Source organism: Urocampus carinirostris, chromosome 9 (assembly GCF_059441175.1).
Source record: "Urocampus carinirostris isolate Australia breed hairy pipefish chromosome 9, RoL_Ucar_1.0, whole genome shotgun sequence".
Classification (NCBI taxonomy): domain Eukaryota; kingdom Metazoa; phylum Chordata; class Actinopteri; order Syngnathiformes; family Syngnathidae; genus Urocampus; species Urocampus carinirostris.
Genome location: NC_142357.1, coordinates 4584520 through 4656608, shown reverse-complemented (window position 1 = coordinate 4656608; position 72089 = coordinate 4584520). Strand labels below are relative to the sequence as shown.

The 72089-nt window shown below is 38.8% G+C and overlaps 5 protein-coding genes and 1 long non-coding RNA gene across 7 annotated transcripts; 4 read left to right on the top strand and 2 right to left on the bottom strand.

The window, feature by feature from the left end:
- Positions 1–5695: 5695 nt before the first annotated feature.
- Positions 5696–7410, top strand: tmsb2 (thymosin beta 2). The gene is made up of 3 exons (XM_088344270.1): positions 5696–5863; positions 6778–6882; positions 6971–7410. The coding sequence occupies exons 2-3, from the start codon at positions 6783–6785 to the stop codon at positions 7006–7008; spliced, it is 138 nt and encodes a 45-aa protein (XP_088200396.1). The 5' UTR covers positions 5696–5863; positions 6778–6782; the 3' UTR covers positions 7009–7410.
- A 20607-nt stretch (positions 7411–28017) lies between these two features.
- LOC148359152 (protein Wnt-8a-like) lies at positions 28018–31917 on the top strand. Its single transcript, XM_088343965.1, has 6 exons — positions 28018–28088; positions 28180–28213; positions 28335–28473; positions 29007–29132; positions 29211–29353; positions 31288–31917. Exons 1-6 carry the CDS (start codon positions 28018–28020, stop codon positions 31852–31854), a joined length of 1080 nt encoding a protein of 359 aa, XP_088200091.1. The 3' UTR covers positions 31855–31917.
- A 1751-nt stretch (positions 31918–33668) lies between these two features.
- On the top strand, positions 33669–36316 carry LOC148359151 (protein Wnt-8a-like). Its single transcript, XM_088344269.1, has 6 exons — positions 33669–33758; positions 33823–33856; positions 33943–34072; positions 34208–34333; positions 35410–35552; positions 35633–36316. Exons 1-6 carry the CDS (start codon positions 33697–33699, stop codon positions 36188–36190), a joined length of 1053 nt encoding a protein of 350 aa, XP_088200395.1. The 5' UTR covers positions 33669–33696; the 3' UTR covers positions 36191–36316.
- LOC148359150 (uncharacterized) lies at positions 35987–47773 on the bottom strand. Its single transcript, XR_015851367.1, has 4 exons — positions 47665–47773; positions 45204–45319; positions 36220–36327; positions 35987–36126 (listed from the first exon to the last, which is right to left on the bottom strand). It is a non-coding gene; the product is annotated as an uncharacterized LOC148359150 (long non-coding RNA).
- A 1163-nt stretch (positions 47774–48936) lies between these two features.
- Positions 48937–51072, bottom strand: syce3 (synaptonemal complex central element protein 3). 2 transcript variants are annotated; one of them, XM_088344268.1, is made up of 4 exons: positions 50996–51072; positions 50786–50876; positions 50468–50573; positions 48937–50384 (listed from the first exon to the last, which is right to left on the bottom strand). In XM_088344268.1, exons 3-4 carry the CDS (start codon positions 50571–50573, stop codon positions 50218–50220), a joined length of 273 nt encoding a protein of 90 aa, XP_088200394.1. In that variant the 5' UTR covers positions 50786–50876; positions 50996–51072; the 3' UTR covers positions 48937–50217. The 2 variants fall into 2 exon arrangements, with proteins under 2 accessions (XP_088200394.1, XP_088200393.1); XM_088344267.1 differs by lacking the exons at positions 50786–50876; positions 50996–51072 and having other exon boundaries at positions 50468–50769.
- Positions 51073–55038: 3966 nt separating this feature from the next.
- foxi3b (forkhead box I3b) lies at positions 55039–57515 on the top strand. Its single transcript, XM_088344265.1, has 2 exons — positions 55039–55887; positions 56793–57515. The coding sequence occupies exons 1-2, from the start codon at positions 55287–55289 to the stop codon at positions 57359–57361; spliced, it is 1170 nt and encodes a 389-aa protein (XP_088200391.1). The 5' UTR covers positions 55039–55286; the 3' UTR covers positions 57362–57515.
- The last annotated feature ends 14574 nt before the right edge of the window (positions 57516–72089 follow it).

Sequence of the window (72089 nt, the reverse complement as noted above, 5' to 3'; positions counted from 1 at the left end):
CAAATATAAGAAAATATTTACAAGTTAGTTAGTTGGAGACTGGCCCAAGTTGTAAAATTAGTGCATCGTAACAATAGTGGTATGAAAAGTAGTGCATTAACACTTAGCAGAAACGATATTTTGAAATAAGTCGATTAACAAAATATTAGTACCCATTTTTCAATGCAACTATCAAGATATGTATATATTATTATGTCTTGCATGCTTCTTAAGGGTGGTGATGGCCCTGGAGAGAAAGCCCTTTCTAAGTCAGTTAGTGCTTGTTTTAAGAGACCTGTAGCGCCTACTACTGGCAGGCAGCAGGTCAAAAAGGTGGTCTAGTTTGTGAAAAGAGTCCTTTACAAAATAGATGCTCCGCTGAGGAATCGCAAGCCAGAAATTTCCTTCAAACTAGGCAAAGAGCAGCATATTTTTGGGCCCGTATTGACATTACTTTTTTACTGTCTGCTGCTGTGTTACCAGCACAGCAAACTGTGATGCTGGATAGCGTCAACGCCATATTTTGAAAAACATTTTCTTTAAATGAGGATTAAACTGTTCAAACGGGGGACATGAATGTAACTGGAAAGACTCATTTTATTGTTGACTTGGTGTGACCAAACTAATTGTGACCTGGTTGTCCAAAAATGAGGATTCCTTCATCTTTGGTCACTTCTCGATGTCTCATTTTTCCTCACACTGTTGTTGTTTTTCCTTGCCCTCGTGTAGCTCAGGGGTTTTTGTTACTACCCGAATTGTGGGCCTGTGCAGCCCTTTGAAACTCTTTCTGATTAAGTGCTGGACGAAGAAATGAGACTTGACGAGACGAGGAAATTTGGAAAATTTGGTTTTATAAAAAAGCATGCCATTGTGCAGTATTTTTGCTTCCTTCCAGTAATCAGCTGTAAAATTGGTAGGTGGCAGAAAAAAAAACAATTTAAATTTTCTTTTGATATATTAAGCAGGGAAATATATTTAATAACTTGCTTGTTGAAGATGTTTCAAATCAGCTATTTCAAACTCTGTTTTAGCTCTATAGACTTGAGGTTGTCTGGCAGGCCAGACCAGTAAAAGAATGTCAATTTTTAGCTTACAGTAGTTTTCAGGATTATGTTCTAACATTCGGCCTACTCAGGAAACCAATCCTGCATATTATAATCTTGGATGACAAGGGATCTTACATTAACACTACACATTGAAGCAATATGGGACAAAATGCCTTTCTTGATTGGCATTGAATGTGTTGACTGGTTTATTTTAACATTTGAGTGAAGTGTTTTCCATAGAATTATGTCAGACCCTTGTGGGTGGAAAGTCTGGGTGTGTATACGGGGGCATGCTCCTCCGAGAGTAACTTGTGTAGATATGTCCGAAAAATATGGGAAATAGTCAAACCAAGAGTTAGCTTAATCAATCAACCACTTATCTGGGATTTAAGTATTTTAACAAACACACAAACATAGGATAATATATTTTTCCAAAGTGTTTCCGTTGCAGCATTAATCAGGCATAACTATAACCCATCCTCTGGACTTAAAGACCAAACAAATTACAATGTTTTTGGGCTGTGATTGAAAATTGTGCTGAACATGAGGGGACACTTGAGGTGGTTTTAAATCAAAGACTAATAGAACATTAGGGCAGTTTTTACCAGAAACTATGTTGTCAGCCTCAAGGAATACTGCTCCACTGTACTAACAAGGATCGATGACACAACTGGTCATGTAACAGAGTTAAACGTTGCAATAATCAGTCAAAGCAACACTGCATTATGGACCTATGGGCAAGGAGGGACCAAGAGATAGATTTGGTTTGGCTCTGATGGAGGGCAATAAAATGTATCATCACATTGTGACATTGTGCTTGCTGTTAAAAAAGTCATATTGAAATATGATATTGTGAATGTGCTTAATTGCTGTTGAGATTGTCATGATTGTTTTTTCTGTTATTAGTGTCAATAAATTTGTTCAAACCAAAAAAAAAAAAAAAAATCCCAGTTTAGTTATGACCGTAATACAGTATATGCTAAATAATCATACCAATCAATGACTAACCTAGGAATCAAATGTAACAATAATCATGCAAACTAAATAATTCACAAAGTGCTTTGACTACAGCTGCTGGTTGCATTAACCATGTATATATATATATATATATATATATATATATATATATATATATATATATATATATATATATATATATATATATATATATATATGCGATTGGCTGGCAACCAGTTCAGGGTGTCTCCTGCCCACTGCCCGGAGATGGCTGGGATGGGCTCCAGCCCCCCCCCCCCCCCCCCCCACCCCCGACCCTAATGAGGATAAGCGGTACGGCTGATGAGATGAGATGAGATATATATATATATATATATAATAGTTTATCCCATATATATACTATTACATCATTCCCTCATCTAAAACATACAACCTAATTGAGTAACAAATGTATTTTTCTCCAGTATATTAGTGATCTTTTTAATGTTCAGCACCAATTATTTTCTCAACACCACAGTGAAGGTGGAGTATCTCTTTACGTGACCAGGCGACACATATTCACCATAGATTACCAATTTACGACATTGTCAAATCAAGACAAAAGCACCCCCCCCCCCCCCCCCCATTTTCACAGAATTCAATAAAAATGCCTATAATTTGCTATAGACTGGCGTAGTAAGATGAAATATTCGTTGTATTTTGTAGCACTTGAACAGGAGTGTATTCATTTTACAAACATGGTGTTACTGCAAATGTCCAGCAGACCGCACTAACGCACCATAAATGACCAAGAAACAGTCAACAGTGTAAATAAAAAATAAGCAGTGCTTGATTTTTTTTATATTTTTTTTGCGTAGTTTTTTTTTATTAGTTTGTAGTACTGAATAGTAATTTATTACAAACAGGCATAGTAGGGAAGATTTGTAGTATTTGGTAGCTTTGGCAACACATTCCAAGGGACCTTGAGTACATAGAGGCATAAAAGGAAGTTTTCATGCTGGTCTTTCTCACAGGGTTAACTTAACTAATCATCAGAATTATACATTATTATGTTGGGGGAATCGGCTGTTATAAGTGGTATTTACTGCAAATGACCTTAATAACTCACAACAGATAAATGCAGTGTGGAAACGCCCACTTTACGTGACGTCAGAGATGAAAGCAATTCAATCATTGTTTTACTTAAGGATGATGTAATCACGGTCTCGGATTAATGCAAGCATGTGACATCATAATCATTTCATATACACAGGAGGAAACAAAGCTTTGTTGTCAATAATACATCCAATTTCTATAATTTATTTATTTTATTGTAAATTTCAAGATTTTTTGTTTTGCTGCTGTTGGTGTCGGTGGATACAAAAAAAAATCGACTTTGGCCTGGACGGATCTATTGACACTAACAAAGATGTTATACAACGAAATTGTGAATACGCTTGATTGCTATTAAGATTTTCGAGAAGGGTTGTTCAAACCTCACATTGTGTTTGCTGTTAAACGTCATATTGAAATATAATATTGTGAATGTGCTTGATTGCTGTTGAGATTGTCAAGATTGTTTTCTGTTATTAGTGTAAATAAATTTGTTCAAACAAAAAAAAAATCAAGATTTTTTTTCCTATTTTACTGTTTTTTTAGTTATAAACTGTTATATTTTTTGTGTGTATGTGTAGCATGTAAAAGGCGTAAGTAATAAATAGATAGATAGATAGATAGATAGATAGATAGATAGATAGATAGATAGATAGATAGATAGATAGATAGATAGATAGATAGATAGATAGATAGATAGATAGATAGATAGATAGATAGATAGATAGATAGATAGATAGATAGATAGATAGATAGATAGATAGATAGATAGATAGATAGATAGATAGATAGATAGATAGATAGATAGATAGATACTTTGTTCATCCCCGAAGGGAAATTCACATTTCCAGCAGCATCCCTGAGCTGAGAACAAACAATCGAGAACAATCGAAAATAACACGGGAGCTGCTGGAGTGGCTGCCATTCGTGACGGCGCCGGAAGAAACGATTCAATTTGAATCATGTACAAACAAACAAACAAAATATTTAAATGGCCTGTTTTGACTTGTTTGAGTCGAAGTTGAAACTAAAGAGGGAAAAGGAAAACGAAATTGATATTTCACACGTATTAAAATCATTAAAAAGTACATTAAAAAAAACGTCCATCCATCCAATATCTGGACCATTTATTCTCAGTACGGTCGCAAGGTGGATGCATCGATGGTAAAAAAAAAAGTCCTTTAAATAATTTAATACTGTGAAGAACTGGAACACATATGACGTGCCCTCATGAAGGCTTTAGATCAGGGGATGGTGTGATAAGAGATTGGAGTCTGTACAGCCCTTTGAGACTTCTTGTGATGAAGGGCAATACAAATAAACATGGTCTTGACTTGGGACTGTAGAAAGCAGGAAATTGGAATGGATGGGGTTGGAGTGTGATTGTATGCTCGTACTCACAGTTTTTGTTAGTTTAGAGTGAAAATGGTGAAAGTAAGAAAATGGCTGTTTCAAATAGAGTCCAATTTAGTAAACATGATCAAAAATGCAGGTCACAACCACTAAAAATGCACATGTAAAAATAATGTTGTCAGATCATTTATCCTTAATGAGTGCATTCCTTAAAGGGACAGTGTGTATTATTTGACCACTATATGACGCCTCATGGTGTAATGCAGGTGACTCAAATTCACGGGCCGGGACCAACTGCGGACTAGGGGTTGATAGTTTGTAGCTCATGTAGCTCCCTGGCACGTTTCCTAAAATGTTTACTCGATGAAAAAGATGGCGGAGGGAAATATATATTTTTTTGGTTTTAGTATGGTTTCAGTATAATGAAAAACATGACTTAAACACTTAACACTTTCCAAACCTGTAAATGTGTTAAATAAATATTACATTTCAACTAGGGTGGTAACTATAAAACAAGGGGGAAGATCAGCTGGTTCAAGTTCATGGGTAGGAATTGACTGGTTTGTCTGCGCCTCTCTCACTGGTATCAGGTTGTAAAAACTCAAGGTACAGGTTGTCACCTAAAACACAGCAGTCATTGATAGTGACGGGAAGTTGTGGCTCTCAGCCTTGAACCCCTGCCTGGAGAACCTAATTGCAATGCAAAACTCCGGCCGGTTCTCCTCCGCTTGTTTTCCTCTTTTTCGTTCTCCCCCAGAGCCGAGCTGTACCAGCCCAATCAACACCCCTTTTAAAGGGGCACACAGGCGGTATCCAACAACAGGACGGAGTAGTCACGTGTTGCATAATTTTCCACAGGATACGCTACATACAACTTAGTCATTTTGATAGTCTCCTAATATAGCGAATATCGATACATAGAACATATGTTGTATTCATATAAGGCGTTCTGTATAGAAGGCTTTTAATTTGGTGCGGCTTTAGACAAATTTGTTGTTTAGGTCCAATATGGCTCTTTAATTATCTTGGGTTGCCGACCCCTGCGCTATAGCAACCATGTATAAAAGACAGATTACTTTAAGAACTAAAATGCCAAGCAACAACAAAAAATTAACCATGCACTTGTTGTATTGTTCAGTACAAACACATGTTTACAGCCTGACCATCACAGAGTGACTCCTGTCATTGACCACAAATATTGATGACAAAGAAGACTGACTAAGCTCTTAGTCATTCTCTCTCTCTCCATCCATTCCTGACTCTCACTCTACCTCCCTCCCTCCGATCCCTCCCTCCTTTTTAATACCCTAACAGTGGACACAGGCAAGCGTGCACACACCAGCGGATACACTTCAAACGTCCCTTCTTCTAAAGCTCAATAACCGTTCCTTCATCTTTACTGGTGGATTTAAGTCCACTGTTTGCGTGGAACATCGGTAAGATCCTTTCTGGCATGTATCTCCACTTCTCTGTGTTCTTGTATTTCTGGATGATTGAGACGAGGAAGTAGACAAAGGATTGGGGTGTGGCTGTATCACTGAAGGCAGCCTGCTAAAGGCAGAAAGGGGGCAGAAGATGTGCCTAGGAATGTTTGGGAATAATGCTGAGGTAATAAAGGGAATCGGATGTATGAGGAATTTGTTAATCTGAGAAACTTGCCCTGATCAGGGCTTGCTATCATGAATGCAAGACTGTAAAATATATCTATCTATACATATATATGTATATATCTATCTATACATATATACGTGTGATAAATATATATATATATATATATATATATATATATATATATATATATATATATATATATATATATATATATATATATATATATATATATATATTGCCATCTCATTTTTCTAATTTCAGTCTTTATTCCGTGTTTATCCTGGAGTGCCATGTCTGATCTCATTGCTAACAATGTTCGCTTTGTTATTATTAATGAAAATGAACACATTTTCTATTCCATTCCTTTCTGCTTTGAGACTGAAATCATTCAGTGTTGTTTATTTTAACAAGGTGGGAATGTGTAGGTGTGAAAACAGGCACAAGTGGGCGAGGCAAATCCAGGCAAAATGACTGCAGTCGAGTACCAGGCTGCAAGGGTGGATGCTTAAGGACAGAACAAAGAATTTACCCTCACGGAAGGGCGAAAAAGGGACAAAGGAACTAGGCAGTTAACTAAAATGAGGCACGTGGCGCTGCATAAGGAAAGAGTGCACCATGTCCATGTGTTAGCTGCGCAAAGCCACTCCCTTCACGTGCGACCTCAGATTCCCATATTTGAAGCATTTTAGCACCAATGAATACCAACAAAAATATATTTCTTCATTTTCCCTCTCTACAGCCAAAATGTCCGACAAGCCTGATATGACAGAGATTTCCCGTTTTGACAAGACAAAGCTTAAGAAGACGGAGACAAAGGAAAAAAATCCTCTCCCCACCAAAGAGAGTGAGCGCCCGTCATAGTACCTGTTCTCTGCTGCACCTAATGAACCTAATGAACTTTTCCGCTGAAGATTTTTCTTTCTTTTTTGCAGCTATCGAGCAAGAAAGAAAAGGAGATGCCACGCCTTGACTGCCAAGCACCCGAAGAAAAGATGCTAGGATGCCACAGCAAAATGCACTTTCTTTTAATTATCATGATTCTCAAATCTCCCACTTTGGTCTTCAAAAAAGGGTTCTGCTGAGTTCCTGGGGGGATTAACCTCATGGGGTCTCTTAATCATTTGAGTGTCAAGGGTTAACCTGGTCACGTGCCTCTTTTTGTTACTTGGTAGCTAATAGCTTGCCAATATTGCCAAACTGGGGAGTGGTGTTTGGATATAGCATCAAGAGGCAGGTAATCAGATAATGAATGGATCTTCGGAAATAAAAAGAGAGCGAGAGAGAGTTGACATTGGAGCCAAACTGTGGAGGATAATTACATGATTATTTTTTACTTTTCCTTTTGAAATAAATATCAAGATGTGGAACATTATGATTATGTATGTTTTGTTAGGCTATCTGCTACTACATTAAAATGAATAACAAACCTGTACGAAAGATTAGATCAGGGCTCAACAATGTGGTGACCATAGCCACCAGGTAGCCCTTGAAGACTAGAAATAGCTTGTCCCTGCTTGGGAAATGTCCTTTTTCTCGTTGAAATTATTATCTAAAAAAGGAGAAAAATGTAAAGAAAAATTCTTTACCTGAACATTGAAGGTCAAAACATACGCTCCAACTAATACTACAGGAGTAATAATAAAAATAATAACAAGAATAACAACAATAATACATTTATTTCAAAGCGCCTTTCAGGACATCCAAGGCCACCATACACAGAATATAAAACTATGATAAAACTACAATAAAACAAACAATGAATACGAAAATAAAAACAGAGTACAGTTAAAAAAAAGGAGGTCAGGCATGTTAGGAGGCTTATGGGTAAGCAAGTCTGTAGAGATTGGTTTTGAGTCTGGATTTGACAGGGTAGTGGTATCTCGGAGGTCAGGTGCTAATGAGTTCCAGAGCTGGGGGGCAGAGTACCTGAAAACTCTGCTCCTTGCTGAGACGGACAATGGGTATGGTGAGATAGAGGGAGAAGGAAGATCTGAAGATGCAGAATACTGTGTCAATATGAAGGAGGTCAGAAAGGTAGGAAAGGGCAAGGGTGTGGATGGCCTTTTAAGTGTACAGAAGAATTTTGTAGGAGATTCATTGGTTGATTGGGAGCCAGTGGAGTTTTTGAAGGACAGGGGTGATGTAGTGGTGAGAGGGTTTTTTGGTGATCTTGCAGGCATTAAAGTTCTGGATCAGCTGAAGTTTATGGAGGGACTTTAGAGGTAGGCCAAAGATGAGAGAATTACCGTAATCAAGGCAGAAATGACAAGGCTATGGAAGGGGATGGCAGTGGTGTCGGGGCTGTCGGAGGGGCGAAGACGTTTGGTTGAATGCAGGTTAAAGTAAGCGGACTGGATAATGTTATTTATATGAGAATGGAAGGAGAATGGATGACAGCTAGACTCTTAACCTGAAGGGAGGGAAAAATTAAGTAACTGTCAATGTAGAGGGGGAAGATCAACTTTAGATAAGGTGGATTTGGTGCCAATTAGAAAAAAAAACAGTTATTTTGCTGTTTAATTTTTAGCGTTGATGGTGAGCAATGATTTTATTTCAGATAGGCAAAAAGGAGGAGGGGTGAAGTGTGGAGTTTGGTTTGCATGAAAGGTAGAGTTGGTTGTCATGTTGAGGGAGGCAACAGGTAGGAGCAGGTAGTATTACTACTAACACCACCACTGTTATGAGTTACACAAATAATACCACCACTAATAATAATCAAAGTTAAACTGAGTACATTTTTTGTTTCCTAATTTAATATAATATTGGATGCTTTTACAAAAATCATTAGAGGAGGGGTCAACAGTGGCCCATCAACAAATGAGCTATTCGAGAAATAAGAAATTCAATATATGAGATGTCTTTAAAAAAATCATGCCCGGCATACAAGAGCAAATTAATGTTAAAATAATTTTCAGACACCACCGGGGCGGCAGTAGCTCAGGAAGTAAAGCGCTTGTCTTGGGATCAAGATAAGCAGGTAGTTGCCTTGCATGTGACTGTGTGTGAATGGGTAAGTATGAAGCACATTGTAAAGCGCTTTGGGAGGTCTTAATTGACTTGAAAAGTGCTGTATAAATGCAGACATACCATCACAGACTCCTTGAGGCAGGTTTAAAGTCATTGTATTATTATATTATTTGTATTATTAATTTATGTTCATGTTCAATTACTATTTGAAGGGGCTTTTAGTGATCAGGAAGATGTGTTTTATAGCTTTTTCAAGGTAACTTGGATGCTTTTGGGAGACCAGTAACTGATTTTTGTGTTTTGTTATCATTCAAATTTGTCTGAGATATAGGAAATTCTTGATATGAGCACAAGCCGAGAACGAATTAATTTCAAATGTAGAGTTAGGACTGTATTCCAAAAAGGTTGGTGAACACCTGGTTTGACAATATCTATACTCACTGGCCACAAAATTAGTGATGTAAGGTATATTAAATCTAGTTATTTGTAATTTTCTCTATTATCTCTATTATTCACGTCACAAATGGCTCTGATGGAATGTACTTGAGTTCATACTATTTTTATTACTTATTCTCTATTTTTCTACTCTTTTATATGTTTCTGTTTAAAATATATGCACACTTTCAGTCTTTATTTTGAAGGATACAGGAAAGTCATCTTGGTATGTTTTTACAACTGCTTGACTTCTTCCAAATAAAAACATTCAGGTCACTGGGCCACGGTGAGAGAAAGGGAGTCATTCAATGGAGTGGGTCCGTTTTTCTCCCCGCGGTTACTGGAGGCCTCCTGTTGATATCAAACCTGCATCTTCCTTGACTCTCATATCAGCCAAAGATTAATATCCCAAATTAATCTGTCATTTTGGTGCCGATACGACCCGGAACGTGCCCCAGCAGTCGTCTGACTGAGGAGGGAGAACTTTTCAACAGTTTTTTTTTTTCAAACAAAGGACCACCTGACTGGTTCTTCTTTTTCTCTCTCCCATCGAGTTTCAGTCAACGACCTGGGAAAACCGTTCTTCGAACAAGGGGAGGCTGATCTGATCAATCAGGTGGGATGCATTTTTGATATTAAGATTAAAAATAATTAAGGAAAGCCATAAAATGAAATAAGAGGTTGACAATTGGGGATTCATTAGCGAATTATTAAATTGGTTCGAGGGTTGTGCCTCACCGAGTCAAATATGATTGTGTATGTCCATATATATATATGATACATATATATATATATATATATATGTGTGTGTGTGTGTGATTCATATATTGACGAGCCGATTACCAGATTCGAGGGTTCGCCTCATCACTAACGGAGTCGGTAGAGCCTGTACGATTGATTACTAGTCTCAATCGAATGAAACTAGAGGAATAGGCCTCGTTTCAGTTGCTGTTAACGGAAAGTTAGACGGCACTTTTATGATATTACTAGAGGAATTTGCCTCGTAAATCAGAGAGAGAAGACGGGCATAAAGTGGTTCGCTTTTGAGAATATATATAATCTCTGCAGTCGGCAGAGTCCTCTGTTTGAAATCGTCTTAAAATGAGCAGGCCAAAATAAAATAACCCAGAATAAATACGTGGCTTCATTAAAGTGGGGAGTATTGTAGGAGTCTGTCTGTGGGCCCTATGTCTGTCTGTGTACGTGATTTATGTATCTGAGCTGTTAGTTACTTTTTGCATGTCCCTAACCCCTCCCGCATTCCTCTGGTGTCCTTTGTCTTATGTGTTGTGTACTGCGCATGCGCTCGCCGGCCCACGGAATTATTCCTGCGTTTTGGAGGGGGGGAGAAAGAGAGGCAGAACAAAGGATTCCTTTACACTCTCCTCTCCTTTTTCACTTGAAAATTGATAATTTAAGAAAGAAGAAGTTAGGTAAAATACAATTTGGTAATTTTACATGGATAAATTAAAAGCAATACCAGGAAATAAAATTAATAGAAAAAAAAAAAAAAGGCCATTTTTAGTTTAAAATTAGCAAGTCAAAGTTTAATAAGATCAGGAATAAGCTATTGAGAGATACTTTTCTTTGTGGGTGACATTTGTTTAAGAAAAAATGGGCCAGGCCCAAAGAAAGATGCTAGCAGAGGACCCAGATGTGAAATTTATGAATAGAATACACCCTGATAGTTCAAAATATTTGGAGAAATGGCTAAAGAAAGGTTTTAATCAAAAACTGAAGGAAATAGAGACAAAGCTCGAATTGAAAACTGAGTTAATTCACAGGAGAAAGGAAAGGGCTAGGAAGGGAAGAACACAAGTGAGATAGACTCACAGATAGGAATATTACATCTGTGGATTGATCAGAGTAAGAAAAGAAGGATGGATATTGCTAGCAAGGAAGAGAGAAAAATGTTACGCATGAAGATTGAAGCAGAAGAAGAAACTGGGGTGAATGGAGAGATAGTCAGGAACAGAGTGAGGAGAGAACAGGAGCAGAACGAAGCGAGGGTTAGAGAAGAGGAGTATCAACGTACGGCTGTCAGCGACAGGCATAAGAGGGATGAGCGAGCAAAAGGAGGAAAAGTTGGGGGTGAAGAAAGAGAAATTGAAAAGCACCACTCTCCAATGGGAGGCCGCACCAGAGGCAAGACTTTTCAAGCAAAGAATGAAGAGATGAGTACATCCGCTCCAAAACAAACGGCGAGGATCAACATAACCACCACAAAACCAGCCAACTTGTACCCCCAACTGCCTGATTCGTCCATACCAACAAATCCTATATATCCAATGATAGCTGTTGCAAATCCAGCTTTCTGAGGTTTGGGCCAAGAAAGACAAATTCACGTTTATCGCCCTTGGACCCAAACTGAGATGAAAGAAGCCTGTGCTTCTATCCCTCCTTTAGAGCAGAACGTGGAAAGATGGATTGAAGCACTTAGGGAGCTTGTCAACAGCTACAGGTTAAATGGCCCAGAAATTGTGACGGTCCTCAGATACCTTTTAGGATACAGGGTAGGACGGGTTATGGGGAACTTCAACCCCCTCGATGTCAACCAAGTCGCACGTCCATATGGAGATGATTTGACTGCGGATTTCACCCAAATTATGGACCGAACAAGAGAAGCTTTCACCAAGCCACCTGATTTTAGCTCCGTCACCCAATGCCGCCAGGAAGCAGGAGAATCAGTCAGGCAATATGTCGAAAGGCTGACGGAGAAAATGAGAAACTGCAGTGGAGTCCAAGAAGCTGAAGCCCCGGATACACCTTTCCAAATCATGCTAAGGTCGGCTTTCCTAGATGGTCTGGAAGACAGCATCGTCAATAATATAAGAAAACATCTGATCACCTGGAGAACAGCCACAATGAGTGATCTAGTGACACACGCCATCCACGCTGAAGATCTGAAGAGGAAGAAGCAAAGCCAGACAGCTGTTTTCACCATAACAACACTACTTGAAGGTCTTTCCGCCGCTGGAAACACCCCATCTGCGCCGATGTATTATGAAGAAGGAAGAAGAGGTCGTGGAAGAGAGAACGGCCGTTTGACCGGAAGATGGAAAAGACGTCCAAAGAAAAACGACAACTGCTACAATTGTGGAAAATATGGACACTTCGCAGATGAGTGCAATTCCAAGCTGAAACCAAGGCATTATCATAAAAATAATAATCCTCAATCATCCGAAGATTGACTAACCGACAGAGAGATAGACAAGGAGGAAGATGAGGAGAACTTTGGTGAGACTAAAGATCTGCTACCAACTCCCATTCTGGATCTCAGTGTATTATTTGGAAATATCTCATCGGTCAATCCTCCTAAAAGAGAAGTACAGGTAGGACCAAGAAAAGAACCAGTTGATTTTATAGTAGATTCGGGAGCCCAATCATCTGTGGTTAGAAACCTTCCACCAAGAGTATTATTGGCCAAGTCATCAGTGTTAGTAATTGGAGTAGGAGGAAGACCCGCCAAGAGATATTTCACTAAACCAACGACTGTTGTTGATGAAGATGGAACTGAACACAGAGAAATTCGTTTCGTCTATGTTCCTGAATGTCCAGAAAATCTGTTGGGAAGAGACTTGATAAAAACGCTAGGTTTGACACTAACGGTTAAAGGGGATCACATGGTGGTAAAAAAAGAAGATCTATAACTAAATGCCCCTATAAAATGGACAGAGGAAGCCGAAGCTTATTATCCCAACCTCACCTAACCATCAAAAGGTGTAACACCCTCAACCCAGCAACCCTCTTACCTACAGAAGAAGATGGACAACCGCATAACTGTACAGAAAAGACTGAAGAGGTTTACAAACCTCGCCCAGATCTCAAAGACTCACCACTCGACGAAGGAGACACCATTTTTGTGGATGGATCATCAGGCAAAGACCAGTTTGGACAGAACAACCCAGGCTATGCAGTGGTCAGCCAGACAAAGACTTTAAAATCTGAACCACTGCCCAGCAACTACTCAGCTCAAGCTGCAGAGATAATTGCCCTGACAGAAGCCTGTAAACTGTTCAAAGACAAACCTGTCACTATCTATACAGATAGCCAGTATGCCTTTTCAACCATCCACACCTTTGCTACCATATGGGCAAGACGAGGAATGAAGACCTCATCCGGCAAACCAGTCCAACATGCAAAACTGCTAACAGAACTGTTGAGAGCAGTACTACTGCCCTCTAAATTAGCAGTGTGCAAATGCAAAGCACATACAACAAACAAAGACCCTGTTTCACTTGGAAATGCAAAAGCTGATGCAGCTGCGAAAAAAGCTGCACTTCGACAATCAGATACTTTCACCCAAACGAATCAAGAAAATTCGTCTCATATTCCAACACAAATTTTAATAGACATGCAAGACAATGCACCTGACAAAGAAAAGCAACAATGGATGGACATGGGAGTCACAAGAACTCTTGAAGGACTTTTTCAAAAAGACAACAAACCCGTCATTCCCCGCAGTCTGTATCACGCGGTCGCTATTTTGAGTCATGGTAAAAGCCACGTCTCAACACCGGGGATGTGTTCCGTGGTACGACAAGCATTTATAGTACCGTTAGGATTACAGACCTATTTTAAAAATTTTTGTAGATCTTGTTTGGTTTGTTGCCGACACAACATCCAAGGTAACATTAGGCCAAAACGAGGGAAGACCCCAGCTGGGACTTACCCTTTTGAAATCGTACATATGGATTACATTGAACTGTCTAAAAGTGGTCCATATAAATACTGTCTTGTGCTTGTTGATTCGTTTTCAAAGTGGGTAGAAATTGTACCGTCAAAATATAACAATGCACTTTCAGTTGCCAAAGCCATTTGTAAACACATCATCCCAGAGCATGGCATTCCAAGAGTGCTCTGGAGTGATAATGGCAGCCATTTTGTCAATGACATTATTGACAACATGGCTACCCATCTGGGTATAACACTCAGATACCACTGTTCCTATCATCCACAGAGTGCAGGGCTTGTTGAAAGAACTAACGGGACAGTTAAACTAAGACTCAAAAAGACAATGGAAGAAACAGGCAAACCATGGCCTGAATGTCTAAGTCTAGTTAAAACATATATGAGAATTACACCAATAAACACAGGCATCACACCATTTGAGGCTGTGCATGGCAGACCTTTCCACCTTCCAATGTGGGAAGGTCAGCCATTCTCAGAAGAAAAAAACCAAGCAGATCCAATGACAGAGTGGTTATGTAAACTATTTAGAGAGAAACAAGTTGTGTCTGCAAATGATCTGCCGCCTGGTTCTATTCCTTTGTTTCAGGAGACAGTGACTCCTGGTGACCTGGTGCTCGTAAAAGTGGTGAAAAGAAAGAGCTGGTCCAGTCCACGTTGGGACGGGCCATATACAGTCCTGCTCACCACGCCGACAGCTATAAAGATAGCTGAAAGAGACACCTGGATTCACCAGAGTCACTGCAAAAAAAATCACCGAACTCAAATAAACATGCTTGTCACCATCCTAGGGTGGGGACTCATCCTCACCCTGCTCCTCTTGCCAGCCCAATCGATGCAAGCCAACATCTGCACGAAAATTTGGGGTCCAGAAAGCCAACAAACGACATGTCCTGTCATAAAGCCAATAGAAGGGAAATACACCTGGTCAAGGTGGTGTATGTGCATTGATAGGAGAACACTTCTGCACCTACATCCCGGATGAAAACACATTGACCCAGGAGAAGGACGTTCAGCCGGGATGGCTCGATTGGCTGTACTCTGGCAGCTGGTCCCAGATTCTGGTGAAGATCCTGGCACCATTTGTCGGAATCCTAGTGATCTTTATTCTCCTGTGTGGCGTATGTTCTTGCTGCATCGTGCCCATGACAAAGAAGATGGTGTCAAGAATGTTTATTGCTCATATGTACCATTACAAATTGATTTCTGTCCCACAATACTCTGATGATGATACTGACCCAGACAGCGTTGTCTAATGGACTTATCCCTACCAACTAAAAGGGAAAACCCCCTCACTGTATACACCACTGACACACGAAGATCCGAGTGGGTAAGGCCGGTCGGGCCCCTGCTTACACCGTCGTCGGCAGGCGACCTACGATGTCACACAGGCTCGGGTTAGGCCCTGTGGGGACCAACGCGCAGGCAGGATTTCGTTTTGTTTTTTTTTGTTTTTTGTGTGTTTTGGTTTTTGTTCGTTTTAGCTATGATTCTTAAAGTTAACCATCACTTATTACTACTATGTTTTCTATGTTTTATAAGAAACACTCTCGACCTCATAAAAACGAGGTGGGAGGAGGGGAATTTTTTCCTTTACGAAGGTTTTTCGCCCCTCCACAAAGCTACCAACCTGTTGGATTTCTTAATGATGTGTAAACTTGAAACCTCTGGTATTGTTTTCACGGATGTTCTTCGAAATTTACAACAGGGGGGAAATGTAAGGTATATTAAATCTAGTTATTTGTAATTTTCTCTATTATCTCTATTATTCACGTCACAAATGGCTCTGATGGAATGTACTTGAGTTCATACTATTTTTATTACTTATTCTCTATTTTTCTACTCTTTTATATGTTTCTGTTTAAAATATATGCACACTTTCAGTCTTTATTTTGAAGGATACAGGAAAGTCATCTTGGTATGTTTTTACAACTGCTTGACTTCTTCCAAATAAAAACATTCAGGTCACTGGGCCACGGTGAGAGAAAGGGAGTCATTCAATGGAGTGGGTCCGTTTTTCTCCCCGCGGTTACTGGAGGCCTCCTGTTGATATCAAACCTGCATCTTCCTTGACTCTCATATCAGCCAAAGATTAATATCCCAAATTAATCTGTCAAGTGACATATGCATTTACAATACAGTATAAGGATGTAAAGAGGGATTGTTAACCTTGCGATGCAAGATTAAATCTCGCATTTTTATGAACGTACACACAAAGCAGGGAATATGTCTTTTATCGAGCCTTTGGATTTTCACCGGGGCCCAAACTACAGATGATTCAAATCAATAACAAAGCAAAGAAATGTGGAAAAAAAATATACAAAAACATGGCCAGAATCGGCTGCAGTAGTGGACGAATGCATGGCTGCTGCAAATAATTGTTTTACCAGAATTTCTTACTCTTTGCTCTCACAACAATGAGTGGTAAAACCCACAGTTAAAACCTAATGCCCTGATGTCAGTTGGTTGAAATGAGTCATATGACGGTTACATAACATATTAGTTGCATTGACTGATTGACTGTACAAGTTGCCACGCCACCAAATCAGCTTGAAATATTGTACATAAAGTTTACCTTTTTGTGAGAAGATCTATTTTGCTGATCTAGAGTTAAGTACATGAGGATCTGACTACCTTCTGCATCAGGAATTGTCAGGTCTGGACAAAATAACTTTTTAATTCATGTAGTATGCTAGTAATTAGTTGTTAGTATTTAACACGGAGCAAAAACACACAAATAATACATGTCACTTTTCTAGGAGTAATTTTATTTTGAAATTGAAGCTAGGCATAAAATGTTTAGCTTTTCATATACTTGTATTAAGTAGGAATGGATAAGTACTAATACATGGTGCCGATACCAGACATTTTTAAGGTATCTGTGCTTGTGATGACAGAACAGAGAGATATGGAGAGAGACTGAGAGACACTTAGAGAGAGAGAGAAAAACTGAAAGAGATTTAGAGAGAGACCGAAAAAGAATCCGAGAGAGAGACTGAGAGACTTAGGAAGAGAGAGAACCAGACTGAAAGAGACTTAGAGAGAGAGAGAGAGAGAGAGAGAGAGAAAGAGAGAAGAGAGAGAGAGACTGAAAGAGACATAATGACAGAGTCAAAGACTGAAAAAACTGAGAGACAAAGAGAGACAATAGGTACAAATGTGGGTAGGTAGGTAGGTAGGTAGGTAGGTAGGTAGGTAGGTAGGACGGTAGGTCGGTAGGTCGGTAATGTAGGTCGGTAGGTCGGTAGGTCGGTAGGTCGATAGGTCGGTAGGTCGGTAGGTCGGTAGGTCGGTAGGTAGGTAGGTAGGTAGGTAGGCAGGCAGGGCATGAAACAGTACTGTCAGCCGTTGTGTGAGTCTATGTTTACGTTGAGTTTTCAGAAGTGAAAGGAAGTGACGGGGAAAGCAGGAAGTAGTATTATTTCACTACGCTTTTCAACTCAAACCTGAAATGCACACAAAATATTTATGTATAAACACTTGCTAATGAACATATGACCATTTGAGCCTTGCATTACATTTTTATACACAGTAACTCATTTGTTAAAGAAAATACTACAATTATTTTAAGCACCTCTGCCTAAAACCATCATCCCGAGGCCCTCAGCCCACGAGTTTGATAGCCGTGTCCTAAGGGAACAAAGCTTTGCCTCTTATCAAGCAAAAGCATGTCAAAAAGGACGATTCAATCTTACAATTTTGGACATTTTACCAAGTTATGCCCAATTATTATATTTATTTTAGCGTTTTACAGTGGGCGTCAGCATGGCGGCGCAGTGGTTAGCGCCTGTGCGGCACAGTTCATGTCATGGGAACCTGTCGTGGGTTCAAATCCAGCTCCAGACTTCCTGTGCGGAGTTTATATGTTCTCCCCGTACTTGCTCCAGATGGGCTTTTAATTTCAGCATACTTTTACCTGAATTTCTCCTCTCAAATTAACAAATATCTACAACTACTTTTATTGTTGTTGATAATTCTGTGGTTGTACAAGACAAAACATGCTTATGCTGTGATGATTTCGGGATAAATGGATATAAGTGGGTAATATTACATCTGCCCATGTACTTCATCAGCATGGTTTTGATAACACCCAAAAAGCAACACATTGTTGGTTTAAGATAAGGTAATGTTGTAATTGTAATCCTGTGCAATCCTTTGAGACATTTTTGTGATTAAGGGCTATATAAATAAATGTGACTTGACTTGACTTGACTTGACATTGATTTCGATCTTTATTCTCATGTTGGTGAATTATCAAAACAAACTATTAAAACGGTTAAGACCTCTGTTAGCTTAATCTGGGTGGGCAAACTTTTTGAGTCAAAGGCCACATTGGCTTGAAAAAATTTGCACAGGGACCAGCCCTGAAAAACAAAGGCTGATGATGTATTTTTTTTTTTGTAAATGCTAATAAAGAGTCTTAAATCCAGTACCTCGGCAATACATAAAGAAAAAGGATAGCAGAAGCCAATCCCTTTTTTTTGTTTTCCTGCACAACTTATGTTTCTTTGTCTATTTGTTTGCAAGGCTACCATTTCATCTAACTGGTTTTGAAACACTCAAAAAACACAAAATATTTATTTATAAATGAAAAGGTTCATTAAAACGAATGGCAATGTCATATTTATCTTACTAAGCACTATTTTTGCTCATTGTGCATTGAAAACCTAATGCAATTGGCCTACTTCAGACGTGTTTTATCGCATTACATTTAAAATATTGATGCATAAAATTAAAATATGACAAGCAATTACCTGTCCAAGTATAACCAGCTATTTGAATGTTGGCCATGAGCGCAATAAAAAAAGAAAGACACAGAGACAACACCTTTTTATTTGTAGTACTCTTTTGACATACTGTATATTTTTACCATTTTGGTTTTGCCTTTTAATTTTCCCCGCCATTGAGTTAATTGATTGATTTAATGATTTAAAATTATTTATTGCTTTTTTTTACGAAATCTTTTAATTAATTTGGGAACTGTGCTGTTAGATTTCAAATATATTATAGAAAGGAGCTAAAGTTTCTTTAAACTTCTCAAATCCATTGCTATTTTTCAATTGGGTATTTTCCAAGCAAGTGCAATCGGATAGGCCTAGATCAGTGTTTCTCAACAGGTGTTTCGGGACACATAAGTGGGTTGCGGACCTCTTTTCAGTGGTTCATGTGTCCTTTCCAGGGCAAAAATAATGCTAAGAAGAAAAATAAAGGGTCAAAACACTCCTTAACAGCAGAATGTGTTAATGCCCTTCTCCATCTTTTCAATCCAGTCAGTCGAATCGGCATTTTTGGGAGGGACCACATCTCATTTTATTTTGAATTTGGTGGTTTTATTTCCTTTTTCTACCTAAAATAATGGGTCCCAAGAAAGTTAGTAGGAAAGGAAAAGTGGGAAAGTGTCACGAGGGAGACCGGACCAGAACGGAGGCAAGAGGCAGGAAGGGAGAACTCAATTGCGTTGACGATCAAAACTTTTATTTAGCAAAATAAAAGTCGTCCAAAACTCAGGGACAAGACAGAACAAACAGGCTTTAACTAAAAACGTGCAAACACAGATTTCTTCCGGCTCAAACAAAACAGGACAGAGCAAAACAGAACGGGAAATGCAGACAGAAAATGCAATGAGCCAGCACCTGCAAAACCCACGACCCACCCTTAAGTAGCACATACGCAAATTAGCTGATCTACTGCAGCCGTGCCCAGGGGGCGGGGCCAGCCGGTCGCCACGGCGACCATGCTGGACACGACAGAGCCCCCCCTTTGAGGGACAGCTCCTGAGGTCCCAAAAAGAAAAATTACTACCTCGCACCCGGAATGGTTCGACGCTCTCGATTGGGGCAACCCCGCTCCCTCCTCCGAACACGCAGGAACGGGGAGAGGCAGGCGCCATCGGCGTCGGACAGAGCGGACTCGGCGCTCGGCAGGGGGGGTCAGACAGGCGATCGGCAGCGGAGTCGGAATGGGTTGACGCTCTTGATTGGGGCAACCCCACTCCCTCCTCCGAACACGCAGGAACGGGGAAAGGCAGGCGCCATCGGCGTCGGACGACCGGACTCGGCGCTCGGCAGGTGGGGTCCAGCGGGCAAACTGGACAGGCGAAATCAGAACCGGACAGAATCAGAACCGGCAAAACAGGACAGGCGAGAATCAGAACCGGCAAAACAGGACAGAATCAGAACAGGCAAACAGGACAGGCGGAATCAGAACAGGCAAACAGGACAGGCAGAATCAGAACAGGCAAACAGGACAGGCGGAATCAGAACAGGCAAAAAGGACAGGCAGAATCAGGACAGGCAGAATCAGAACAGGCAGAATCAGGGCAGGCAGAATCAGGGCAGGCAGGGGAGTCGGACTGGCAGGCAGGGGAGTCGGACTAGCAGGCAGGCGAGTCAGACTGGCAGGCAGGCGAGTCGGACTGGCAGGCAGGCGAGTCGAACAGGTAGGCAGGGGAGTCAAACAGGCAGGCAGGGGAGTCGAACAGGCAGGCAGGAGAGTCGTACAGGCAGGCGTCAAATCTTCCCGGGGCAATACCCAAAACCCCCCTTGCACCCCGGAATGGGTCGACGCTCTCGATTGGGGCAACCCCGCTCCCTCCTCCGAACAAGCAGGAACGGGGAGAGGCAGGCGCCATCGGCGTCTGACGTATCGGACTCAGCGCTCGGCAAGGGGGATCGGACAGGCAGGCACGGGAGTCGGATGTGATCGTCCGCTGAGTTCATTTCTTGGCTGGCTCATTCTGTCACGAGGGAGACCGGACCAGAACGGAGGCAGGAGGCAGAATGGGGGAGAACTCAATTGCGTTGACGATCAGAACTTTTATTTTGCAAAATAAAAGTCGTCCAAAACTCAGGGACAAGACAGAACAAACAGGCTTTAACTGAAAACGTGCAAACACAGATTTCTTCCGACTCAAACAAAACAGGACAGAGCAAAACAGAACGGGAAATGCAGACAAAAAATGCAAAGAGCCAGCACCCGCAAAACCCACAACCCACCCTTAAGTAGCACATACGCAAATTAGCTGATTTACTGCAGCCGTGCCCAGGGGGCGGGGCCAGCCGGTCGCCTCGGCGACCATGCTGGACACGGCAGAAAGTGAAAAAAATTACAACAACACTCAGGTAGATGAAGGAAACAATTGTGGAATATCAACTGGTGGGCGAGTGTTAGCTAATGAGGCGACCCTGGAAGTTTCAGAATAAGGTTTTGTCTAGTCACATTTCTTTGTATATACTGTACATTAATCACAAATTGTAAAATATTGCACAGGCCACACTTACACACATGGCATTAAAATGTTATATTTTTAGCTTTTAACAGTATATTAATCTTTCTTAACTACATGATTAAATAATTAGTGACTCGAAGAATACTTTGAATTACTTTTAATATGTGGATATATTAAAGCAGTTATAGGGGGTTGCTTACTTGCAATGAAGGCTTATATGCAAGTATATACGATACTAAAGTTGACATTTTGGTTTTGCTGCTCAGTTTGTTTTGGGGAAGAAAATAGTTAAATATATTCTACTATCTGTGCTTTAAACCGCACAATCTATTTGAGAAGTGGAATTTTTTAAATATTTGGGTTGCAGCTTGTCAATACGAAGGAATGGTGGGTCCTGAAGTCAGACATGTTAAGCAGTGCCTTAAACACAGCGTTTTTGCCTTCGATTTTTTGTCAAATAACATCAGGAAGTTTTGTCCTTCAATATTCTCCGGTTGATAAATGTCAGCAAATACAGCTACAGTGGTTTTGACGATACACCTCATTTTTCTCTTGTGCTTCTCTCAGCATTGTCTTGCGGGACGGATTAAATCCTTTTCCGAGCTTGATCCGTTCAGATGGCTGTAGATTTCCCACTCCTGAGCTAAATACCCAATATATCTGGTGGCATTTGAATGATCTGATAAATTCGGGAGTGGCTTAAGGTTTCACTAATATCTCAGGATGAACATTGTGGGTCATAACTAATAATAGGGATTATCCTCACCTAATTATCTTTTATTGTGTCGATGTCCCGCCTACTCTTCCATAAAACGAGCCCATTGTTGTGGGAGGGGATTTTGAGTGGTTTATTTGGAGATAATGTTCTTGGGGGGCAAATGAAACAATAGAAACTAACATGATGAATGTTGATGACTTCAGTAATTATGGTTAAATTATAAAAATAATCAGGAGAGGTCATAATACTAATGAGTCAAAGTGTCATATGACTTGGCCTCCATCTTAAAAACTCGCTTTGCATGTTTTACAAATAAAGCCAGTGGGGAGAAGACTTGAGTTTCGGGCCGCATTGGATTGAGAAAAATGTGCCCGGGGGACGTGGGAAAGAAAATTGCTGATTGATGTATTTCATTGTTTGTATATGCTGACAGGGAGTTTTGAATTTGATACCTCAGCAATACATGAGGAAAATGAATAACATTTTTGTCATCTTTAAAGCAGACTTGTTAAATAACACGGCAACAATTTCAAGCATTTATAAGCACTTCACCCAGAATTCAAACGCTTTTCAGTCCTTGAAAACACAACATTCAAATTCAGGAATTTTCAAAAATGTTAAGCACCCGTACAAACCCTGTTCTCTCAGCATCGTCTCGCGAGCCAGATTAATTTCGTTGGGGGTCCTGTTTAGGCCTGCGAGCCATAATTTGGTGACCCCTGCATTAAGCTCTCATGGATTTATATCCTTGTAAATTCCAGACTATTTTCACGCCAAGTTGTTTTTGAAGGAAACATCTATTATCCTATTATCACTGACACGCCAATGTCGGCGATGTGTGAAGAAGTATTTGCATCACTATATGGGCTCAGCTCCTGCAAGACTTTATGGCTTTGTCATCACTGTGTGCCCTGTGGGACATTGGTGCCATTTCCCAAAAATCAAAGGAAAAAACAGGGGGGAATTCACTTTGCAGGCTTCTAGTGGGCATGATCCCCACCTATCCTTTTAAAAAACAACTAAAAATACTAATGTATTATGTTCCTAAATATGTGTTGGAGCAATTGCTCTCATCTGGTGTGGGGACACAAAAACAAGCCGTGGACCTGTTTTTTGTGGGGCACGCGCCTTTGCCTTGGCAAAATAATGCTAAAAAAAGAAAATAAATAATTGGGGGCTATACCATTGGTTCTAAAGTGGTCTGACTTCAGGACCCACCATTCCACCCAAATAATAAGCAGCGACCCAATTCAAGAACAAAACTCCATTTATCCAATGAAAGGATTGTGTAGTTTAAAGCAAAGAATATGAAATATATTCACTTTTTTTTTTTAAATGACAAAGCATCGTGTATATACTCGCATACCTACATGGCATATTAGTGACGCCCTAAAACTGCTTTAAAATAGCCACATACTAAAAGAAATTCAAAATATTTTTAAAAAGTGTGAACTTAAATATCAATAATTATTCATTTATGTAAATAATAAAGGTTTCTATATTTGTAGAAGGCTAAAAATATAAACCAATTAGTGTACGTTCTAGCAATCGTTTCCTTCTTCGACCAGATGGTTTTTGTCACTGTGTTTCACTTTTCCTTCCCCTTACTACCAACTTTCTTGTGACCCATTATCATTGTCGGAAAAAGGAAATAAAACCAACAAAATCACAATAAAATCTGATGCGGTCCCTCTCAAACAGGAAGAAGGGATCGATCAGGGCATTATCACCCTCTATTGTTAAGGAGTATAATCGACCTTCCTTTTTTTTTTTTCTTCTAAGCATTATTTTGCTAAGGCAAAGGCTCGTGACCCACTTATGGGTTCCAACCCACAAGTTGAGAAACATTGATTTAAACCCCTCTACAGTAAATGGTGATAATTCGCTGCAAAAGTGAGCTGGCACTCCTTCATTTCACACCACAAAAATACACTGGTAAAGTTTGTTTAGACATGTTGAGCACCATACAAGGGTAACAGCAATGAATATCAGTTATTTTACATCAAAGACGAAGCTACTGAAGTGAAGTGTTTCGGTTTTCGTTAAAAATGTATGTGTATTATTTGACTACTACATGTCACAGTATTGCGTCGTGACACTCAAATACTCAATGCTCAAATACTCAGTGACTAAAAAGCTCAACTTTTCTTCCAGGTTTTTTTGCCAAGCATTTTTGAGATAGAAATAGCTGAATCTTTAAGTGACATTCTATATGATATGGCCCCTGGATGTCACTAAGATGAGTTGTATAACCGAAAACAAGTGCTAAAAAGCACATGGAAAAATACAAGCTACACCCAAAGTGACCCAAAAAAGTTTTCTTCAAGATATTTTGCCAAGTGTTTTGAGATAGAAATAGCTCTATCTTTAAGGGACATTGTGCAGTATATGATATGGCCACTTGATGTAATTGAAGTGAGTCGTGCAACCAAAAACGATTGTGAAAAAGCACAAGAAGTAATACAAACTAGCAACACTCAAAGTGACCAGAAGAACAAGGTTTTTTTTCCAATATGTTTGCCAATCATATTCTTAGATGGAAATAATTCAATTGTTAAGAGAAATTGAATATGATTTGGCCACTGGACGTCACTATAGTGAGTGTTGTGCAACCAAAAACGAGTGCTAAAGAGCACAAGGAAGAATACAAACTGCGGAGGCTCAAAGTGATCAAACAGCATTACCGTATTTCTTTCTGCCATTCTTTTTTGGGGGTGCCCGTAGCAGAAAGATGACTGAAAAAAATGTCAGCTCCCTCTGGTTGGTGCTACAAGTGCCTTAAAACAAGGACTAAAGGCTTTAGAGAGTTTCTTCCCCAGGGCTGTCACCATCCTAAATAAATGCGCAAAGATGTAAAAATATATATCTTACAACTTATTTGGGAATCTGTTTGTTGATGCTAAAATTTTTTTTTAAATTTTTTCCATTATGTTAATTACAATACTTGTTATTGCCCTACTCTAAAAATAACTATTCTTATAAGGTTAAAAGGGCATATATCACAAGCATTTTTGCTTATTAAATAAGTAAGACGTTATTTTACCAATTGCAGGCGCTGAATAATATACACTGTACGATTAAAGGAAATTTAATTAATTGAAGTTGCTTTTGTTTTTATGGTCACTTTGTTTTTTAGAACAGACATAAATAAATATCTGGTTTGAGCTGCACAATCTTTTTATCTATTTATTTAATTTTCTTGATTTGGGTCACGACTTATAAGTAGAGTAGAATCCTGGGCCCTGAGGTCAGACCAGTTGAAAACCACTGTGTTAATGAGTTTTATCCCTCTACTTGTGTTACCTTTTGGGTAACACGCCACATATCAGCGGGTTGATGGCGACAAATAATTTAAATCAACAGTAAAATATGCTAAAAACAATAACACATCGCTCATTTTACCTTGTTAGGCTTCCTTCTCCATAAAAATATTGTTTTTGACTCTTGTTTGTTTAATGTTTATATCCCTTAATTTGGATTTTTTTTTTTTAAACTGTAAAATGAACATCAAGATTATTATACAAACAAATGAAACGTTTTTGTTACCTGACTATTACTGAATAGTATTAAAACACATCCATTTTTTTCAGTGGTGCAATTTGCAGCTTTACCTGTATAAATCTGTAAAATCCAGATATAGTTGGGTTTGGCATTGCAGTATGCACAGATTTTGATGCCATACTTCCCTGGCTTACTTTTATTTGAAAGGTCAGAAGTAACATTGTTGCCCCAAAATACTCTTCAAATTACCAGCTCTACATGGCAAAATGAGAATCCCTGAGTCAATGACTCTCAACTGGTCTGACTTCAGGACCCTCCTTATTTACAAGCTGTGACTTAGATCACTTCTCAAATGTCTAAAATGAACGGATTGTGCACTTTATAAAAAGACCTGCAAAACCAAAATGGCTTTAGGTAATAATAATCCCTTTAATGGTTCATTAGCTGCATTTTTAAAGAAATCCACAATGCTTCACTTCAGTGGCTTTTATTGGAATATAATAAATTCCACACCTCAATATATTCTCTGTTGTATCTGCGTTTGGCCATAGTCAACATGTGTAAACAAACTGTATCAGTCTTAGCATTAGTAGGACATACCAAATTATGTAACATTTGCTAAGCACTAGGCATGGAATTTAGGTACGCACAATGAATACGCAACTTCGGGTTTAGCATGTGTACTTTTTGTTATGATTTTGTAAAATGGCATTACAGCACAAAATTAACTTAACATCCTGAGGTAAGAAAAAAGAAATGGGGGGAGTGATTAAAAAAGGACTAGCTTAGCATTGTGCGCCGCAGAACACATCTCATAACGTTACACACCAACGTGGTGCGAAATGTGGGTGTGACTCGCATTTGCAGGAAAATATCGCCAACTACTGTTAAGGAGTTTAAACGTCCCGTCAGTTATTATTTTTTTGTATTAACATTATTTTGCCAAGGCAAAGGCCCGCAATCCACTGATAATGGGTCCGTGACCAAGTTTTGGGTCCTGACCCACCAGTTGAGAAACACTGCCCTAAAGATCCCACTAGTGGGATAGGGGGCTGGTTGTCACTATTTTGACCGACAGTCTACTTATTAGTTCAATGTTGGTGGTCCTTAGTGTCTTATAATCTTGTTTTTATAGCCGGTTCAAAAACAACCCTAAGAATACAAATGTAATAATTTCACTTAAAGCATATTATAATGTCCTGCATGAGTGTAACCAGTCGGTTTTGGTGGATGCTCAAACACCCCCCAAATTATACTTAAGCTCACCCCCCATTTTTTTATAGAATTTTCTAAAAATCTATTCTCCTTATGCTTATGCTTAAATATATTGTATAAAAGATGAAAAACACTGGATACTTTTGTTTTTTTTAAGTAAAACAAAAAAAATGTCAATAACGCAGCAGCGGCCTTAAAATGGTTCAGTTCATATTAGCTAGCACTGCTCCCGCTCCACTCCCGGCTACTCTTTGGCTTGGTTATTGTCACTTGTAGCATAGCGGCAGAGTCTGTGGAGGCTCCTGTGTATTACAGTCAGAGTATGTTATACAGTAATCATGTTGAGCAACTACTTTACCGCCCAATACCATAACTCTGTTATCATCAACAGACATACTTCATTTTAGCTGCATTGAATTGAATACAAAAATTATCAACCTAGTTAATTGTTGGGTATGTGTAAGCTATGCGTGGGGTCATCCTCCAAGCACCAGCATGGATAGTCACAGTTTTTTTCTATAAAAAAGCAACATGTTCAGGTGAGAGTTTATCACCTACAGTAACTATAAAGAAATACGCAAAACCTCCCCCTATTTTATTTGTATGTTAGCGTACCCTGTGGATCAGTTTGACGCATAATGTTATGTTTACAAATGGGAACCGACACTCCTGAACAGTGTTAAGTGATTCTAAATAACTTTAAGTGAAATAGAAAACATGTAGTAAAAAAAAAGGACAGACACTTTGAGTGCTCAACCCAAAAGCACCGAACCTAAAATTGCCCCTGATCTTCGGACAATTTTTTCTTACATTTTTAAATTGAAATAGACATTATTAACAAAGTCATGATGCATTGATGCAATGAACATATGCATGTGTTCTTGTATGCATTAAAATCCCCATAAAGAGGAGGGAAAGTGCAGGATTTTTAGGTTGCCACTTGGTGGGAAAGGGGTACCAAATCGATGCAGATGAATTAATGAGGGGCTGTTGGCGTGTCTGCATTCTCGCTTTGAAGTGCGCTTGTGCTCGGACGGCTCCTATTTGTCTGCAGGCATCTTCACTGTCGTCTTTTTCACAGTGGAGCGTCACTTGTTAGACAAATCTGTCACTCAAAAGGCCCACAGCCATATAAATAAAATCGGGAGAGGGGTCACGGTACACTTTATGCAGACCTAATTTCTTTCTGCTCCTCTCACCAAGGATATCATTTTTACACAACAATCATGGGAGCTTGGATTCTGCATATTGTGCTGGTTCTCTACATGAGTTATATTTTACAATCTGCGTCCACTTGGTCTGACATTTATATTTTTACATGGATTTTCTTTTAATATTTTGTGTTTAAATTTGACTAATTTCGATTATTGTTTAACTCTTTTTTATAGGACGGTGAATAATTTCCTCATGACTGGGCCAAAGGTACCTATAGCAACAATCAATATAAATTTTTCATTCCGTGCTAAAATTATTGACAAGCATATCCTCACTACCTGCAATTGCATTTAATCGCTTTCGCCCCATTCTCTGTCTCTCATCCAAGGCTTTTTTAAACTACGCTGGCAGCGTGCAAGTGGGCGCACAAAATGGAATACAAGAATGCAAGCACCAATTTGCTTGGGACCGATGGAACTGTCCACAGAGTACACTTCAGATATCCACACATAACGCCCACCGAAGTGGTAAGATACATATATCTGTTAAACGATTATTCCAACACAACAAACCTTCGATTTAGGCACGCATTATACACGATTTTACGCGCACAGTACGCCAACCATTTGACATTAAAAATAAGTAGATTTTATCGTGCAAAACACAATCACTTTCCAGAATATTAATAAAAACAACACAAAAGATGTGCTTATTCAGAGCCAGAAGTCGCAAACCTTTACCAAAAAAGAAATCGAATGCGTTAAAAGGGTTTATTCACAAAAATACTTAGTCCCGCTTGAAACTAAAGCAGATGTAGACTAAAAAATAGTCTCAAGTCAAGGTTGTTTAAAAAATCGGCAAAAAAATCGTAGTACCGTTTGAGGAGAGAAAAGCGGGTTTGTACCGCGTGAAAATGTTGTGTTGGTGAGTATGTAAATGTGCAAATTCTTCAATTTACGCACGCATCAAATGCGACTTTGCGCACACTTTATGCACGGGGAACATGCGTGCCTGCTAACCCGGAAAACAATTTTGCTCCTGTTTTTCTGTCTTGTCGTAGCTACAAGAGAAACATCCTTTGTACATGCCATCTGCGCTGCAGGAGTTATGTTTTCTCTCACCAAAAACTGCAGCATGGGAGACTTTGATAACTGTGGTTGTGATGACTCCAGAATAGGACAGACCGGTAGGTTGCTTCATATTTATTTTAAGCATATTGCTTGATAATAGTGAAATTTGGTTTTATCTTCATTCATCCTCTTAGGAGGCAGAGGATGGATTTGGGGAGGCTGCAGTGATAATGTGGCGTTTGGAGAAAAGATCTCCAAACATTTTGTGGACGCGTTGGAAGATGGACACGACTTTCGCGCTGCGGTCAACTTGCATAATAATGAGGCTGGGAGACTAGTAAGCCTTTGACTTAATAGTTTAAAGCAGCGTCTAGAGCAGTAGTTCTCAAATGGTCGGATTACCCAGCACACCACCACCCTAATTACAAGCCGAGACCCAAATAAAAAAATAAATAAATAAACAGCCCGCGGGTTGGACCCAGCCCGTTGGGTGATTTAATCAGACCCGCCATAACTGTTTGAGTATTTAAAAAAAAAAGAAGCAAGCCTCCAAGTATTTGCTATCAAAAGTTATGATCTTTGAAATAAATACAAACTATATGTTCTCTCTGGTCGTTAGAGGGCAGTAAAGAGTATACTCTCAGCGTTTGTAGGCCCAATCTAGTAGTTTGATCTGATATATTCTAATCTTATTACTTATAGAATGCGAAAACTTTTATTTTGTTTTTCTTTTTGTCGTTGTTTTCAAATCAGTGCGACAGGGCAAAAATTGAATTTTTTCTTAGCTCTCACTTGAGTTTGTAAAGCATGGTTATTTGGCTCAGGTGTAAAACTGCATTCACTCAACTGTCAAAAAAACAAAAACAATAAACACATTCAAGTAAAGTCATGTTTATTTGTATAGCTCTTAATCACAAGGAGTCTCAAAGGGCTGCGCAGACCAAAGACTATTGCAGAGCATTCCACAGCACCGGGGCCCGATTGGAGAACGCTCTCTAACCTGCGTCTCTCTTTTTGGCTCATGGGATCACTAGTTGACCAGCAGATAGCAAACATGATTTTTTTCCCCAATTGTTTGTGAATAAATGTGTTGTGTTTGGAATTAATCCGTTGTCATCCGTGAGTATGATATGTAGAGTAGGTTGTTAATGTAAGCTTCATGTGAAAGCATAATACTGGAAAAACAAAGCAAAAAAATTGTGGTTGACATTCTTTTACTGCTCCATCCCGCCTCAGAACGGAAAGCCTAGATCCGGCCCCAGTGCCAAACTAAGTTTGACATCCCTGCCTATTTAGTGACTCTTAGTGGTAAAAATACGTCATTCATTATAAAAATAAAAAATATTAATAAAAATAATAAAGAAAATAGATGCAAACATGCATTAAAAACCTACTCTTAAGTTGTGAAATTTGCAATTGGTTGACAGCATGAGCATCTTGCTGCTAAAGAACCAAAAACCTTGTGAAAGGCTTGGCAAAAAAAAATAAGAAAAAAAATGTTGCAGATTGGTCATCACATTAAGTAATTTGTGTTCGTCTGGTCCTTTATAGCACTCATTGTTGGTTGCACCACACAATACCGCAACATCTAGTGGACAAATCATACACACAGTCCCTTTATTGATTAATTATATGCATTTCTAATGAAATCCAAAATGATTCACTTATGTGCTATGTATTTAATACAATAAAATGCATATCTCATATATTTTCCATTGTATCTGCCTTTGGCCATGCTCCATATGTGTAAAAGTTTTACTGGCTCTTTTCTGGGGTGTGAAATGGTGGGTGTCAACTTGTATTTGCAGGGCATTATTGTCATCTAGTGTCAAGAAGTGTAATTGATCCTTAGATGTATTTGGGTTTTTTTCTCCATAACATTTCTTTTTTCAAGGCAACGACTTGCCACACAATACAAAATGGTCCTCGACCCACTTTTGGGTCGTGATCCACCAGTTGAGAAAAACTGACAGAGAGACTCACTTTTTAGACATACTCAGACATTTATGAAGGGAGAGATAAAAGCATCCATCGGGTCTTTTCCGCGGGCCATAAGTTAGACCTGGCTACTTTAAAGGGAATATCATTACTTGAAGCTATCTCAGTTTTGCTGGCCAATGTTGCGTTTTTTCTTAATTTGGGTTGTGGCTTTTTATTAGGGTGGGGTGCTGGGTCATTAATCACACCAGTTGAGAACCACTGTTTAAATGATAAATATACATATTCAGTTTATGACTTAATTTTATTGAACAATCATTTTGTTCCTTTTAGGCAATCAAAGCCACAATGAGGAGAGCTTGCAAGTGCCACGGCGTGTCTGGAAGTTGCAGCATCCAAACATGTTGGATGCAACTGGCAGACTTCAGGGAGGTGGGCACTTACCTGAAAGTCAAGCATTCCCAAGCCAAGAAGTTGGAAGTTGACAAGAGACCGTTGAGGGCTGGAAATAGCGCAGACAACAGAGGCGTCATTACGCACACTTTCCGCAACATTCCGCGGACGGAGTTGATCTTTTTTGAGGACTCTCCGGATTACTGCACCAGGAACCGCAGCCTCGGCTACGAGGGGTCCGAGGGACGGGAATGCCTGAAAGGGAACAAAAGTATGCCAAAATGGCAAAGGAAAAGTTGCCGCAGGCTGTGTTACGAATGCGGCCTCCGGGTAACGAAGAAGCACATTCAAGTTGTCAGTAGTTGTAATTGTAAATTTCATTGGTGTTGCACGGTTAAATGTGACAAATGTGCAAGGGTCGTGACTAAATATTACTGTGCGCGCACAGGAAGCGCAAGAAAAACACACAACAAAGCAAAACGAAAGCAGCGACAACTTGATCAGTGATAGATCTATTGATTGCGTTTTTTTGATGTAACAATTGTCGAATTGCAAGGGCGTAGGTTTAGTCTTGGCATTAGTGGGGACATAGCGCATTTTTTTAAGTGATCACATCATATTGGTGGGGAAAAAACAATGACGTCTTGCTATTAGTGGTGACAAACAAGCTCAGGGAGGTAAGACAATACATGAAACGGTAGTACGTAATTAGAATACAAAAAATTGAATCGTATTCCTTTAGTTATAGAAAAAAACTTAATCAAATTACAGTTGTATTTAGTAAAAAATAAGGATTATTTTGCAAGATACAATTGTTTTCAAAAGTTCTGTATATTTCACAGTTCACTAGTACTAGTGGCACCTTTTTCATGTGGTGTGTCTTGGGCAAGAACAGTCTGGCGGCGCCTCTTCTCTTCAGGCTGGTTTTGGGTAGTGGTTTGCTCACCCACATAAAACAGATAGTAATGATTTTCATGGTTACCAGTAGCAGGGAGGGCCTTATGATCTGACTCAGATAGAGCACCTTCATCATCTCGTCACACTTTTTTGGTGTAAAGAGACATCAAACTCATCCGTCATCTGGGCCCTTGCATTGAAGGGCAGCGGTGGGTGACAATACTGATACTAGATACTTAATCACAAGGGAATACATAATTCGATTGACTAATTGTGACCATCGCAATTTCAATCACTGAAATTGGAAAGACAGAGAGGTATGAGGCTCACACATGACATTTTTTTTTAAAAACAGAACTATTTGGATGCGATTTGAGCACTTTCTTTGTAGGACTACAAGCAACTACCTTACCTTGCTTTCCTTCATTTCTTTTTCAGGTTTACATCATCTTAAGTTCTCTCTAGTTGTAATGCTGTAGTTTTATTTATATTCAGTTTCTTTTGTCTTTTACTAGCATATTTGGTATTGGTAATTTGAAGGTGATTAATAGTAACCGAGTTACTTTACTATAATAGGATGGTGCTTGGAATATGTAACCGACTACATTTTTCAACAGGTAACTTTAACTACATCTGAATAAGTTTTTAAAGTTACTTTCCCAACCCTGGGGACATGGCACACTTTTGAAGTGATCACATGATATTGGTGGGTACAAAACAGTGATTGCTTGATAATTGCGGGGCGCGTCCTCTCTTTCAATGCCAAAACTACGCCCTTGTTGAATTGCACTTCATGTTATCCACAGGATTACAAAAGGTTATTAAACAAAATGAATACTGCTGAATTGTGTCTCAAAACTGGTATACTGTTTATTACATTGACTTAAATAAATATCTTTATGTGAACCGAAAACGTTTGGTTTGTCACTTGTTTTTGTTGCCAAGTGTTACTGCACAAAATGGTGAAAAGACATACCTTTTCACAATTTTGCATTAGCGGCAACACAATTTTTTTTAATCTGTTTTTTGTGTTGCTGCTAAATGCCATTGCACGTCTCTTCGTTGCACTATTGTTACAATGCACTATTCTTTTTCATTGCACTGTTACTATAATTTCAGCCAGTTTCTAATCACTACGTTTTAAATATTTTCCCTTTTCTCTTTAAAGTCTTTATTACACGTTTACCCAGGAGTGCTGTGTCTAATCTCGTTACATACAATGTTTTACAATCTTGATGTCAATGACAATAAAGCCAATTAAATATGTATGGGGGTATGCATCTGCAGAGGATGGTCGCCTCATAAGGGCGCCTAGGCGTTTCCCAAATCAGTTATCCAATCAGCTTTTTGGCCACACGGGTGATAAGGGATTCAAGAGCCCCGATTGTTCCTCTTTTGGTTTAAATTGCAAGAACGACGGCGGACAGAAAGGTTGTCAAAAAAACAGTCGGAATGACACACTTCCTATGGCTTATTCTCACTTTTCTTTGCAGAATATATCCAGGACACGCTTGGTGAGTGATTGATGGCTTTTTATTTATTGTTAAAAACGGGACGACAATGGTATTCTCTTTTCAGGATTGCTGGCAACTTTTTAATGACAGGATCCAAGGTAATCGCAATTTGCAACCTGCACCTTGAAAGTGTTATGTATAATATCCTAAAGAAAATGAGCGCATGTCCTCGTATCTCTTGCAGGGGTTTTTTACACACTACAAGGACGTGCAGGTGGGCACGCAAATTGGCATCGAGGAATGCAAACGTCAGTTTTCATGGGACAGATGGAACTGTCCGGAGAGTGCTGTTCAGCTCAAGGGACTCAAGCGTGGTGATTATTCCGTTTGTGAAATAGTACTGTTGTACCTATATAATTGAGCACTATTACCGAAGCAACTGTTAACTCCAAAATCGTAGAAATGCGTGGCTCGTCTTGAATAATCACCACGCATTTGTTTATTTGCAGCCACCAGGGAAACCTCATTTGTTAATGCAATCAATGCTGCAGGAGTCATGTACGTCTTGACAAGAAACTGCACTATGGGGGACCTCGACAACTGTGGCTGCGATGTTTCAAGGAATGGCAAAATAGGTAAAGCCTGTTGCAAAAATGATATACATTAAAGTGTTTTTCATGGATGTTGCGTTCGAAAATGAATTAAATTGTCTTTATTTTTATTGATAACCACGTAGTGGACATTGTTTGCAAAGAAAGAAGACATGACACACCGGGGTAAACAAGTAATAAATACTTAAATATGATTATAAAATAGTCCAAATATTTACGATAGGGGCCTCAAACTCAGTTTACCTGGGGGATGCCAGAGCTAGGTTTTGGGTGAGGTTGGGCATTCCGCCGTCAGATGTCAATTTTTAAAATTCCTTACACAAAATAAGATCTTAAAAACATTGGGTAATTTGTTTTCTTATAAATTCCTAATCAGTAATCAACTAATCCATAATCAGCTAAGGCAGCACTTAAAGGTAAAGCATGCATTATTCAGTGTCTTCTACAGGTAAAAAATGTCCTTCATAAAAAACAATACTGATTTAAATAATTAGCAAAAAAGTACATTTTTTTAGTACTTGTAGGTTGAGACATACTACAGTATTACTTTTACATAACATGAGCCTCACCTACAGGGAGGTGACATAATTGTCCATCTTACTGCTACTAGTAAAAAATGATTTATACATAACTGATTGATTGGTTTATTTTAATGAGTTGTGATTTTTTTTTTTAACTTATTTTGTGTGGACTATTTTATAAAACATACATTTGACAATGGAGGGACTTTTTGAACTGTTTTTTTATCGTGGAAAACTTGACTTGGCCCAACCTCACCCACAACTTAGCTCCGACGCCCCCCGAAGTGACTTGAGTTTGAGACGCTTTCTGTAGAGCATTAGACGGTGGCTGGTGGTAGAACGTCAGCTTCAAAAGTTCATAAAGTATGGGTTCACAATTAAATTACTTTTAAAGATGAAACGCAGATACCCACAAAAGCACCGCTTTTTCCACTGAGCACTTAGCCCCCAAAATTTCTGTGCACACCACTGATTCTCGTTTTGCAATGCAATTCCTTTTACAACTAAACTGTACTCTATTGTGTTAAAGAGAAATCCAAGGCACGTCCTCTCAATACATACATTTTGTTTTGCCAATAGGTGGACAAGGGTGGCTGTGGGGCGGCTGCAGTGATAATGTGGATTTCGGGGAGAGGATCTCCAAACAGTATGTGGATGCGCAAGAGACGGCTCAGGACTCGCGAGCTGCTGTCAACCTACACAACAATGAAGCCGGACGACTTGTGAGCATTGTCACATAATATAAACAATATGATAACAACAAGTTTAACACAAAAAAAACAAAAAAACCTTGTTTCAACAGGCTGTAAAAGCGACTATGAAACGTATGTGCAGATGCCACGGCATGTCTGAGAGCTGCACTGTCCGAACTTGTTGGGCGCAGTTATCAGACTTCAGAGAAATTGGAGATTATTTAAAGGTCAAGCACAACCACGCCCAAAAGCTGGACATTGACAAAAAGATGAAAAGGGCAGGTAATAGCGCAGAGAGCCAGGGGGACATAGTCCAAACCTTCGGCGGCGTCCTGAAGACCGAGCTCGTCTACTTGGAGGATTCTCCAGATTACTGCAAGAGAAATGTCACTCTCGGACTCTACGGCACTGAAGGCCGCGAATGCATGCAGCATGGCGAGGGGTTGACATCGTGGGAAAGGAAAAGCTGCCGCAGGTTGTGCCACGAATGCGGATTAATGGTGAATGAAAGGCGGGCGGAGGTGGTAACCAGCTGCAACTGCAAGTTCCACTGGTGCTGCAAGGTGAATTGTGACAACTGCTCGCAAGTGGTGGTGAAGCACATCTGCGCCAGAAATGAAATAAATCAAGGTAATGGCCTCAAACGCAGAGGTCGTGGACTCAAATGAAACAGGAATGCATCAAAAATCCTCTTTACCATGGGTCTCCAATTTTTTTCCTGCGAGGGTCACATAGCATTTTCCTTCTTTGATGAGGGGCAATGGTCAGTTAGGCCAGAAAAAGGGATGGTTGCGTGCAAGGGTGCCTAAATTTAAAAATGTAATGTTTTCCAGGAAGCCAAAATCAAATAACTCTCTAGATTATTCACAGAACAAAAGTAATTGTATAAATAATAACATTATATCTGAATTATAAATAACGAAATAACTCTTTGGTTTCTTTTCCGAAAAAAGTCCATGGAACAAAAAGCTTTTGTTGTGCCATGCAGTCTTAACATGTACAAGTTTAGCTTAGTTGTCAAAGCACTGAACCACCAGTTGTATAAATACCTTATGAAAAGGCAGGAGACTTTATGTCTTAAACACACCATTTTTAGTCACTGTAACCAGAGATGAATGTGAATTTTGGTTTGTAAAGCAAATGTTACAATGACAGTAAAGTCAATTCTTCTATTCTATTATAAGCATTGTAAGTAATACATTTATTCTCTAGTACAGACTTAAGGGTGATGAGATAAAACTCAATGCCTTTGCATCTACATCACTCGTAGTCAAGAGTCAAGAATTTGGTACTCTCGCAGCCAAGACCAGAGTTTGAATCATGTTAAAACCAAAAAAACATACCCAGACTTTCAGTTATTCTTTTAGGTAAAAAAAAAATTGTCCCATTAAAAGCCGCGACCCAAATCTAGAAAAAAATTCCACTTTTAAAATTGTGTGTGTTTTACATATAATACACTCACACACACACACACTGATTGGTAGGAAGAGCTACTTTTTTGATGTACAATTCTAAAATAACTTAATTACTATGTGGTTACCATTTTAGGATTATTAGAATGTAAGTCGAACACTAAAACATCACGACAGTTCGAAATCCAATTTACTAGAACATGGCAATGACCAATCACTGCTGAGCTATTTCCAGAACCTGTCAGAGGGCCACACAGGTGTTTTAGGGAGGTACCTTGGTGCCTGCGGGCACCACATTGGAGACCCTGCATAAATGGATGCTGTGTAATATTTGACCACTAAATGTAGCTGTGTTATGCAGAGCAAACAGAAAAAGAGTGCCACAAAGCACAAGGGAGACTCAGTGACCAAACCACACCATTTTGCTGCTATGAGTAGACGAAAAAAGATGCAGTCTGGTCACTTTTGAGTCTCCGTAGTTTATATTCTTCCTTGAGCTTTTGAGCACTAATTTTTAATAGCACAACACATTACAGTACCATGCAGTTGAAAAATATTTAGATTAAGTCTCTTTAATGCTAAATTAGCTACATTTTATATTAAATCCAAAGTGCCTTACTTCAGTAGCTATGTCTTCAATGTAATGAAATCCATGTCATATATTCTTCGCTGTATCTGTTTGGCCATGCTCAACATGTGAAAACAAACCTGACCAGTCTTTTTTTGAGGTGTGAAACTGTCAACTCATATTTTTGCTGAACATTATTGCCAAACTGTTGAAGAGTATTTTATCAGCATTATTTTTCCAGGGCAAAGACCCGCGACCCACTAAATACGGGTCAGCATCCCACGTTTGCGTCGCGCGCCGCCAGTTTGGAAACACTGATTTTGAAACAATACCTGAAATATGATTTGTAAACTCTGCACTTTTTAAAAAATGTTCTCTATTTATAACTTATGGCACTGACGTAAAAATGACCTTCTTCTACTTATTCTTCCAATAAAATTTACCCATTTAATTATTGTCCCTTTTTTAATGTCACACTAAGAAAAAGACTGTTTTACTTGTGAATCACAGTATTTTATGACAAGACGCATACTAAGTTGCTGGCATTATAATCAGAATAGCGTGAATACACTAAATAGAGGATTACAGGAATAACATGGAGTAGATGACACCTCTGTCAAGGTGTTGATCCAGAAGTTTTTTGGTGCAAATGCGTATTGAGGTGATTCTCAGGCTTCGAAAGACAAATTAGTGAAGTATTTCCACTCCTGAAAGACAGGTATTTGTCCTGATAATCTGGGAGGGTGACAATATGAGCTTTACTGACACTTGCAGGTAATGGTAATGGGGACCACAATGGATCAAAGGAAAGGAGAGGGGGTGGATGACAGCATCTTTTTGACAACCTGCTGAAAATCAACTTTTTCCAAACGATGTGAATGCATACAGTGAACCCCTGTATGTTGTGTGGTTACGTTCAAAAGAACACGTGATAGGTAAAATCTGTGAAGTAGAAACTTAATTTCTACAAAATTAAATACTCTATTATGAATTGACACCGAAGAACAAACCATATTTACAGGCCCAAGCATTTGTTTAACAAATAAAGTTACTGTATATTGGACCTATTGTGACATTTTACAGGCTTATTTTTTTGCAAGTGCTTTGTTGCAGTCACTATGTCGTCATTTAGCTTATGATTGTGAGATTCAAACATCCAGCTCGGAAAACTCGTTCATTTGTTACATTATGTGACAAAAAGTGTATTACAAATGCATGGAGCATGCAATACTTAGCAAAAGTCTTAAGTTACCACTAACTTTCTTTTTAAGTTCCTGAACACTAAAACCATTATTATGGAATTTTATGTGTTGCAAAAGCAAAGAAGTTCCAAAAAGAACCCCTGATAGGCAAAATCCATGATGTATAATACAAATAAATACTTGTTTAAACACTGAAACCATGAACAAACTGTTTCAAACAACGGCCTGTGCCTTTATTAAAAAAAAAAAAAGTACTCTTAACTGTACCTGTTAACAGTCATTTATCCATTTATTTAACCAATACCTACCTACTTCCTGTAACCATCAAGGGAGAACATGTAGAATTGTCCAGACCTACAAATACCTGGGTGTGCAGCTGGACAACAAACTGGACTGGACTGCCAACACAGAAGCTCTATGTAGGAAAGGGCAAAGCCGACTTTACTTCCTCAGAAGGCTGGCCTCCTTCAACATCTGCAAAAAGCTCCTGAAAATATTCTATGAGACAGTAGTGGCAAGCGCCCTCTTCTATGCGGCAGCGTGTTGGGGAGGCAGCGTCAAGAAGAAGGATGCCTCTCGTCTCAATAAACTGGCTAGGAAAGCGAGCTCAGTTGTGGGCAAAGAGCTGGACAGCCTAACAACAGTAGCTGAGAGACGAGCACTGAAAAAGCTGAGGTCAATCATGGACAATCCATCGCATCCACTACACAGCATTATCTCCAGACAGAAGAGCAGTTTCAGCGACAGACTGCTGTCACTGTCTTGTACTACGGACAGACTGAAGAGATCTTTTCTTCCTCATGCCATGAGGCTCTTTAACTCCACCCGGCAGAGTAAAGGCCCACATTAAACCACACCACCTACATTGGATATTACCGAATCTTACTGCAATATGTATTCTGTGTAGCACTATTTAGTTACTCTATATAACACGCTACAGTGGGCATTTGCACGTCACACTGGGTATTTGTATATTGTATTCTTTTGGCTTTATTATTGTACTGTTCTCAGCTCGGGGATGCTGCTGGAAATGTGAATTTCCCTTAGGGGATGAATAAAGTATCTATCTATCTATCTATCTACTACCTGTTATCCATTAAGAATGCAGAACACAATACATATAGAAAATCCGTGAAGCACCAAGACCATAAAAGGTGAAAGACCATATAGCGGGGGATTACTGTAAGATATATACAAAATTTAACCACCTGATGTTATCGCAAATTATTTATTTCTGGATTCAACCACCTGTATGAAAAAAAAACTTCCTCTCAGCTGGTGGTGTCAGAAATGTGCCACTTTCTCAAGTGAATAATAAAGGCCATGACTTTTGTATTCAACAAGGGGTCTTTTCTTGGAGCAGTAGGCATAACTGTCATAATATGTTCTTTTGCTTCAATTAAGGACAAAATCTTTTTTTTACAGCTTCACAATAATCGGGCTGAAACTGGGCTTCTATCTCAAAGACATATTATATAATTATGACAACAAAAATGACTTGAAGATTGGCCCCTAATCCCTTCCATTTGCCATTTTGCTCCTGGGGATGCACCGTATTTCCCATGCTCTCCTGCTGTGAGCTAATGAAGGCTTTTCCCCACTGGGGGTCCTCCCTGATCCACCCCTTATCTTCTTTCTCCACCGGCTATACATGATTACTTCCATATTGACCCCAAAGGAAAATTTGCATTGATGCGTGCTCTCAATGACCATATCTGTTCTCAACCAGTTAACCTTAATGTTGACAAAACAGGTTCTGATTCAACGTCATCTTGTGTCAAGGCTTGAAAACATTGACTTAGACATCCACCCAACCACCGTCCCCTCCCCAGGTAGTCAGATATTTTATAAATCAACACTTGACGCTAAATTCACAAAGGGATCCCCGTTGACCCTACAACAGTAAGGCTTTCAACAGGATTATGTATCAAAATCAGAACACTAGATTCTAACTTAAAATTGAAAGGTGAGTGTATGGGGCATTGGGTTTTTCTTGCACCCTCAGAGACCCCCCAGGTGGACTCCTGTTTTCATTCAGACAGGCCTGAGGGTCCTGGGGGTGGGATCAGACCATGATTGATCATTCTCCCTGCTGAGTGCCCTCCCCTATCACTTAGGTGTGACATGCAAAGACTCTCCTAGGATACAACTCTGGTAATGGACAATGCTGTGATGGAAAATAAATTGACAAGATGTCTTCTAATGAACAATGAGTCGCTAATGTGCAGCAACCTTTAATTGGACAAAACACAACACATAAAATTTACCCACCAATATCTCACAAATTTGATCCAGATTTAATCCACACAAAATTATTGCAGAAATTGGGGGAACAATAGTGCACATTACCAACTGTGACCAAAAGATGTCACTGCAAGTCTGATGACTACAGCTCTATGGAAGTCCATACTTGCACACTGCTATGGAAAAAGGCTCATTTCCATTCCTTTTTCAGATCTGTCTTCTCTGCCTAGGTATAAAACTGCACTGCCACGATCATTGCATTTAAGTAAAAAAAAAAAAATTATGTACAACAACAAGAACAAATATGTACACTACAGTTAAAAAGTTTAAGGTCAATTAGAAGTTTCATTCATTGACAAAAGCAAGGTTTTTCAAATAGCATTTTCAAAGCCGCGACTTTTTATTTTGCAACTCCATTGTATTTTCGAAAAAAGTATGACTTTTCATGGAAAACACGCCATTGTCTGGGTGACCCCAAGTCTTTGAACAGTAGTGTATATACGTACGTGTACTGTATATGTGCCAAACACCTAACCTAACACAAATGAAATTTGTTGTGTTTTAAATCTTTGTCATTCATTATGTGAATATGTTAAAAAGTATGTGTAAATTAGTTGTAGAATTTTCTTTGAGTAATATTTTGGCATGGACTCATGTTTATGTGCATGAACTAATACAAAAGTGATTGGAAATCAATTATATTCCATTTGTCACTTTGTGTGCAGATTTTTGGGTGATTAAATGCTCCAAATATGAAGGTCCACATTCAAATACAAAAAATGTCCACGCACAGAAAAAACGGGGGCTGTTAGCATATTGGAATGTGTCACACATTAAATGTGAAGTAGTAATATATATATATATATATATATATATATATATATATATATATATATATACAGGGATCAGAATTTTCCGCGGATCCGCGGATTTCCGCTGTTTTTGAACCCCAAAGGCATTCCGACTTTTTCACATTTTCTCTTGCGTAGCAAACAAATTCAAAATCCGACTGTCTCACTCTTTCCTTTATTGCTCTGGCGCACCCTGGCGGCCGTTAGAAAAATTGGCCGCATTGTCGCACAAGCTGCAGGGACTGAACTGCATTTGAACTTATCTTGCAGTAATTACAAAAAAATCAGTTATGTGGGCAAATTATTTTAATCTTCTAAAAATGTTACTTAAATGATAAATATAAGCATGGTTTTGGACAAGTAAAATGCCTAAAACCCAGGTTTTTTTTTTTTTTTTGGCGGTGGGGGGGGCTCCGCCCTGGTTTATTCCTGGACGCTGGCTATTTCAGCTGAAAATGAAAATCTCCATTCTGATCCCTGTATATATATACATCCCATCCCAGCCATCTTCAGGCAGTGGGCAGGGGACACCCTGAACTGGTTGCCAGCCAGTCAGTCGCAGGGCACAGAGACAGACAACTCCGCTCATTCACACCTAGGGAAAATTTGGACCAGCCAATTACCCTGACAAGCATGTTTTTGGGAATGTGGGAGGACACCGGAGTGCCCGAAGTAAACCCACACAGGCACGGGGAGAACATGCAAACTGCACACAGGGAGGCTGCGGTACCTGGACTTGAACCATGAACCCCCGCACCATGGGGCTGCGCTAACCACCCATCCGCCGTGCCGCCCTTATATATATATATATATATATATATATATATATATATACATATATATATATATATATATATACATATTACAGTGGCTTGCGAAACTATTTGGCCCCCTTGAACTATGTGACCTTTTGCCACATTTCAGACTTCAAACATCAAGATATAAAACTGTAATTTCTTGTGAAGCATCAACAATAAGTGGGACACAATCATGAAGTAGAACACACTGTATTGGATATTTTAAACCTTTTTAACAAAAAAAAAAAGTGGGTGTGCAAAATTATTCAGCCCCTTTACTTTCAGTGCAGCAAACTTTATCCAGAAGTTCAGTGAGGATCTCTGAATGATTCAATGTTGATGACTAACAATGATAAATGGAATCCACCTGTGTGTAATCCAGTCTCTGTATGAATGCACCTGCACTGTGATAGTCTCAGAGGTGTTTTTAAAGCCCAAAGAGCATCATGAAGAACGGGGAACACACCAGGCAGGTCCAAGATACTGTTGTGGAGAAGTTTAAAGTTGGATTTGGATACCAAAAGATTTCCCAAGCTTTAAACATCACAAGGAGCACTGTGCAAGTAATAATATTGAAATAGAAGGAGTATCAGATCACTGCAAATCGACCAAGATCGGGCTGTCCCCCTAAACCTTCAGCTCATACAAGGAGAAAACTGACCAGAGATACAGCCAAGAGGCCCATGATCACTCTGGATGAACAGCAGGGGTCTACAGCTGAGGTGGGAGAATCTGTCCATAGGACAACAATCAGTCATATTCTGCACAAATCTGGCCTTTATGGAAGAGTGGCAAGAAGGAAGCCATTTCTTAAAGATATAAATAAAAAGTGTCATTTAAAGTTTGCCACAAGCCACCTGGGAGACACACCAAATATGTGGAAGAAGGTGCTCTTGTCAGATAAAACCAAAATCGAACTTTTTGGCAACAATGCAAAACGTTGTTTGGCGTAAAAGCAGCACAGCTCATCACCCTCAAAACACCATTCCCACAGTCAAACATGGTGGTGGCAACATCATGGTTTGTGCCTGCTTTTCCTGAGAAGGGACAGGGAAGGTGGTTAAAATTGATGGGAAGATTGATAAGAGCCAAATTCAGGACCATTCTGGAAGAAATCCTGATGGAGTCCGCTAAAGACCTGAGACTGGGACAGAGATTTGTCATCCAACAAGACAATGATCCAAAACAAAGCAAAAGCTACAATGAATGGTTCACCAAAAAAATATATCAAGGTGTTAAAATGGCCAAGTCAAAGTCCAGACCAATTATTCCAATTATCCACATATTAATGATGCTTCACAAGAAATCACAATTTTATATCTTGATGTTCCAAGTCTGAAATGTGGCAAAAAGTCAAAGTTCAAGGGGGGCAAATAGTTTCACAAAGCCACTGTATATTTATGAGTTTATTTAAAAATAAAACGTGAGATGATATCACTAACAATTTATACTCTTGCAAATTGTATTAGGAAGCTGCATCCAAGCACTTTCACCAAAAACCAGCAGATGGTGTTGTTCTCATCTCATTAGCCGTACCGCTTATCCTCAGTAGGGTCGCGGGGGGCTGGAGCCCATCCCAGCAATCATCGGGCAGTGGGCAGGGGACACCCTGAACTGGTTGCCAGCCAATCGCAGGGCACACAGGGACAGACAACTCATTCGCTCATTCACACCTAGGGACAATTTGGACCGGCCAATTCACCTGAAATGCATGTCTTTGGAATGTGGGAGGAAACCGGAGTGCCCGGAGGAAACCCACGCAAGCACGGGGAGAACATACAAACTCCGCACAGAAAGTCTGGAGCTGGATTTGAACCCACGACAGGTTCCCATGACATGAACTGTGCCGCACAAGCGCTAACCACTGCGCCGCCGTGCTGCCCGATGGTGTTGTTAAATAATGTAAAAACCTGTAAACCTAATTATGACACTGATTTACACAAAGAAAGGGAACATACTGTTCATGTAAGTAAAGATAAGTGTCTCCATTAATGTTCACTAAGTATTCCCACACTTATACTTTCCAATTTGGTAAATCCTGACAGTGCTATAAACGTTGCCTGGTTTATAGCTTTAAGAGCAGTAACCAAGGCAACTGCAATCCCTGCACTCCTTCCTAAAACACGAAGCAACAAGGTAAAAGATGAAAGCATGATCGGGAAGTAAAGACGTTGCGGCCGTTCACTCAAAACAAACTGAAAAGTGTGTACGTGGCACGCCACAGGCGATGTTTGATCCTCATAGACGAGTGTTGCGCTGCATCATTAGGTCCAAGTCAGGTTTTTATGGGCACTTTAGTGTTGTCAAGATTCCCCGGGGTAAAGGAGATGATTACCCCTCACACACACCCACACACTTGAGCTCTGTATACTGAAACCACTAAGGTCTGCAGCACCCCACAGGATTCTGTCTTGCGCCAGCACTATGCGTGTGTTTCTTTATGCAAATATCATACACAGAAGATACGCAAAAATCTTAATTGCTCTTATACAAAGGTCAATGCTATGCAAATATTTTCAGAAGAATATTTGCAAAATCTAATCTTTGCTCTTCATGGTTCTTAGTTGACTTTATTGAGTTATTAAAAGATGACCTCTGCTCTCTTACATGGATTGAAGAAGCTTGCGGCATCGTCTCAGGCGCCCCCTGGATTTTCAGGTGTCCTAGCTTGTCAGGGTGGCCGACACAAACGATCAGATCACATTGCCTGAGCTGTGTTTGCACTGCAGGCATAAAGAGAAAAAAAGAGTGGGGAAAAAAACATTCTTACTTTCCAAATAAATTCAATCTTACAAACCAGGGTATTGAATTAAAGATGAATACGTATATTGAATCGGGTTGAATAATTACATTTCTTTCACACACCAGCGATACTGGAAATGCACATTTATTTGGAGCTAATACAGGAAAATTGTGTCTTTGGTGTACATTGATCTATTTTATTGTATGCAAACCGTTTGTGCTAAAGAAAGCTAAGACACATGTCTTAAAATTTTAGGATAGATAGAAAGCTACCTTGCTATTAAAGTAGAATGGTCCTTAATTAGACTGATATATGAATAGAAGAACAATGTGAAAAACCCAAACCCTTTGCCCATCCTTTTTCATTCATGAGATTATATAAAGTTTATTGCTATTTTGATTTGGGCTATCAAGGAAGAAAGGCATTTTTAACTGATGGTGTATTTTGTTTTTATGACTTTAACTGTCCCCTTTGGCAGAAAACATGTCACGACATTCTGCTTGATGGATAAGCCATTTGAGTATACCTTCAGTTACTTCTATCTAACACTCAAGCAGGTTGCACTTTGACAGCTGTCATGTATAACAATGCAATACGGCGCCGTTGACACCTCAGAGTGCAGCTAACTTGCATAGCAGTTGAACTTCTGTAATCCTTATGTGGCTGTCACATTGCAGATCGAGGGCAAACTGCTACATCTTTTGATTTGCATAGCTGACAATCGATGGTCAATGTCCAAGCCATCCCAATGGAATAAGTCAACTATATCAATGCAATAAAGCAGTAGTGTCGAAGACAAACAGATGAAAACGCTGTATAAAAGAAAAAGTTACAAGCCGAGGGATGGACTGACCAAATTTTGAAGATTTTTAAAATTCTGCTTTTAGTATGGTGAACCTAATTGAACGTAATGAAAAGCTTCACATATATAAATACATTCCAATAAGATCAAATACAGTAATCCCTCGGTTATCGCGGTTAATGGGGACCAAAAAAAAAACCACCCGCAAAAAGTGAGAATCCGCGAAGTAGCGACGTCCCTTCAAAAATGCTTAAAAAAATGTTTAAAGAATTTTTTTTAAATCATTTTATTTAATTATTATTTTTAGACCTGCGAAGCTCTGAACCCGCGAACGTGGATCCACGAAGTAGCGACGTCCCTTCAAAAATGCTAAACAAAAAGAACTATATATATATATATATATATATATATATATATATATATACAGGACTGTCTCAGAAAATTAGAATATTGTGATAAAGTTCTTTATTTTCTGCAATGCAATTAAAAAAACAAAAATGTCATACATTCTGGATTCATTACACATCAACTGAACTATTTCAAGCCTTTTATTTTTTTAATATTGCTGAATTTGGCTTATAGCTTAAGAAAACTCAAAAATCCTATCTCAAAATATTAGAATACTTCCTCAGACCAAGTAAAAAAATAATTCTATAACAGCAAAACTAAATCAAACATTTGAAAATGTCCATTGATGCACTCAGTACTTGGTTGGGAATCCTTTTGCAAGGATTACTGCATCAATCCGGCGTGGCATGGAGGCAATCAGCCTGTGGCATTGCTGAGGTGTTATTGATGCCCAGGATGCTTCGATAGCGGCCTTCAGCTCATTTGCATTTGTAGGTCTGGTGTCTTTCATCTTCTTCTTAACTATACCCCACAAATTCTCGATGGGGTTCAGGTCAGGGGAATTAGCAGGCCAATCAAGGACAGTGATGCCATGGTCAGTGCACCAGTTACTGGTGGTTTCCAGAATGTATGACATTTTTGTTTTTTTAATTGCATTACAGAAAATAAAGAACTTTATCACAATATTCTAATTTTCTGAGACAGTCCTGTATATATATGTTCCTTTATATATATATATATATATATATATATATATATATATATATATATATATATATATATGTATATTTTTTTACACTATTTTATTTTATTATTTATTTTTTTTAGACCTGCGAAGCTCTGAACCCGCGAACGTTGAACCGCCAAGTAGCGAGGTCCCACTGTAAAGCAATATTTTATCATGGCTGTTAGAATTGTTTAATTTTCAACAGGCACAAAAGAAAAGTTATCTTGATATAAAAATCCCCATTTATTGTATATTAAATGATGGAAGCATGTATTTTTTCAGGCACCATTAATGGCCTATATTGTAGTAAAAGTGGGCTAAAATCACTTTAAAGAAAAAAAATGCTGTTTTCTATCATTCACTAAACGGCAATAACAGAAAACGTTCTCGGAGGCCGGATGTGGCCCTAGGCCTTGGCTATTAGATATATGCTTTAAAGTATACATACGTGCCAATTGATCCATTGAGTTTGACAGCGACTTCAAACCTCTTAGGATATGTCGCAGATCAATAGATGAGGCTGAAGAAGACATAGTGCTTGTACTTGTATTATTCCTCTGAAAGAAAAAAACTCAAAACGTGATCGCTGAAAATGCTACATAATGGCTATACAAATAAACATGACTCAACTTGATCGTACATTGCATCATATTGCATACATGCCAACCCTTTGCCATTAAAAAGTGTTGGATTATTGTTTTTTTTTTTTTTGGACACACTCTATTTTTACACATGAAACACCATGTTAAAATAGAAAACAACCACATGTGCTTGTTTAAAACCGGAAGTGACAAAGAAAGGTTTATTCACGCAAAAAGCAGCCCGAAGACTAAACTACTAATCTCGAGTCAACTTTTTTGTTGTTTAAATTTGAAAAGCTGTGGATTTTATTTAACCAAAATTGGTGGGTGTTTTTAAGGGGCTAAAAGCGGTTGTCTAATGCAGTGATTTTCAACCACTGTGCCACTAGTGTGCCGAGAGAGATCGTCAGGTTTGCCGTGAGAAATTATCCAATATCACTTGTTAAAATGTTATAAAACATTTATGAATCATTTTCTGCAAATGGTTTGTCATTGCCAAGTGTCTGTGGTGTAAAAACTGGGTATATAATAAATTATGTTGTAATTAAACATACTGTTCAGTGTCATTTTATAACATATTTGGTTAGTGGTGTGCCACAAAATTTTTTCAATGTACAAAAACGTGCTCTGGCTCAAAAAACGGTTGAAAAACAATGGTCTAATGCAGGGGTCGGGAACCTTTTTGACTCAAAGAGCCATAAAAGCAAAAAATATTAATTTTATTTTGGGAAAGAGCCACACCATATATTATGAGACAAATTTACTAAATTGCTAAACCCGCGCCCCAGACAAAAGCTTAGTCTTCAGCACATTTATTTTTGATGATTTGATAAAAATTATGAAAAGAGAATAATGCCAGAGCCCCTGTCCCAAAATCAACAAACATACCACTAAACTTGTCTCTTTCTTGCAATGACTCAAGATCGGTTAAACTCCTTTTGACCCTTTTTTATCATACATATTGGTTTCAAAACCAGATGCAAGCATTTATTTTGTAAAAACGTCACAACATTCTGAGAATAGGGAGCCTTATGTGCTTACCTTTGGCGAGAGATGGGAAGGAGTGCTTGTACTTTTTGCATAGCTCCACCCATCCCTCCCACTCACCCAATCAAATGAATAAGTTCTCTTCCGGTGTTTTGGCGTATTTACAGTTCTGTGGATTCATCATAAGGTATCTGAACACTGAACACAGATTACATAGTGAACTTTTATATAAAGGATTCTTTAGCGTTGTACAGCTAAAACGAGTTTTTTTTTCCCCATTTTTTTGTGTGACACCTTGACTGTAAATTGTAGTGAAAAACGTGCCATATATATACTGCGAAGTAATCATTTGTCAGTAAGTTTCGGTCTAGCTTTACGTGTAACTTAATAGGATAGATGAAACAACTTTTGGACAAGATGGAGAAATTGTGCATGCAATCAAATCTGTCTCTGAGCCACAGATACTCGTAGAAAGAGCCATATATGGCTCGCGAGCCATAGTTTCCCGACCCCTGGTCTAATGTGTGAAAATTTCTCCCGAAGGACATCGGTTCAGTAGGAACCCTTGATATTTTTAAGAGGCTAAAAACTTTTTTATATGGATTTTAATTGATAATTTGTATTTAGTTTGATTTATTTAAATTCTAACCTTTTCCTGTATGTACTTTTTTTACTTCACTTTTTTTCGTTTGCAGTTGTTTTTTTCAAATTATATTTTACTGTTATTATTTCAGTGTTGCTTCATGTTGGTGGTCACACTGAATGGGTGTGGCTCATTAGCTGAAAATCCTAAAGCCATTTGCTGCCATCCCTATACAGTGTGGAAAAGGCTCCCCTAGGTCCTTTTCCTCACATGGTTAGTCTGTGCCTTGCCATAATTTCCATCAATCCATCCATTATCTGCACCGCTTATGCTCAGTAGGGTCACGGGGGTGCTGTAGCCCATCCCAGCTATCTTGGGGCAGTGGGCAGGGGACACCCTGAACTGGTTGCCAGCCAGTCGCAGGGCATACAGGGACTATAATTTCATTTATATTAAAATGTATTTTGTTTTAATTTTATTTTAACCATTGTGTTCCTATTAGGTGTTTTGGCGTGTTGGGTGGGGATAAAAGATGGGGATTGTTGTACACAGAATGTTTTTATACAGCAAGTTTAGAGGCAACTAATTTCCTAAAATTGCTTCACAAATACATTTGATTTGATAAAGTGGTAGGGTGGCAGGTATGATATTCTGCAATAACTTAGTGACATCACAGGCAGATGGCATTCTTGATCTGAACGTGTACTTTTATTATATATATTTTTATACTGAGGGTGAAAAACGTATTTCGACAAATTCCATGCAACGGTTATGAACAAGTGAACAGATTTCAACTTTAGCTTGACCATTGCATGAGAGGACTAAATAACTTAGCTGCATTATATGAAATCTAATTGTCACATCCGAGTGCATCAGTGTGAGCCACGTCCTGCACTGCACCCCCTTCAACTGCGTTTGAGCATTTGTGGCGAGCCTCTTCGAGAAACAGAATTGAGCCCCAAAGTTCGGGGTTGGTCCGCAAAGCCACCATGTCGTACGCCATCCAAGTCAGCTGCACTACAGGTGGACACAACTGCATTTTCAGGCCAACTCATTTAAGGCCGTCATAGTATTTCAAAATTAGTTTAAACATTCTGTACCGGATATGTTTTCCATGTCCTCTATCATCCTTTCCAAATTCTTGTCGAGTTCCAACGAGTTGTCGACGCCCGTTTGGTGCCCAGAAGGCAATGTCGAGTCGGCCATCTGCCGAACAAGCCGGCAAATTTCAAAGTAATTCGGAGAGAGACGTCGTTGCGCCATTTTGGTTCACGAAGCTAAAGTTCACGATGCTACACAAACATGTTCTTTTGGCTTCACATAAATACACGTTCTTTTAAGAATGTCGTAGTAAAATCAACAAACAAACCTCAAGAAATAATTCATATTTTAAACAGCACAATTAACATATTTACTACCTTTAATGACGATTTATACAGTCGACCCAGGCACTTGACAGTTCTGACGGATGGAGGTGGGCGGCACTGGACGTTGTTGAAGTATGAGTAACTAGAAATAATCACAACAATAAAACATTGTTTGATCTTTGTGGAAAATGTATTATTTTTAATTGTGAACGACTAAGAGGGTTTCTCTCTACTAAACGAAGCTATGAAAATGTTCCTTACCGCTGATGCCGTTGCGCCTGATCAGAAGATATGTGCACTTGTAAAGTGCAGTACCATGCGGGCAGAGATGGGTAGTGTAGCCAACAATTTTACTCGAGTAAAAAGTACTGTAACGTCAGAATAAAAGACTCAAGTAGAAGTAAAAAGTAGTCATCCAAATAATTACTTTCGTGATAGTAAAAAAAAAGTTAAAGTAAAAGTAAAGTGAAAAAACTACTGAAGTACTGAGTAACCGTAGTAATGTCTTAGTTATAGATTTGTTTTAAACAACCATTCAATCAGTTCACCAAATCGTCCAAATCTATCCCATCAACAATACATTACATTTAATAAAAAACAATAAAGGTAAATTCAAGTACGTAATCAAACAAGAAAATAATAGCAGTATAAATCAAATAAATAAATCAGGCACAAGTAGCTCATTTAAAGCCCCAATACGTTTTTGTAACAGGCTCTGCAGGCAGAACAATAAGCTAGTCCAAGGGCTGGTAACCCAGAATGTGGAAAGAGTTGTATTGACCAAGTACAGAATTTAAAAGATTGAAAACTATTTAGGAGCCGCAATAAAATTAAAAGCCTTATGTAAGCCTTGAGCAGCATGGGAGATGAGTGGTTAGCACGTCCGTGGCACAGTTCTGAGGTCATGGGATCAAATCCTCCTGTGCGGACTGTGTATGTTCTCCCCTTGCTTGCGTGGGTTTCCCCTGTCATTCCGGTTTCTTCCCACATTCCCAAAAACATCTAATTGGCCAGTCCAAATTGTCCCTCGATGTGAATAAGCGAGTGAGATGTCTGTCTCTGTGTGCCCTGCGACCGGCTGGTAACCGGGTCAGGGGGTCCCCTGCCCACTGCCCGAAGACTGGTGGGATGGGCTCCAGCACACCCGCAACCCTACTGATAATGGATGGATGGACATATAAGCCTTTTAATAAACGCAACATATGCTGTATGTATCAATTTGATCCTTCTATCTTAATGACTAAGTTGTATGCCGCACATCCTATGGAAAATGACGTAAATACTCTGATGTATGATCCCGCCTCCAGTTTAACTTTGTTACTATACTACCATATTAATGAATCACGGATTGTTTAATTGTTTTGATAAAACTAAAGAAATGCGATCCGATTTTTGATTGCATTTTTATGTTGATGATTGGGAAAAATAACATCAAAGGTGCATAATGTGCCCCTTATTTAGCCACGAAAAAAGAGTGAAATACAATGCAGCATGCATTTATAAAAATAGAATAGCAAACTTTTGACAATTTAAAGTAAATAAAAATCACATTAATACGGTTTAAGTTTGATTTCTGTGCAGTTGTTTTCATACCTGTCAACCTCCATGGCTCCATGCCCTTACAAACTGTTGTATTTTCCCTTACAAAATACAAAATAATCTTACACCACATTTTTTTTTCAAACGTGTTTATTTATGTAGTTTAACATGTTATATTGTACATGTGTTTCTGTATATCATATATATATTGTTAAATAAAATTTTGTTGTGAGATACTGAGTTGCTCGACATGAATGAGGTTTATTATAAAAAAAAGTTCAAAAATTAAGTAGCTTGGACGTTCACTGTAGAAGGAAAAAATACATGCAAATATAATGAAGCAGAATAATAAATTTTCTTATTCAAATTATTTAATTTTCTGCATTAAATTATTGTTGGTAATATACTGATTAAAGGGATAACCACAAACCTGTCTTTTTTCATTTTCTTCTTTTATACTTCCTTTTTTTTCTTAACTTCTTTATACAACATAATAATTCGTAATATAATGCATCAAAGCAAGTGAGCCGTTTGAGAGCCAGCTCTCTTTAATGAGTTGAGCCGAAAAAGCCGGTTCTCTAAAAAGAGACGGACTTCCTTTCACTATACAACTCGAACTCGTTTGACTTGATTGATTTGCCGTTTCTTGATAGTCGGTGTATACCGAATGGTAACCATAATTGACAAATTTGCGTTTATCCGTACAGATTTTCTTGTTCGTCGTCCACGTCTTAAAATGCATAATAAATGTACTTTGTACGGCAAAAACGTACAAGTTGACAGGTATGTGTTATTCTCTTTTTTAATCTGTGTGCTCTATGGCTGGTCATATATCCGCCAGATTGCTTTAATACAGCCACCCGCTTAGCATGCGACGTTGGCCCTTTAAAAGGGGCGGGGCTTGGGCCGCATAGGGGTTCTCATCCAGGGGACACCAGAGATAAGAAAGGGCTCGGAGAAATGCGAGTACTTGCGTGGAAGGGATGTGAATAATAGCTTCAATGTAGAGCAATGTTGCGAAGTAAGAGTATTTTTTCTTCATTTACAATTCGACTCAAGTAAAAGTGAAAGGTATAGTTATTTAACAATACTCCCAGAAGTACAAAATTTCCCAAAACTCAATGTAACAGATTAAGTGTAACTTATTACGACCCACCTCTGCATAAGGTGACACATTTTTATCATTGGTATAATGTTCGTTGTATTTGTAGTTGACGTCCTAATTGGTATAATGGCGGCGCCCTCTGGCTGCGGCTGCATCGACCCGCTACAACGGGTCAGGTGTATCGACATTTCGTTCTGTGTACATCGTTACAAAGAATGACAATACAAAAGAAATTATTATTATTATTTTTATTATATATATTTATATATCTCATCTCATCTCATCAGCTGCACCGCTTATCCTCAGTAGGGTCGCGGGGGTGCATGAGCCCATCCCAGCAATCATCGGGCAGTGGGCAGGGGACACCCTGAACTGGTTGCCAGCCAATCGCAGGGCACACAGGGACAGACAACTCACTCGCTCATTCACACCTAGGGACAATTTGGACCGGCTAATTCACCTGAAATGCATGTTTTTGGAATGTGGGAGGAAACCGGAGTGCCCGGAGGAAACCCACGCAATATATATATATATATATATATATATATATATATATATATATATATATATATATATATAGATATATATCTATATATATATATATATATATATATATATATATATATATATATATATATATATATATATATATAGATATAACAGGGATGTACAAATACATTTTGTCTACCAATACTGAAAACCGATAACTTTTAGAAAAAAAACTAAATGCTAAATTTAAAATTAAAATCAAAACACAAACAAAATCTGATGACTTTTAAATGTATGTTTTTATTTTTGTTTGAAATTACAATAGCATACCTGTCAACCTCAGTCAATTGCTCCACTTATTAATTATTGCAATTCCCCTTTTTAAGCAATAATAAACCTTACAAGCACAATTATTTACTCACAGCAAGACATATTGTGTAGAAAAAAAAACAAGGATCATTTCTGTAAACAAGTTTATTTTATTTACCAATTAAACAACACAATTCTTTCAAAAGCTTTCTTAGTTCTTTTTTTTACTTGCAGTAAAATTTTTGTTTCTTATAATTAGCAGAGCAGGACTTCCTGATTTATCTTCGTTAGCAATTTACGATGATGTCATCGTCTGCTACCAGTGACCGTGAAAATCCGGATTTGAGCTGAAGTAGGCAAAACGAGATTAGTCTTTAAAAAAAATCCCATAGAAAAAGTGTTCAATGGAGTACAGGATTTAAAAAGAACTCAGAATTTAAAAAACACAGTACAATAATGAGAAACATAAATGCTTGGAATCTTTCTAACAATTTATTGGGTCTATTTCTTTCCTATTGGGCTTATAACTGTGACATATTATGCCGTTGTTGTTTTACTATCTGTCATAGTTATGTTGATCAAAAGATATGAATAATACTACAGAATGCCAGCAATGTTCACCATTTTTAAACAATTTACATATTTATAAAAAATTCCATTTGCCTTGACAACAAAATGTCTGAGTTGAGGCTAAAAAAAATAATTGATTTCAACCTGTTTTTCAATTGAATTGATGAGACTTAAATTTTGTTTCACTATTGCTTGAGTTATAAGAAAATCAACTTAAGCAAGGTTGAACAAAACGCCTCAGGCAACTGCTCAATCCCTAGGGAAAAAAAGGCAGAGTCATGTAAGGGAAGAGCCAATCAAACGAAAGAGGCGGTGTTTCCAAGGAAATAGATATAGCAGGTATGACAGTTGACATTTGGACATAAACCAAGGGCAAAGCTGACAAGCTAAGAGAAGAGAAAATTAACCTTGTGACCAGCTCACAAATTTCAACAGCTTGCCCTGAAAAAAGAAACTGGAAGGAAGATTTTAATACAGAAATCGAGGAAACGAACCTGTCAAGCAGCTCACATCAAGGTGGGAAGGAACCTTGCTTGTACAATGTCAGCATTTGAGGCCCAGGAACATTCGCCTCCTCGTTGCGGTCCCCAGTTCCCAAGCCTTGGCCAGGAGCCCCCTGAACTAAGCTTGTACAGTGACTGTTACTACCCCCCGCCCTCCCTACCAAGCCCTCAGCGAACTACGCCAACCTCGTACGAGTTGGCTGACTTCAGCACTACTTCGCCAAACCCTTACCTTTGGTTTAATGGATCTGGGCTCAACACGCCATCATATCTTAGTACTAACGGCCCACCTGGGAACCCTGGGCCCCCCTTCGTCCCACAGCACTATGGTATGCAGAGGCCTTACCTGGGCTCAACTGGAGCAAGTGGCCCAGGAGGTGAATTGAGCTGGTTCTCCCTCCCTTCACAGGAGGACTTGATGAAGCTAGTAAGACCACCATATTCTTACTCGGCTCTTATCGCCATGGCTATCCACGGGGCCCCTGATCGCCGGCTGACCCTGAGCCAGATTTACCAGTACGTTGCAGACAACTTCCCCTTCTACAACAAGAGTAAAGCGGGATGGCAGAATTCCATCAGACACAACCTGTCATTGAATGACTGCTTCAAAAAAGTACCAAGAGATGAGGACGATCCAGGTAACATTTCCCTATATTACACATGTGTCGAACTCATGGTCCAAATGTGGCCCGCGAGAGCTCAAAATATCTGAGCGTGTAAAAAAGAGCAAGTCAGGGAGTGATTTGACCAAAAACCTTTCCCACGATGCCCACTGAATGTGATATCCGCAAAGTAACTTCTTGGTGACTCTGGACGCTAGTATTTCATATCGATGCCAATGAGTGGAGAATTTAGAAATAAAGGATCCCCAAAATGTCACAGATGTTTTAAATTGTTTTATATAGTGATATTTCTACATTCAAGATTAATTTGTAGAATTGCTTGTATCTTGAGCGAATGTTCCTGATTTGACTGATAATCAACTAATTTGTTTGCTTCTATGAACCATCCAAGTTAAACTAAAATAGCTATAAAAGACATCTCCCTGATTACTAAAAAACATTCAAATAGTAATTGAGGAAAAAAATCCAATAACAAGATAATAGTGATACTTTAAAGCCTAATGGCAATGTTTGCAAATTCTCGTTATTTGGAATTGCTCTTATATGTCAGGCGAAATCTGTGCTTGAAAGACATCATTTGTCTAGAATTTCTTGTAGCTCGAGTGGCTCGTAGGTTGAGGTATCACTGTATTTTATAAAAAAAACATACGATATATGTCTAGTGACATTTATTGAATACAACTGTAAAGTTTGTGACTTAATGAATACATTCACTGTTATTTTACATGAAGGAATAGTTACATTTGTTTTAAATACCAATTACATTAATTTACATTTATAAGTTTTATCTAGCCCTTTCAAAACAGATGTGGCCCTCGGTGAAAATGAGTTTGACACACCTCCTCTATCAGATATTTTTATTAAACATTACGCTGTATTTTGTTTTTTCATTTACTTTTTTTCAAATTCTTACTCAACAGGCAAGGGCAACTACTGGACACTTGATCCGAACTGCGAAAAGATGTTTGACAATGGAAACTTCCGCCGCAAAAGGAAGAGGAAGTCTGACACCCTATCTGGGGTTGATGGTAATTCAGTTGCCCCTGAGTCAGGTGAAAGTGAGAGGGGGAGCCCCAAACACTCCTCCACTGCTTCCCTGAACGTCGCTGCCCAGACGCCAGACAGAATTCCTTCGCCATCATCTTCCAGTGCTGCACCTTGTCTGAGCAGCTTCCTCTCAGATATTTCTGGAGGATCACCGAATGACGTAGGTGACGCATTGAGCAGACCCCAGCAGGTCAACCTCCCCATAGACGGGCCACACAGGCTTTTGCAAGCCCCAAGTTATAGTAGCTACTCTCCAAACTCTGCTGGTCGAGAGTGGCTTCCACAGGTACAAGCTCCTACGATGCTCCCTTCTTCACCCACCCATTCTTCACTAGGGTACAATAGCCCCATCCTCAGTCAATACAGTGCGTCCAGTGGACACTTTTATCCTACGCTGGGCTCATCAGGAATCATCTACCAGCGTGAGGGAACTGAAGTTTAACCCAACATTAATTGAACCGATGTTTTAAAGCAGAGTTGTGCAAACTAAGCCCTGTCAGTCTTCTGAATCCAGCCAGCCAATTGTTAAAAAAGGTAATGATAATATGTAAGAAATGGAGAAAAAGAAAGACTATAAATAAAGTTTTGATTTGGTACCACGCTTGTCCCCAGTGTCCCCAGCATTTAGATAGCAGGCTAAATCTTTCTTTACTTTTGTATTTACTGGGGGTTCCTTGACACTAAACCCATCCAAAGACACCTGCGGTGGCCTAAAGTAAAGTAAAGTAAGGTTTATTCCGCCGTTTTGGAACACACACACACACACACACACACACACACACACACACACACACACACACACAAATCTTAATGAGTAGTTTCAATAAATTTCGATTTTGATTTAGATATATTACATTTAGAGTAGATATTTAAGGCAAAAAAAAAGACTTTTAATGCACATTATGAATTTTATTTTTAAAAATAACTTTAAATATTTCTTAGTTGCAAAACGAATATGATTAAATGTTTGGTTGATAAAAAAAGAAATATGAATGTTTATTTTAAAAAATGCTTGGAATTGGAAATGTCTTTTTAAAAAAGCTGTAACGATGTGAAAACTTTGATAGGCCTACATGATGAAGTGTTTGGATTCTAGACTGAATACCTGTCAACCTCCATGGCTCCATGCCCATACAAACTGTCGTATTTTCCCGTCCAAAATACAAAATAATCGTAGACCATATATATATATAAATATATATATATATATATATATATATATATATATATATATATATATATATATATATATATATATATATATATATTTTTTTTTTTTTTAATTTTTTTTTTTTTTTTTTCTTCGCAATCATGCATGATGGGAAATCCCCAGGCGGCAGACGCATGCTTACAGTAGCATTAGACTGCTCGCTTCGTTTGCAACGAAAAAAACGATACCGAGATTGAGGCTTCCACGGCGAACTCCTTTGATTTGATTGATTTGCCGTTTCGTGATTGTCGGTGTATAACGGATGGTACCCATAATTGACAAATTTGCGTTTTTCCGTACAGATTTCCTTGTACGTCGTACTCGACTTAAAATGCATAAAAATACGTACTTTGTACGGCAAAACCGTACATGTTGACAGGTATGAGACTGTAATAGTAGATACAAAAAATAAAATACCTGATTTTTCTTTCTCCTGGGCCAGCCTTTTTTTCTGAATTCATTTTAACCCAATGCTGCCTGTGACTGAAAAAGTTTGCCCACCCGTTTTAATGGCTCTTCACTTTTGCAGTAGAGATTAGTTGCTAGAACACATACAGAAATACAAGCGACACACACACTTTGCGCTGACAGAGACAGTTGATGTCTCATGTGTGAGACAAAAATATAAAACACATTAGATTCCCACAGAAACACCTTAGTCAGCAACAATGAGCTAAAACTGTCTTGTAACAGTCAAATCCAGAGTCAGCGAATATCCCCACTTTAGTTGGTCATTCTCAGAGCTGACTCGTTTTCAACTGATCTGAGATCCGATCTGCTGACATGAGTCCGTTTTCGCACTCCTGTCTGTGATTCCTTGATGGTATCATGCAAACACAACGTCCAGGCAGCAGTTTAGATGAGCGGTTAAGTTACACCTATGTGTACATTATATTCATGTGAACCAATGTTGTTTGTTTTGTTCCTTTTAAACTCATCTGATGATCTTCCAGGAGTCTTATGTTCTTTGTAAATATGTTATTGTGTCTTTTAATTTTAATCCTTTACATCTGTTAATGTATTCCTGAATCAATGTAAATGCTATGTCATTTTTTTATATGAATAAAATAATTTTGACAGCCGCATTAGCCTCTTGTTATATTATTTGTACTTTAAATAACAGGAACTGGAACGCATAGTAAAACACCCAAAAACACAATATGAGAGAAAACTTCCTGCTGAAAAGCAATGACCGGCGGATTAAAAGTAGTGGGTCACTGAAACCTGATCAGTGTGTGATTACTTGTTTTAACAGATCTACTCAAATGATAAAGGGGAAAAAAATTCCCATGCTGACACTTCTCTTCCTGCTCACAAATATCTTACCGCCAGGGTCGTAAGGGCACCACAACCTGTGGTGTGTCTTTGGCAAGTACAACCTGGCAGCGTCCATTTCACTCCAGGACGTATTTTTGGGGTAGGGTTTGTTTCCCACATAAAACAGACAGTACTGGTTACCAGTAGCAGGAGAAGCCTGATCTGACTCAGACACAGCACCTTCATCATCTTGTCGTCATTGTTTTTAGGTTTAAAGCGTCATCCTGCTGTTGTGAGATGAGCCAGACCTCGACAATGAGGATAGCGGCATTTGTGTTTCAATACTGATACTACACAGCTCAAAAACTATGCTAAAAGGATCAAAATTATTTCTCAGATAAATGTGCTCATTTTAGATATTGTTTTCTATTTCAATTACAAAAACAATGCAATCACGCCATTTTAGCCAATTAAGCCTATTTTAGGTACGACATTTTTTAATTTTCTTAGAAATACTAGTTAAAAAAGACATACAAAAGAAAAATGCACTCAAACTAATCACAGTTGCAATCACAGTGGGTAAGACTTTTCTCATAATGCTGAGGCAAAAGTTATTTTAAAGTTATGCCAAATACCTAATTTGACTAATATTTGTCAACAATGTTCACTATTCATTTGCTTGCAATGAAAAAAATCATTGACAGATTTTTTTTGGGGGTGTGGTAACACCGTAAATGAAAGAATCACATCCAGTAACATTTCATTTCGTCACTTTTGTCAACACTTAAATAACTATACAGTAAATTACAAGTTTAAAGATGAACAAAATTCCTATAAAGTAAACCCAATTAATATGTACTATTAACAAATGATCTGGACTCAATATTAATTTACCTTGGTGAGGTTGCATGCACTAATACTATAACATATCCATATATAGTAGGCTTGAAATACTTGTACAATATAGAGGCCCATACACCACAGTGAACTACCCATTGATAAATCTGACCCTAAGGCATTTATTTACCCTGAAACACAGGCAGCATGACATCCATTTACACCATACACAGAATGAAAAGAAACAACGAAAAAAGAAGGAAAGACAGCCAGAGGAAAAAAACAGGGTCTGAATAATATTATACGTGTATGGTTCCAAGCTGAAAAGATCAGCACTGCAACATTTATTATAAACAGATTTTAGAGCAATAAATATATATCATTGGAGTAAAAGAATCCCTTTAAAAAGTTTTTTTCAGGCAAATTATTATTCCTCACTTGCAGTGATACCAGACGGGTGTGTGGGCCGGTAATTGTTGCTCAGCCAAATATTTATGCAAATCGTTCTTTTTCACCTTTGATATACACAAAGGAGCGGTGAAGGGTAGAAACATCAGAAGAAGTGTGGCAAATGAAGAGAGATTACAGTCCAAGCATGTTACTTTCCTGACTGATTTTTTTGCGCTTCACACTCTCTCCAGGTTACAAGGTGATAGCGCAAAGTCTTATACATTAGACGTGTATTTTTCGATCAGTGTGCCGCAGGAAATTGCTCGGTTTTATCTTTGCAAAAAAAGCATGCCACTGTTTAGTGTATTTCTTTTTTTCCAGTTGTCATACATTAACTGTAAATTCCATCCATATCAGTAGGTGGCAGCAGATTCTTATTTTATTATTGTTTATATACTTTTTCTTTGCTCATATGGTAGTACAGAGACATATATTTAATTACTTATTTTGTCCAAGAAGCTGTTCAAAATTCCTCCTTGTGTCTTGGGCAAGAGTAGCCTGGCGGTACGCATCCCTCTCCAGGCTGAATTCTTGGGTCGGGGTTTCCTCCTCCATATGAAATAGTTTTGGTTTTGATGGTTACCAGTTGCTGATACAACACCTGGTCGCCATTGCTTTTTTGGTGTAAAGCAGGGGTGTCGAAACTTTTCAGAAATCAGGCCGGATGTGGTAAGCTGAAGATGTGAGAGGGACAACTATTCATTCTCGCATTCTTTCAACAGTCTTTAATAAACTCACCCTCCGTGTAAGGTTTGCAGTGCTTGGCAATCTGCGTCACGACCTTGTAGCTCGCATTTGTAGCATTTTTATTTGCACTGCATAATCTCGTGAAAAAGCGCTGCTGTGGCTTAAAAAAAAGCTTCCAGATGCCTTACCTTTTCACAGCTTTTATTTCCAGTTAGCTTTTTGTAGTCGGCATGTTTTGTCTGGCAGTATTCTTGATATTATATTCTTTAAAAACAGCCAGGCAGTTTATGCAGAGGCAGTTGTTTTGGGAATTGGGTGAAAAAAATACTCACATTTCTGCTTGTCCTGGAAGCGGCAGTCGTCACAGTCAACTTTCCTTTTTTATTCACAGTCGCCATGTCAGAAGTTCGGTGGGCTATAATTCTCACAGAAAGCCAAGGGCAAGGTTGCCAAAGAGCTACTGCCACAATCTGGTGAAATGGTGATTTTTTTTTTTTTTGTACAAATTTTTTTCTTACTAATTTCAACATTACTGGTAGGACACACATTGTTATTTTACGACAGAAGCCAGTAAACATTTGATAATGGGCTGTAACTGGCCCCCTGGCTGGACTTTGAAAATGGCTGGTGTAAAGTGTCAAACCACCTTTCAGAGATGAGCTGGACATCGGCATTAACAGGCAGAGGCAAGTTTCAATTTTGATAGACACTTTTTTGTCCTGAGACTTTGATTACGCATCATACATAATTACACATTGCATCACTTGTGGCTTTCATATCTTTGTTGAAAAACAAATTTTGGGGCAGGTGAGTGGTTAGCACGTCTGCGGCATAGTTCCAAGGTCATGGGATTAAATACAGCTACCAGCCTCTCTGTGCCGAGTTTGCCTGTTCTCCCAGTGCTTGCGGGGGTTTCTTCCAGGCACTACAGTTTCCTCCTACACAACAAAAACTTGCGTGTTAGGTTAATTGGCCGGTCCAAATTGTCCCTAGGTGTGAATGAGCGAGTGAGTTGTCTGTCTCTGTGTGCCCTGCGACTGACTGGCAACCAATTCAGGTTGTCCCCTGCCCATTGCCCGAAGATAGCCTGGATGGGCTCCAGCACCTACGTGAATAGTATATATATATATATATATATATATATATATATATATATATATATATATATATATATCAAGGCTGTCTAGTAACAAAAAGAATTAGGCAAAATGTTAGCTTTAAGCATTAAGAAAAAAAGATGAAACTTAATTAATTAATTAACGATGTGCCTCAAAAGTGTTTAATGAAAGAAGTTAAGGAAACACTGCATTAGACCTCAATGCTTTCATATTCACTTTTTGGATAAGATACCAGTAATTTAATTCCATTAATTTGAAAGTCCTTGAAAACAAATTAAGGTCAAATTGCAGAGCTACTTAAAACTAGTCACATTGCAATCCATGTTGGTGGAGTTTTATTTTATTTTGTATTGTCTTTTGAGATGGGCGAGTACTGATACTATCGGCTATCATGATAGTGGTGAGTTGATTGTTTACGTTGACTATGTTTTGACTATTGGTTTCCTATGCAACAACAATTGCACCCTAGTCATCCTGCAAAGGGGGATTAGCCCAAAGTTTCTTATTTTCCTTATGCTGTGGGTTTTGAGTTTTTCCTTGCCCTCATGCAGGTTTCAGATCAAAAGATGTTTGACACTTTGTTATCAAGGGAAATACAAATAAATGTGATTTGGCCTAACTGTTATTACTGCCTTCCATTGGCCACTTTTTTAATCAGGAACCTGAAATTAAAGAAATGGCGTATTGCCATTGAATAAGTGCGATATTAATGAACAAATATCATGCTGGGATTTGAATATATCTGTTTAAAATCTCAGTCATTGTTCGCAGAGGAATGGGATCAGTATGTCGTATATGTATGCTTGACTAAGATTTGGTCATCAGAGTATTGGAATTGGTGTGAAAAGAAATCTCCTATCAAACATCCCTAATTATTTTTTTCGACTGGAGCTAGTAAAGTAAACATTCACTTATATTCGTGGTGAACATAAGTGATTAGTTTCCAGGACGATTAAAGAGTTCGTTTAAAATCCAAATAGTGCAGCAGAGGTAGCAGGTCCACATTGCTAGTGCAAAACATAATATGTGCAACGTACACATATAAGGAATTGCATGGAAATTAGCAATTGTGAATTGTATAAAGTGGGTCTCTCAGGGTTTTTAATCCAGTCTGTCGAATTCAGTTAGTAAAAATATCACGCCAATATATGTTTATATCATGTAAATACAAATGTTTACCCTGGAGTCCATGTCTAATGTCATTGCATACAATGTTGCATCATGTTGATATCAATGACCAATGCCGGAGTGGGTAATCGGGAAGAACAGGAAATATCCCGAAGGGCCGGCTCATGTCAATGTGGAGTTTGGGCTAGCTGGATGAGAAAAATGATTTTAAAATGCATCAGTCACTTTGAATATCTAAACTTACTCATGCATTTATTCTCCAATCAAAGTTTCAGACACTTTCAGCGCAACTAATGAGGTGAGTTTTACCATCTGGATGAATTCTCCCCTCCCAAATTTGAAGTCGGTTTGCAGGTCGTTGCAGCAATTTCTCTAGGTAGCTAAAAGCCTCTTTGGGTTGATTTTTTGTTGCTTCTACCCATATATCAAAAAATATTATGTAACACTCTGCACAAAATTACTTTTGGAGTACAAAGCTAAAAGAGGCAACAATGAAAAATGAAAAAAAAAAGAGGCAACAATGAAAAATGAAAAAAAAAAAGACAAGAAAAAAGAAGTAAAAAACTGAAAGACTCAAAAGATTACAAGGGAAATGAGAAAAGGAAGGAAAAGCAGGAACAAAATAAGAAAAAGAGGAAAATGCTAGAAAAAAAAAGAAAGAAAAAAGCTTGTGAAACAAAAAAAGAAATGAAAAAGAAGAAAAAAGCAGGTCCTCTCACAATCTAACTTCCACACAGAGTCATTGGGCTGGCAAATAAGTTCCTGTTGAACCTTTCCTGTACTCAGGTTGCATGTGAGCAGAGCTTCTCTGCATTGACATGTGTGAAAACTAAGCTAAAAAGCTCAATGTCTTCATACTGATGTATACTGAAAAGGAAATTCTCAAGTCTATATAGGCAATGACATTGTCATCAACAAAGTTGCAGAGATCAGTGCTTTGCTAGGAACATCTTCATGTTTTAGGTAGCCTATTTAAAATGTGTGTAGTGAAGCTACTTCATAAGAGTTATACGAGTTTAGTGTAAAGCCTAAAAATCTGTTGGCAAAGCAAATACAATTTTGATTTCAGATGACCGACACTGTGTTTTTGTTAACCTATCAGAAAATACCTAAATTACTTCATAAAGCTCGCTGCAGTTCCATAGTTTCATGTTCCTCCCCTAGGGCAAAGTGGGCCAGCTTTGGGTATAAAACTCCCCGGCTGAAAAAGGGACCCACTCCTGCCATGTCTATTACAATAAAGACTCTATTTCATTCTACTATATTCTGTTATTGTTGTACACTACCTTCTAACAACTTATCACTGATCGATAATATCTCTAAATTCAGGCTACCCAGTTACTAATACTATTGGACGAATTGTCGGATTTTATACACCCAAATATCAGGTATGCCATAAGGGTCTTGGTTGGCTGGAAAACCTAGTAAGGCACATCATTGTATGTCAACTTCCTTGACACAGTAGATTAGACTTGTCCCGACATGAAAGTGAGGATGCATCAGTTTCTATGCACGTACATGCCCTATGAAAATAGGACTTTATTTGAAGCAATCGAGGATATTCCCTTATTTTGAGTGTGTTTTTTGTTCAGGCAAAGCACAAAAAAAACCCTACATCAATCATTTATTAACAAAAGCAAACGCTAAACTATTTGTGCAAAGAACAGTTGTACATTACTACAATACATAAACTTGTGACCAAAGGGGGTAGTCTTAAGCTGAAGCTTTTAATTGCCCACCCCTATTCCATTTTTTCCCTCCAAGGAAGCCATATTTAAAATCAAAACAAGAAAACAAAGAAATTGCATTTCAAAGTTAAAATAGTATCACCAGTGGTGACTCCTATAACATATAATACTCAAAAAACTCAATATATGAATCTTTTGTATTATTTAAAATACCTGTGGTATGATTGTTTTAATTAATGTAAATTAGGGACATTTTTAAAGTCATCATCTAAATCGCTCCATAAATTAATACCTTTTCGGGTGGCAAAATGTTTAATTTTGTGCAAAAATATTGGACCTAGGCTTGACAACATTATTATAATGGTTTCCCAGTTGTTTAATGGAATCATCCATGTCCTGTATATAATTCTTTAAAATACGCAACTTTCCTATTCTACCTGGTGACTATGCAAAAGTCAATTCCTCCTGGTATCTTCATATCAATAAAATATAGATTGATAAGGGATTGCAACAAATTTGTTAAGAAAAAACTGTGGATACCACTAAGTCTGGGGAAAATCAGCTAGTCCAAAAACCGTTATAAAAGAGAAGAACTCTTTTAGATAAGAAAAACTGTGTCCGTTCCAGAAGTCATGTTTTTTTTTGGGAAAAACTCTGGCTGTTATACAATTGCTATTTTTTAAGAAACAAAGTACGAGAAATTTCATTTAAAATAATTTGAAGGATTTACCCTGCCAAATTGCATATTGCAAAAGGGTTAAACGAAGATATTGATGTTAAATGTACATTTTGTTCTGCTGACCTGTAACACATTGATGAAAAAAATCTGTTCTGAAAATTGTAATTTTGTAGCTGATAAGGTTCCAACTGTTTTGGAAATACATTGTATTTGGAATAAATGAATCAGAGACATACAAGTTGAAGTCCAAAGTAACCTTTATTGTCAATCCTATTTTCTGGATAAATTGTACATTCACAAATGTAAATTCAATGCTAGAAAAATCTCTCTAATTCCCTCCAAAGTAAAGTAAAACTATACAATCAATCCATAAAGCTTTTCCACAACCAGAAGGCCATTAAAACCAATAATATTTGGTATCTTTAAGTAACTTATCGGTTTCCACCTTGGCATGTTTTGTTTTATTTATTTCCTAGTATTTTGGATTGTCGTATAGTTTGGTTGTAATTTTACCGCAACATTGCTGTGGAAGTTTTGGAGTGTATGTTTCTGCGTTTAGTTAAATCATTTTTTAAAAAATGGACGATTAAAAAAAACAACAACTTGTGAATAATCTTCCGCTCTGTAGATAATATTTGTTTGTAGTTGGTGCTTACATGCTTGGTATACGAATAATAGGGATCTACGTTTCACAATATCTTCCAATTTTAGCATGTTGGAATTTACTTACAGTTTGTTTGTATGGCCCTAAAATCCAGTGTTATGCAAAATTCTTAAAGCTTTCGTTCTGTAATAATAGAATGAGCGATTGTATTTATGTGTATATATTTCTCCAAATCTCTGTACAATAACCTAAGTAAGGAGAAAATGAATGAACTGTACATTATATAAAGTTTAAAAAAAATAATACATTACTCTTAAATGTCTAAAATGTATAATTGAATTAATGTCAAAATGCATTCAAAATAATTTGGACACAATGTGACTGAGTGTTATCTCGCTAAACGCCAATCACATTAGCCTTCCTTGCCTTAGGGAATGGAATTATTGCTCAATACAATGATGCGATTAAAATCTAATAAATCCTCTCCCTCACCTGCTGCCTGACTCGTGGCAGTATCACAAACACCTGTCGAACTAACGGAATTTGCCACACCACCCGCCCCCTCTCCGTTTTGTGCGCGCACGGGGCTTCTTGCATGTGAATGTGTGAGTGGGGTTAGTGAAAGTTGTTTGTATCATAAACTATGTGGAGAGCCATTATCTCAAGCTGCAGAGCTGGAACAAAGCATTTGAAAAACAAGTTTAAATTCCAGCGGCATTAAAATCATATTTTTTTAACTTGAGATTGTTAATCCAAACGGGCAGTCTTTAAAAATGTGAGGGAAGTCATTTCTTCTATTAAATGGTCTCTGAATCAAAAAGATAAATGTCCGGTAACCAAATAAACCCAAAACGCACACGCCAAAACACACACACAGACACACGCAGCTTCTGTTTTCAGTAAAACAGCAATGCCCTATCAAGGCTGTTTAGTAAACGGCAGGGCAGAACGTCAAGCCTGGAGAAATGTGGTCATGCTCTTTGCTCCAGGACTGGGCCCAGGATTTACCAGCTTACTGTTGTGAGTAAACACCAAAACGCACTCCAGACACACGTACGCAGGTGATGAAAGCGGCAAATACCTTGCCTGGAGTCCACAAACTGCGTCATTTAAAGGTCAACAGAAAATCTCAATGTCTTTAACAACGGCTTGGATATGAATCCATACATTTGAAGAAATGTTTCCCAAAGATCATTTTCAGAACAAGATAAACCAGAGATACGCATGCCGTTTTAGTCTTGAAATATGTTCCAGATGAGAAAACATCTGATCAGTTTTCCAGAAAGGGTTTAAGCCATGGATCATCTTCTTTGTAACAGCCATCCACGTTAGATCTTGTACAGTAAGGTTGTGAGGGTTCTCTTCCTCAACATGGCTTTTATACACGATTTGTCGAAAAGTTAAGTTTAAAGACAAACAGGAGCGCCGAGAGAGGCTGTGTATATATGAATCATTGCTATTTCACCCTAAAATATTTTCCATGTCAACAGGCGGTAAACATGGTGATATGAAGAGGGCTTTGTAGAGAGGGAGGGAGAGCGAACATCATAGGCCAATATCTTTCTGAGATGTAAGCTGTGAGAGTACTGTTGCAAAATTTCATTTATAATTAAAGTTTACTATGTTTTCTGTGGTTACTCAACTTTAGATGAAACGTGAAATTGATCTTAATTTTGTCCTCAGATATGTGTGGCCATCTTTTCCTTTACATCAAATTTAATGATTGGATCAAAAGGTTAATCTATTTCTTTTAAGCTATTGTGTTGGAAGCGGAAGCCATTGCTGAATATTTCATAAGAGTAATTTGATATGTGGGCTTCTATTACTCTAGTGGTTCCAGTCGTCCATAAGGTGAATGATCTTATCTCTGAGAATAATATTTTTGGATTAATGCAGTCAGGATCCAGGGCTAATCGCTCTACCAAGACAGTCCTGGTTAGGGTAAACAACGATCTTATCCTGAAAATAGACTGGCGCTTCATCACTGTTCCTGCTACTGGATCTCAGTAATGCCTTTGACACTGTGGACCATAATATATTAATAGATTGGCTGAAAAAAATGTATTGGTCTCTCGGGAACTTATCTCTCATGGTTCAGATCCTACCTCTCAGATATGACACATTTTATTAGATACGGTGATATGACCTCTGAGCCTTTTAGTGTTACTTGTGGCATTCCTCAGGGCTCAGTACTTGGTCCCCTTCTTTTATGCACTTATATGCTTCCATTAGGTGATATTACTCGTAAGTATAATGTCAGTTTATATTGCCATTCGGATGAGACTTAACTGTACAGTATCTTCCAATGGAGGAATCTGCCCCACTAAATTGGGGAAATTTTAAGGACTGAGATAAAAAGATGGTGTCACTTTACTTCTTGTGCCTCAAACCTGAAAAGGCTGAAATGATAATTATTGGTCCATCTAAGTGACGTGACTTGTTCTCCTCTGAACATATACAAATGTAATATCCCCTAAAGTGACTTGGTCAAATATGTAGGTGTCACATTTGACCCTAATCTGTCCTTTTACAAAAAATATTACTAAAAACAGCTTTCTTGCATCTTTGCAACATTGCAAAAAAATCGCCCGAAGATGTCCCAGATTGATGCTGAGATAATTCAAGCGATTTTCTACCTCCTGTCTTGATTACTATGATGTACCACTCTCCGGTCTCCTGAAGTCCAGCATCATGAGCCTGCAGCTGGTATGAAAATCTGCACCGAGGCTTTTAACTAAGACAAGAAAGTTTGATCACATTACCCCGATTTTAGCTGACATGCATTGGATCCCTGCCAGTTTAAGATGTGACTTTAAGGTTCTGGTATTATTATAGAAAATTGTGCATGGACTTGCCTCCTCATATCTTTCAGATTCAATATCCCCCTATGTTTCTTGTTGGAGCATTCGCTCAGAAAATTTTTGCCCCTGAATGAAAGTTGATAAAACCAGATGCTGCTTTAACCAACCTTTTATGTCAAAACAAAGACGCATGGGGACAGACTACTACACAACATTTAAAAATTATGAAGAATATTGAACAAAATTAAGGTAATCAAGATAAAGCACGCAGCACGACGGGGCAGTGGTTAGCGCATGTGCGGCACAGTTCTGAGGTCATGAGATTGAACCTCTTGTGTGGAGTTTGTATGTTCTCCCCGTGCTTGCATGGGTTTCCTCCCACATTCCAAAAACATTCATATTAGGTTAATTGGCCGGTATAAATTGTCCCTAGGTTGGAATGAGCGAGTGAGTTGTCTGTCCCTGGGTGCCTTGCGACTGGCTGGCAACCAGTTCAGGGTGTCCCCTGCCCACTGGCCGAAGATAGCTGGGATGGGCTCCAGCATCCCCGCGACCCTACTGTTAATAAGCGGTGTAGATGGATGGATGGATGTAAGACACAGCACAATTATTCAAAATGTGAGGTAGACCAGTAATCCCCCCAAAAAATAGTAAATACACAAACTCAAATTAATTTACACTCAGCGACATGTTAAAGCATTTCGTGCATTAAGTCTTAAAGTATCTGACGAGTTTAACAAAATAGAAAAAATTAGATGTTCAGTGGCAGCACGGCGGCGCAGTGGTTAGCGCGTGTGCGCCACAGTTCTGAGATCAAACCTCCTGTGTGGAGTTTGCATGTTCTCCCCGTGCTTGTGTGGGTTCCCTCTGGGCACTCCGGTTTCCTCCCACATTCCAAAAACATGCATGTCAGCTTAATTGGCCTGGCCAAATTTCCCTAGGTGTGAATGAGGTAGCCAATTGTCTGTCCCTGCGTGCCCTGCAATTGGCTGGCAACCAGTTCAGGGAGATAGCTGAGATGGGCTCCGGCACCCCCGCAACCCTACTGAGGATAAGCAGTGCAGATAATGGATGGAAGATGTTCAGTTTAAGAAAGGTTGCAAATACACAAACATAACACACATTGCTTTAAATGGATATATAGGCCAGAAAAAAATGTATGTCCACCGTATCAGCTTCTCTGTTATAGGTCATGGTGTTCCCACCTGTGGTTGCAGGTTTACTCAGGTAGCGCCTTGCTAGCTAGCTGTTGTTGCTTCTTGGTCTTAACACTCACTCGCCTAGTGCTTTCTGAACGTTCACCAGCATTCATTTGAAACTGAATTGTTTTTCATTCATCATATTGTAGCGGGGATACTGCTTTAAAATGGTGGAATGAATTTGTCCTGTTGCCTGTCTTGATTGGCACACATTGTCTGCATATTTTGATGCCATTATTACTCAACACCAACTCAGAAATTGGTCAATCTTAGCAATGGATACCAACATGTGGTTTTAACTTTTTATGTTATATCTTAAAACTGATAATCATGATCTAAAGCAGGGGTGTCAAACTCATTTTAACTCGGGGGCCACACGATAGAACAAACATTCTGTCGAGACCGGACTTCTCGATTAAAGAGAAAGAAAAAGAGATAAAGAAATAAGAGAAAGAGGGAGGGAAAAGAAGAGAGGGCGGGACAAAAAGAAAAAAAGGGAGAGAGGGAGAGAGCGTGAGAAACAAAAGAGATAAAAAGAGAAGTCGTGAGAGAGGGGGAAAGAAAGGAAGAGAACGAAATCCAAAGAGAAATTGAAAGACAGAAGGAGAGAAAAGAGAAAAGAAAGCAAGAAGGGTAGGAAGAGAGATAGAGAAAAGAGCAACAAAGGAAGACAAAAAGATAAAAATTAAATGAAATGAAATCATCTGCATTTATATAGCGCCTTTCAAGTCAAGACTTCCCAAAGCGCTTTACATTGTGCGTCACATTTCCCAATAGCGGCCGTGCAGCCATGCAAGGAGACTTTGACATGTAACACGGAGGAGCCGGGATTCGAACTGCGACCTCTTGATCCCAAGACAAGCGCTCTACCTCCTGAGCCACTGCCGCCCCAGAGAGAGTGGATGAAACAGAGACAGAGAGTGGGAGAAGCAGGGTGGGAAAGAGAGCGAGAGAGAGAGTGAGAGAGAGAGAAAGAAATACAAGTACAGTGTCTTTGTTCAAGGCACCTGGCTTTGGCAACATCAAGTTGACATATTTCAACCTGCAACTTGTTATTCTCTTGCGCTTCTCTGAGTGTTGTCTCCCTGGCGGGGCTGATCTGGCCCGCGGGCCGCCTGTTTGACACCTGTGATCTAAAGAGTAGACTAACGGCGGGCTACAACAGGAAACTCTTGTTGCCCTGTTGACTTCCACCATATTGCAATTTTCTGGGAATTTAAGCCTCCATAACTACTTGTTTTTTCATTTTTTTTTTTTTATTACACAAATATTATCATTTGATTTGATTGAAGACATGACAAGTCAAGTCACATTTGTTTGTATAGCCCTTAGACACAACATTTCTCAAAGGACTGCACGGGTTACAATTACACCATCCCCTGATCTTAAACCAACATGTGGGCAAGGAAAAACTCAAAACCCCAAAATGAGGAAATAAGAAACCTTGAGAAGGGGGCTCACAAGTGATAATCCCCCTTCCTGGATGACAAGGGTGCTATAGATTTTGCATTG

Excerpts from the sequence above, each read along its gene's own strand:
- foxi3b (XM_088344265.1), top strand. The coding sequence starts at position 55,287 with ATGTCAGCATTTGAGGCCCAGGAACATTCGCCTCCTCGTTGCGGTCCC. Across the intron at positions 55,888-56,792 it reads AAGAGATGAGGACGATCCAG|GCAAGGGCAACTACTGGACA; the intron begins GTAACATTTCCC and ends CTTACTCAACAG.
- LOC148359151 (XM_088344269.1), top strand. The coding sequence starts at position 33,697 with ATGACACACTTCCTATGGCTTATTCTCACTTTTCTTTGCAGAATATAT. Across the intron at positions 34,073-34,207 it reads GCTCAAGGGACTCAAGCGTG|CCACCAGGGAAACCTCATTT; the intron begins GTGATTATTCCG and ends GTTTATTTGCAG. Across the intron at positions 35,553-35,632 it reads ACAATGAAGCCGGACGACTT|GCTGTAAAAGCGACTATGAA; the intron begins GTGAGCATTGTC and ends TTGTTTCAACAG.
- LOC148359152 (XM_088343965.1), top strand. The coding sequence starts at position 28,018 with ATGGGAGCTTGGATTCTGCATATTGTGCTGGTTCTCTACATGAGTTAT. Across the intron at positions 28,089-28,179 it reads TTACAATCTGCGTCCACTTG|GACGGTGAATAATTTCCTCA; the intron begins GTCTGACATTTA and ends TCTTTTTTATAG. Across the intron at positions 29,133-29,210 it reads CTCCAGAATAGGACAGACCG|GAGGCAGAGGATGGATTTGG; the intron begins GTAGGTTGCTTC and ends TCATCCTCTTAG.
- syce3 (XM_088344267.1), bottom strand. The coding sequence starts at position 50,630 with ATGGCGCAACGACGTCTCTCTCCGAATTACTTTGAAATTTGCCGGCTT. Across the intron at positions 50,385-50,467 it reads GGACATGGAAAACATATCCG|TGCAGCTGACTTGGATGGCG; the intron begins GTACAGAATGTT and ends GTCCACCTGTAG.
- tmsb2 (XM_088344270.1), top strand. The coding sequence starts at position 6,783 with ATGTCCGACAAGCCTGATATGACAGAGATTTCCCGTTTTGACAAGACA. Across the intron at positions 6,883-6,970 it reads TCCTCTCCCCACCAAAGAGA|CTATCGAGCAAGAAAGAAAA; the intron begins GTGAGCGCCCGT and ends TCTTTTTTGCAG.